The sequence below is a fragment of the Coloeus monedula genome, assembly GCF_965178545.1.
Source record: "Coloeus monedula genome assembly, chromosome: 2".
NCBI lineage: Eukaryota > Metazoa > Chordata > Aves > Passeriformes > Corvidae > Coloeus > Coloeus monedula.
The window spans coordinates 61,933,694-61,995,366 of record NC_138782.1 but is presented as its reverse complement, the minus strand read 5'-3'; the positions used below and the strand labels follow the sequence as shown (position 1 = coordinate 61,995,366).

The 61,673-nt window shown below is 41.0% G+C and overlaps 2 protein-coding genes across 3 annotated transcripts; both read left to right on the top strand.

Moving 5' to 3' along the window:
• Positions 1-6,899: 6,899 nt before the first annotated feature.
• On the top strand, positions 6,900-32,335 carry WTAP (WT1 associated protein). Of its 2 annotated transcripts, XM_082302815.1 has the most exons (8): positions 6,900-7,082; positions 11,124-11,161; positions 11,244-11,299; positions 16,077-16,135; positions 17,831-17,958; positions 24,222-24,400; positions 29,146-29,300; positions 31,110-32,335. In XM_082302815.1, exons 2-8 carry the CDS (start codon positions 11,132-11,134, stop codon positions 31,691-31,693), a joined length of 1,191 nt encoding a protein of 396 aa, XP_082158941.1. In that variant the 5' UTR covers positions 6,900-7,082; positions 11,124-11,131; the 3' UTR covers positions 31,694-32,335. The 2 variants fall into 2 exon arrangements, 1 of the variants encoding a protein (XP_082158941.1); XR_014227345.1 differs by lacking the exon at positions 31,110-32,335 and having other exon boundaries at positions 24,222-24,957; positions 29,146-29,279.
• A 3,034-nt stretch (positions 32,336-35,369) lies between these two features.
• Positions 35,370-43,184, top strand: SOD2 (superoxide dismutase 2). The gene is made up of 5 exons (XM_082302751.1): positions 35,370-35,477; positions 36,635-36,837; positions 40,424-40,540; positions 41,144-41,323; positions 42,663-43,184. Exons 1-5 carry the CDS (start codon positions 35,449-35,451, stop codon positions 42,806-42,808), a joined length of 675 nt encoding a protein of 224 aa, XP_082158877.1. The 5' UTR covers positions 35,370-35,448; the 3' UTR covers positions 42,809-43,184.
• The last annotated feature ends 18,489 nt before the right edge of the window (positions 43,185-61,673 follow it).

Genomic DNA, 61,673 nt, shown 5'->3' with positions numbered 1-61,673 from the left:
TAGAGATTACCAACACCCAACTCGGCCTTTTTATTTCTTTTTCTTAATTTTAGCAGAAGCCTGACATATATATAATATATTTATGTTAGCATGGGCAGTGCTTCGCCGCTGGCCCAAAAGCTGTTCCTGTCTGACCTGCCCAAAGAGGCAAGCAGGGGGCTGTTCCCAGGCTGCTTCCACGGGAAGCGACGCTGCAAGGGGAAAGGCGAGGTAGCCGGGAAGGACGGGGCGCTGGCCGCAGGAGCTCCTGGCAGCCAGGGAGCTGGAAGGAGAGGAGGCTACAGCCTGTGGCCGCAACCCACAGCAGGGCAGGCAGGCAGGAATGTTTCTCTGCGGGGAAATGTAGGCGGGAAGCCTAGAGATGCGAGGTGGGGAGCAGCAATATTAAGATATCTGGAGGAAGACAGGACAGAATAAGGGGAGGAACCAAGAAAGTAAGTCAAAGCAACTAACAACAGTTTAAAAAAAAAATTACACGGGCTGAAATAACTGGTCTATCGCACAGCCTAGAACTTCGGTTCTTACTCCTTCCTTCCTCATTCAGATACCTGGCCTAAGGGACATGCCAGCCAAAGCACTGCATTGAATTTGCATCTGAAGACCAAGAAGATGGTTGGAAAATGTGCTGTTGCTCCTACCTTAGCTACAAAGTTGGGAGACTTTTTTTTTTCTATCCAGGTAGTAAAATTCCGTAGGATTTCGCAGGGAGAACAGAAGTACAAATTAAATCCTAGAAAAGCACACAGTATGTGATGACAAACACCAACGAACATAAATGGGGTTATATATGCAGTGAATATACTGGTACGCCTGTGGTCACATCCTGCACGTTGGCTAATCTGAATTTGGCAGTATTAAATCTGCATCCACAAAATGCATCTGAACTTTCTGTGTGGGCACAATGAGCAACAGGAGCACTATAATACTTAAGTCAGATTCTTCTGACTCCTATTAGCCTCTATTCTTGCTTTAAAAATTTAAAAGCTACAGCATTACTAGATAGGGAAAAAATCCTGCTTCAGCTATGGTGAGCAAGAATGTTGGCCTAGATTTCACCAATAACTGTTAAACCATGCTGCAGGACTTCAACACTCGAAATACATTCCTCCTTTTTGGTCTTTGTGAAGGGTAAGGCCAAAGCAGGAAACCCATGTGTTATAAGATTTCTTCAGTTACTTTGTGGTTTCCAGCTTTCAGCAAGAAAACAATCCCCTCAGATATTTTCAGGAAAGGAAATCTCTGGAAAATCCCACAGGCAGCCAAATGCTTAGGTGGATCAATGTACCAGTCTCTTAAGGAGATGCATTAAAGGATGCATTAATTGGCATGCACCACTGCTTTTCTCTAATGATGCTGTACACTCAGAGTAGTTGATAACACTGACAAAAACCTCCGATTAAATCTGGAGGGGAAAAACATGTTTTGTGTCTTTTCAAAAGGCTATCAGTGAGCAACCAGTAGAACTAACATACAAGCAAAACTCAGGAATATAGGATTTTAAGCAATACAGTGATTGTTTTAGAAAAATATTGTATGGTTCCTGAGCAGCCTTTTATGACTGAATGTAGTCCCTGCACCTTTTCAAAATTCAGTAGAGTGAATAACACAGACGTATGAGGGCAGCACCAATAACCTTGTTTATCAATTGTACCACATACCAATATGTCATTCTTAATGTAACATTTGACTGATTACAACTTAAGGTCATCGATGTAAATACAAAGTCAATAATGTGAGATGAGCTCAGATTAAATGTCAGCAGGTGTTCAAAGTCCACAACTGACAGTACACCTGAAGTACACCTTATGAAGAGGATTCTCTTGTATTTAAAACTTTTCAAATATCACCACAAATATTGAATGGAACATAAAGCAAGACTTCAGCCCCTTCCCTCCCCACACTTCACTAGAAGATGGAAAAAGTTCAAATATGAAGCAACCTTAGGGACTTCAGGCCAGCTCACCTCAGTGAGCTGATCTGCTGCGCTTTTGCTCTCAGCCCTAATCAGCAGAACTGTTTTGCAGCTCAACATTAGTGACAAACCAGGCTGTGATGGTGGGGCACCCAAAACCAACAGATATTAATTTTCTCTTGATATGTCTATCAGGTTTGCAGTATTCTATTTAACTCTGCTTAGATGGTGTCCAGGATTGAGATCCAAATGGATAAAAGGGGCATGTAACGTAGCAAAATAGTGTAGCAATTGCTCAAAGGCAAATAATTATGAAACATGCATGGTACAGATCAAAGTTAAGTTATTTAAATGCAGAGAGAACCAAACTGAATGGGAGTAGGCAGCTGTGCTTTTAAATTCAATGTAGTTAATGAGCAGCATAATACCCAGTAGCAAACTACTGCCCTACGCTGGTACATTTTGCCATTTCTTAGAAATCTAAACTCTGGGAAATGAAGTCATCAATTCAGAACAGAAAGCTTACTTGCTATCAGTTGCACAAAGTTTATTTACTAATTCGCTATGAACACAATCAAATGGACATGTGCCTTCCATGAAATACTCAAGGTGCAAAGATTCTTGCATTTTCATTTGCTAATGTTGTCACAGTTTTATTAGAAACAGACAAAAAGAGGATTTCAGTGTTCACTGATTTGCTCTCCTGCTAAATAACTTTTTTCTAAATCTGACCTTTAAAAAGATCACTATTGTTACCAAAATTTGAAGCCCTTGCTTTTTTTTCCTTAAATCTGACACTTGGTCAATGAATATTTGCAAAAACAGGTTTGTTGGGAATGTGAATGTAATAAAAACGAAGCTGCACCTCTTAAAGGAAAAAAACCCCAAACCAAACCCAATTACTTTAAATTCATAAATCTTAATATGAGATCATTCTAATTTTTTAAGAAATAGATTTCACAACTTTCCTGCAATAGCAAATTCTCCAGTCTATAAAGTCTTATACACAAATATTGGTACTAATATCTGCTTAGGGCACTCAGGCTTCCTGGACACCTTTAGCACTTCAGGCCTTTTTTCGTGTGTAGAAAGACAATTCATTCTTCTTCCAGGTTTTCTTAGCAGTGGACTGACATTCAGTTGTCCATGGGTAGGTTCAGCACATAAGGCATATTTCAAAGGACACAGTTTTCCCAGTGAGGACAAGAGCAACATTTTCTAAAATTTCTCAATCTCCAACCTGACTGACAGGGTCCTTGGAAAAATCAAGGCAATAAAATGTCCTTGGCTGTGTTCAGAGCAATCTGTGTCTCCCTTGAATCTATCTTTGTAAGAGAATATTCATAATGTAACTGGTGTTTAATTAAAAAATGTTGTCTTCCCCTCAGACAGGAAAACTTTTGCACTATTAAAACTATCTCAGCCTTTCTATGGTTTAAAAAAAAGTGTAGTAAATACCTGGGCTTATATCCTTAGCAACTATGTGCACAGCTGTACTCCAAATGCGAGCTTGCAGTATTTATCAAGTATCCCCAAAAACTAATTTAACTTGAGTCACCATTTGGCTGTAATTGTATCTGGATGGATTATCAGTCAGGGGATGTCTTCAGGACAAGCTCTGGAGTTCACTCACTGGCGTGGTCAGTCCCTAACAGGAAAAAACACCTGACCACTCTGAGGCACACATAGATTCATAGGGGTGTGGGAACACTGCAAGTGCTGCCATCTCAGAGACAAGAGATGCAAATCAAATTGGGTCTGTGTAGCTGTACATTATCATACAGCTGACTTTCTATGCTTTCCAGGAGTTTATATATAGATATATAGATATATATATAGATATACACACACACACGCATATATATAAAAACTGTTAAAATTTACTGGTAATTAAAAATAATCCTTGTAAAAGCTTTCTGAAGAAGTTTAGTAACTTCTTGTTATAAAGATGTAAGAAAAATATGTGATAATTCCACTAAGAGCCATAAAAGCATGTTTTAAGGAGATATAAAGACCGCACTAAGTCTGCAGCCTAGCATTCAGGAAGCTTCTCTAAAAGAGAGAGAGTTCACTGATGTCAAAGTTGGGCTTTCTGCTGCCCAGATCTTTAACCTGACGGACCTCTCTGTATCACTTTCTTCTCAGAGCAGCAATCCATAGGTTTTCTCTTTCTCCCACACCTGTAGGCTGCAGCAGCCTTTTCCAGTGCACCTGAGAGCTCATTCTCTGCTGCAGATATACCATGGGTTTGCCTTGCTCCATTTCCTGTCCTTGCAAGTCAAGGACAGCCTTTGCAAGAGCCGACTGGCCTTTCTTTAGTTCCTGATATTTCAAGGTCCTTTAAAATGCCAAGAAATGTACGTACGGTACTCCAAGCATTTTCTTTTTACTTTTGAGAAAGGCTTTATCTCATTTTCCCCCTAATTCCTCTGTTTCCTGACCTGCAGACTAATTATTTTTATGAGTGTTTTACAGTAGGAAGCGTTTTCCCTCAGAGCCTGCCTTCCTTGGGGACAAACAGCATCCCTCAGAGCTGGGAAACATTATGGTGCTCGTGTTGGTCCAGAGGGCTTCCATGTGAAACCAAGGGGTGGAATAGAAACCCAGAACTGAGGAGGCAAAACCAAGGAGGAGCCATCCAGTTAATGGATAATTAAGTTAATGAGTAACACACCGTCATTCAAGGAACCTAAAACCCAGGAGTGAGCTGTCCTGCCCACACATTCATAATCTGGTTCCTACCCCATTTTATCATTATAGGTGAATCAATATATGAGTTTGGCTTTTGTGTTGGACAGATCATGATGTGCCCTCTCATGCAAGGACCGATGCTGCTGCTGGGGGTTATGATACTACCTATTACTTGAAAAGCTAATTTACTCCAGTTACTCCAGATACAACCCAAGGTGGGTGTCAACACATTTGTTCCAGCAGCACTAGAAAGTCCCAGGTTAGTTCTCAATGTGTAATGTGATGAGCAAACAGAACAAAAGAGTATTTCAGTTAAATGTCCTCTTCCCAAAGGTACCAGAGGACTGGTTACCAAATTGTTGCCCTTATTTCCCTAAACAAAAATTATAGGTGTAGCTTGATAATACACTTACTAATTTGAAAATACTGAAGGAAGACATTCCAGAATATTAAGCTCTGCAGGATGATTCCACTTATCTCTACATGTCCCTGGCTGTGTGCCTCTTGCTCAGCTAGCATATTTCCCACAAATGTAATCTACAGTTGTAGAGATAAATTAAAAATAACTAGGTGCTGACAAGGGGTAAAAAATGCAGGAATTCTTTCTACGTGCTCATGAACACAAACAATGGTGGAAGGTTTACCATCCCACTCCTTAGAGTGTATCTGAGCTAGACCCTTTATCTGTACTACTAAGAAGACACAAAGGAGGTCTGGCTTCTGAACATAACAGAAAGTAGCCAAACTCTAGACAAAATACTGGGAGATCTTGAGTTTAAATCACCACTGATAGACAGAAAATGTTAGGTATGTTATACACAGAATAGAAGCAGCCCTGAGTGTACCTCTGCATCTATTTTATGTAGAAAAAGTTTCAATTTCTTATCCTGCTTGGTTTATGTGCATTTTTAGTACTGTAATGTTTACGTTTGCACACGAGGAAATCAAGTCAATTTGCTACATTAATGTTCTTATTAAGGCCTACTCTAATATTTCAGTCCGTCTCTCATGCTGCCATATCCAGCGATGGCTTCATCTGTTAATTGGTATCTTGAATGCTTAAAACAAATACCTGCAAGAAAAGCAGAAGCAGGAAGCAGTGTACAATAATCACAGTATATCTCTTTTCACTTTTAAATGAGGTAAGACTTCAAAGGAATTTATTCAGGTCCTTTCTCCTTGTGCTCACCTTACCACCCTACCTTGGGTAGCCACATCAAATCACTTGTAGCGTGGTTTTGAAACGTTTTAAGTTCTCACCGAAAAAATCTGTGTATTCATGTATACACATACATGTGGATATTGGACCACGTGCATTGGGTTCTGTTCTGTAGTGATTATATTCTTTCTGCTACCAGTAGCAGTCAGGAGAGATTTCTGGAGCACCTTCAGCACTGACATAGCGACAATCAGTTTCATCTGTGCAACCCAGCTGACAGACTATTTTAGCCTGCAGCAACTTTACGACGTTGCCGGCAAAAGGCAGAAGCATTTACCCAATAGCACAGCTTGCGGAATGTGAAGCTTACGGATAGTAAGAAGGATGAACTTTATTTAAGCACCAGCTCAGTGCTAGACTGCAATAAAGGGCAAACTGTACTTTATTGGTTTTTATTCCCAAACGAGGAAACGGATGTTTCATTTCTTTGGAGGCAGCTGAAATTTAAGTCCTTTATCTTTCATTAGCCACTGACGATACTGGGTCGCACAGACGCCGCCGAGCGGCGGCCGGGGGCAGGCAGCCCCGACAGTCACGCCGAGAAGCCCGGCACTCATCTTCCACTTTATTTACTGCTGCGCGCACTTTTCCTTCCCAGCTATCCCATCTTCTCCGCCAGCCTTCCGGGAAGGCGCCAAGCGCTTTACCCAGGAGGCGCCGGGCTCCCGCTCCCCTCAGCCGCTTTGGCGGGAGACAGGCGCCACTCGCCCCTTCCGGCCGGACAGCAGCGCCCCCCGCCGGCAGGAGGCCGCGCGGCACCCCAGGGATACGGACGCTGCGCGGCCCGTTTCACCGACAGTCTTTAAATCAGCGCTCTAATAACCCGCGGGAGCCACCGCTTCTCGGCGGGGCGAGCGACGATTCCCCGCGGTAGCCGCCCCACAAGCAGCCCAAGGTACCCGCACCGCGACCCGGCACCGCTGCGGCGCCTCCTGCCGCCGCCCCGCGCTGCGTGCGCGCGCAGCCACCGCCCGCGGGGCGGGGCGGGCGCTCATTTCCTCCCTGGGCGCCATTTTGTAGCGCAGAGAACCCGCAAATAAAGAGCGGGCGGGAGCGGCGCGCGGGGGAGCTCGGGCGGGGGGGGGGGTGCGGCGGTCTCGGCCGCGGAGCTGGTGGTAGCGGCGGCAGCAGCGGCGCCCGCGGAGCTGGTGGCGGCAGGCGCGGAGGTGGCGGCGTTTCGCCCCCGCTCGATGTGAGGAGGAGTGCGGCCCAGGCGAGCGGCGTGCGAGGGGCGCGGGGCCTCCGCGCCGCGGGCGGGAGGTGAGTGGCCGTGCGAGCGCTCCGCCCCGGCGGGACGTACGGACAGGGCAGCTCGCGGTCCCGGGGTGCCGAACCCCAGCGGCGCTTCCATCCCTCACCTCGGGCGCGGGGGGGAGGAGCGGAAGCACTTAGAGCCATTTTGTGCGAGGCCCCGAAGCCTGGCCTGGCTGCGCGACCGGGATCCTCCTCCCCCTGCCTTGGGCTGCCGGCGCGCCCCCGGGAGCCGCGCTTGTCGCTTCCCTTGTTGGAGAGGAGCGAGGGCGGCGGGGCGGGCATTGCTTGGGCTGGGGGGCGGCCACAGCAGCTGGGTCTGTCAAACACCTGCGGCTGCGCCCCGCGGGAGGGGGGGGGGGCGGCACCTCCGCGGTTGCTGAGGCGAGTGTGAGGGCTGACCAGTTACGGTGCTACTGTGAAGCTTTTCTTTTTAGACATCAAAAGGCTCCTCTGTACAAGAAAGACAAGGAGCTGCTGGAGGGGGTTCAGGGGAGGGCCACAAAGACTATTTGGGGTCTGGAACATTTGTGTTGTGAGGAGAGACTGCGGTAGCTGGGCCTGTTTTCTCTAGAAAAGAGAAGACTGAGAGGGGGTCTCATCAATACATACAAATATCTTAAAGGTGGGTGGCAGGTGAATGGTGCTAGACTCTTTTCAGTGGTACCCAGGGACAGGACGAGAGGCAGTGACCATAGATTAAAACACAAGAAGTTTCACCTCAACATGAGGAAGAACTTCTTTACGTTGAGGGTGGCAGGGCACTGGAACAGGCTGCCCAGGGATGTCATGGGGTCTCCCTCTCTGGAGACAGTCAGCACCCACCTGGACATGTTCCTGCGTCACCTGCTCTAGGTGATCTTGCCTTGGTGGAGGGGTGTTGGACTGTGTAATCCCCAGAGATGCCTTCCAACCCTAACGATTCTGTGATTCTCTAAATTATACGTGTGTGTATATATATGCACACACATACGTGCTTTGGGAGCTGGGAGCCCATGCTGGGGTTTTCCCCATGAAACTATTTTTTCTTATCATTAGAATGACTCAGTTCGGGCATAACTAGTAAGGCCTCTTACCTGATATTATTTAAGTATTTTTGTTCACTGAGGTTTTTTAAGAAGTTTTTAAATCCTGTGTTTTATAAACCTTGTAGGAAAAGGTGTGCGGGCTTCTACCAGAGTTACTAAAATTAATGCGCTTTCCCCCTTTCACATCTCTTTTAATTGAAACTGCCATAAAAGCCTAAACCACTGAGATTTCATAAAAATTCTTTCAGTGCCTGTGACAGTGTTGCTCTAAGTATGGAGTATGGTTTTATGTTGCTTGTTGCCAGGAGCAGAAATGCAGGAGTGGTGTGTGGCAGCCACTGTCTCTGCAAAATCATGAAAGTGCTTAGTTAGGATAGTACAGTTAAGCTGTTCATAATATAAATCACAAAATAAAATCGTGTTAATTCCAGTCAGTTATGCAGGAATGTTGTTTACATTGATTCTTTTTATTGTGGAAAGTAACACTTCATCATGTTCTTGCAAGATATTTCTGATACGGGTAGGAGAGAGATGATCTCTTTTAGAGGAGAGCCATGTGATAAGAAGCATCTCTCGATGCACAGTGCTTGAGAAGTTACTGTATTAAATTCAAAGAATGAACATTTCAGTTGCACTGTTGTGGTCGGTAGCATACAGATTGACCTGGTCGTTAACTGAAAACTAAAGCAAATCACCGTGACAGTTGCTGTAGCCAGCCTGGCGCTGCTAATGTTTCTGAGAAACATGGAGCACAACGATAGCAGGGATACAGCAGTAGTAAATGTCTAAGCTTCTGGTAAGTTACTCCAGGTTCCCAAAAGGCTTTTGTAGGGCAGTAGTGAGTTGAAATTCGTATGTGTGGAAAGAGCACTAAGTGTTTATCTGTAGATTGTAGTAACCTAACTTTTCCAGAATAACCTACAGAACATTTTTCACTAGTGTGTGTTTATTTTTTTAGTGTGTGGTTCTATCATGGCACATAATAACAGGTGGCAGTAAGACAGTAACTTCTAATGCAGTGGCCCATAACTTCAGCCTTCACTTTTGTGCTCTTGTCTGAAAGCAAAAGGTGGTTTTGTAAATGGTGATATGCTGGGTGTAGAGGTTAGAGTAGCCTGGTCTGGTGCTGGAATTTTGTGTCAGGTCTGGAGATGCAAGGTTGACTACCTTTGGATGAAACATCAGCCTTTGATTCTTGTAGTCATGATTCTGACAGCCGTCATATGTTTGTAATTGCTGTATGCTGCAGCAGGATTTACAAGCTAAGTCTTTGGGCAAATTCACATATTTTGGTATTTGTGTGCTTCTGGTACTTTTTTGAGGAACACACACGTAATGACTTGATGTAATGTGTGCACCATTTAATCAGTGCTAGCTGTAGTTGTGTGGGACATCTGAAGAGCATGTTTCTCTCTGTAAGAAACTTAACACTAGCTTAGATCTTCAAAACTACTTCCAAACTCCAAAGGAGTTCAAATTTCTAAAAATTTTTAGGAAAATTACTGTGGGAGAGGTGGCAGCCTAAATACAGGGGTCACAAGCATTCCCTGTGTACTCTCAAGTTACTGTGAATGGCTGAGTTGGGCATTGGCAATTTGTATCAGTACTCTGTTACACTTGTATTTTGCATTTAAGGTACGTTTTTGGTAAAACAGTCTCAAATAATGAGCTGCATGCAGAAGTTCAAGTAAAATGCTTGAGTAACTTCTTGTGAGTGGGAGGGAAGGGGGTGGGAGTGGGGGGGACCTCCTAGTTTAGGGAAGCATTTATGTGCCTGCATGTTACTAAACCTAGCAGCAGGAAGCTGCCATTCATTAGTGAGATGCTTCTACTGAATGTTTTCTTTCTGTGGGTTCTAATGTCAGCATTTATTATAGGAAGGGAGTGAGTGTTGGTTGTTTTGTTTGTTGTTAACCAGGACCTTGTTTGGTAGGGTGCTGTGTAGTTGTCAATGGTGTCAGTGTAGATGGAAAAGGCTCTACTTCGCTGGAATGTATTTGCTCGTCTTTCTGACCAACAGTTTTAGGATTTGGAAAAGTTAAATTAGTTCATTGAGTCATTCTGAAAATACTAAGGTAATCCATAAAAATCATTGAGAAAATAAAATATCTCCTACTTAAGAGCATTGTTCCTTGGAAGCTAAGTGTTCACAACCGAGGAGTTGACACATCCTTTCCCTGGTACATGTGCAGCTTTATATGCTTGTCAACTGTTAAAATTATGTGTAACTTTTCCACTGGAAAGCATATTGCAAAGATGCATGCCTCTAGGAAACCTTGCATTCATTATTACTTGAATGCCTGTAAGATTTATGAACTCCGTGTATTTTACATAATCATAGTTCTAGAAAATACTGTCTATTGCTTTTTGAGATAAGGAGGCATATAACTCAAGGCAGTGTGAATATTTAACCTAGCAGAATGCAGTCCTGTTGTGCTCTGTATGCACTAGAAGAACTCAGTTTGATGGTCTGTCTAAGCCATTTATTTTGCATCTTTTCCTGAAAATATTTACATGGGTTTTAAAATAACAATACTTCCTGCTTATTAGAATCTTAGCATGTAAGTACTTGCAAGAACATGTAATGTTCACAAATTACTCTCTTTTATTCCAAAGAGGAGGAGTAGTAGTATAAATCGCTTTCCTCAGACCCTGATTATCCTCTGCTGTGTAACATACAATGTTATGTAGATATAGACATATACTACGTGTCAGTTTGATACAAAGTTGGGAGGTTTTGATTAGTTAAATAGGAAGAATTGATTACTGACTGGCTTTTTAGACATAAGTAGAAAGTTTTAATTAACTTTTAGATATAGTCAGATGCATTTTTTCTAGATTACAGGAGCAAACTTGTAGTGTTGTTTTGTACTCTGCTGCTGCATTGTGTGGAATCAATATTTCAGTGGTGTAATACTGCAAATTAAAAAAATTAAGGCTAGAAGTACAAGTTTGTTTCAGTGTTCCATGTACACTAGAAACTACACTAAATAAAATTCCTTTTTTTTTCCTCTCCCTTCAGAGTTCACAATGACGAATGAAGAACCTCTCCCAAAGAAGGTATGTGTAAAATTACTTGTGACTTCACCCTTCCAGGTAATCATGACAGCTTGATAAGTTATGCTTTTGTTTTGCTTCATAGGTTCGCCTTAGTGAAGCAGATTTTAAGGTTTTACCTAGAGATGAGCTTATTCTAAGGTAACGTAAAAAGTGTTTTTTTCCTTCTCAACATTTTAGTGAACTTTCAGTGGAAGATGTGTGAATTTACTCTTCTGTTGTCTTTTAGCGTCCTGTTCTGAAAAACTTTTACATGTTTCATTATACATTTCTTTTGTAAAGTTGTTCTCTTGCCTCAAGTATTTTTATTTGTAGTTTGGGGGGGGGAACACTTTTTCCCAAGAGGCAAAATCCTTAGTAGCATTTTGTAAAACATGAGTAGGAGTGGGGTTTTTTTCTTAGTTGTAGCTACAGAAGATATGATTGCTTAGATTCCTTGCTAGATCACAAGTTATTTTAAACATCAGAAAAATGTCAACTCTTTACTTCTCCAGTATGTTTTGCACTTTCTCAGTCCATTCAATTGTCTTCTCAGCATGTTCAAATATTAACAGAAAAATGTTAAAAGGAGTTTTCATCACCTAGAACTTCCATAAGGAAGAGCCTGGCCATCTTTTTCATGTTTTAGAAAGCTTAAATGTCACCACAAAAACAACTATAGGGAATCCTGTTGCCCAGACCACCTGCTTAAAGAAACCATCCCAAGCTGCTTGTCTGTGTATGCCTGAACTTTCTGATTTGTAAACCAGGAGCTATCCAAACTAACCATCTGTGGGGCATCTGTTCATCTGCTGGAGTAGTCTGTGCATTTTGGTAAACATTATTTCTTGGCTTTTTGTACGCTGAGTTATTAGCATTATGAGGGTCTCAAGGTAAATTTTGCTGTTTCATAGAACAAAGACTAAATTGTGTAGAAACACAGGGTTACATATGCAACACTTAATGTACATGGTGATCAGCTACTCTCCCTTCTGGGTAAACTATCCTGCCAGCTACTTTTGGGGTGACAGTTTTTTCCAGGGAGTAAACACAGTCTGGCTCTACATGCTTAAACTGGTTTCTGTCTTCCTCTGAGTATCCAGTCTTTTGGGTAGTAAAGAAGAATTTATTTAAACAGTAAGAAAAAAATGCATCTTTGATAAGTGGCTTTGGCCTTGCGATCCTTTCTATAGAAATTTCTGTCCTCAAGATTCTCTGGCAGTAGTAAACTCCTGAGTCTTCAAAGCTGTGCCCTTACTTCCTGCAATAAAATTCATGTGAAAGGTACCAGAGCATAGATTCTGTGCCACTTGCTCTCTGACTGATAGTGTGAAAACACAAAAAGGCTGCCAGTTGTAATCAAGTTTCTGTAACTGCAATGATTAGTTGATGCTGTAGAAGAGATGAATTTCCAACATATATTCAAGAGAGAATGCGATGGAATACACCCAAGGAGGTAAAGTATGTTAGCAGCTCACCTATGTTAACAAGGAGGCAGAAGGGAATTTGCTAATGACAGCAATGTTACTATTGAATCATCATCTCAGTGTGTAGAAAAACTAACACTCTTTCAAAAAGGGCACTTGATGAATTTAAGGAGAATGACTGTTCAGTATACCCAGAAATTGAAATTTAAATTCTGTTTTGATCATGTCCATTTCATTAGCTTGCATTGATCAGTCTTTCAAACACTGGGGTTTTTCTTTGTATGGGGGGGTGAATTATGTGTCTCTAGTAAGTTCACCTCTAATCGTGATTTCACATAAAACTAGCAATTATTACACTAACTGCTGGCTTCATCTGTAGGCTGGAATAAAATACTATTATTACACATGTATTTTAATCAATGTCATTTCTACTGCTTTGAGACTTAGGAAAGCATGTGCTGATCACTAGATTGTCTTGAGACTTGGAATGTATTTTTCTGGTCCATGCTTTGGTGAGGCAAATGCTTTTTAAGATGGACGTGTGTCATCACCTTTTGGCCTTTTAGGTAGTGAGTCACCATTGCTGTACAATTGCAGTGATGAAATACGTATGTAGAAAAGATTCTCTTTTTTTTTGGTCAGTTTCTGTGCCATGAGTCCCAGTTTTACTGTTCTTTTCTATGAAGTACATAATTTAGTTTTGCTCATTTTAACTTTTGTTGACTGAACATGGGCAGGACCCAACACAGAGACTTTAGATCTGACATTGAGTTTCTGCTTGTCTCATGGCTGTGAACTCATCTTAATCTTTCCCCTCTTCAATGCAGTAGTTACTTACCTTGACTGTAGGAGCTTCTGAGAGAAAGAAGAGCCAGGAACGCAGTAAAAAAATACTCTGTGGATCATAGCTAAAAATCTGATCAGTATTGCCCTGATTGTTTAGCTGGTAAAACACTGAAGCACTCAGATATGCACAAGCATTTCTGAGGAAATACAGTGCTTTTAGTGAACTTCAGTCAACAGGGACTTAGAGCCAGTCCTTTTTGGAATGGCCTGAGTGCAGTGTGTGTCTCAACTCCCAACTACTTGTCATTTGCTGTGAACCCCAAAGTGCAGCATAAAAAGGTGCTTCAAGAAAAAGTATTTAGGACTTCATAGCTTCAAATTACCTTTATAAAGTCTGCTTAATATTGTTAGAGAACGAAGGGAATTAAGTAACTGACATAATGCTGCTCAGTTACCTTCCAGTTCTTGTGAGACTGTGATCCCTTGAATGTAGAACAGATTCAGGAGTGTCCTCCCAGTTCTGCTGTCTGTGTTCTTGAGTGCCTTTCCAAGTAGCATTTCAGTGAAGCTCTTCAGGTTATTAATTTTGAACCATCAGATTATGGACATAAACTACCATATTGAGTGGAAAGCAAACTGATGGGAGAAAAAAAGCTGGCTTTTAGCCTTTGTCATTCTTCCCCCACTCTGATTCACTGATGAGCCTTAGTCTTCTACAGGTGTACTGGAAGGCATAATCCGGGGCAAGGAGGTCAAGGGTCTAGCTGTGTTCCCTCCCAAGATCTTGCTCATTCCCAGCCTACTGGTGAGGGGGGAATGTTGGAGAATGTGCCTTGATGAAGTGTGAGCACTTCCTAGCAGTGGGTGAAACACTGATGTGTTACCAACACCATTCCAGCTACCAGTGCAAAGCACAGCACAGTGAAGGCTGCTCTGGGGAAAATTAACTCCATCTCAGCCAGACCCGATACAAGTTGCTTGAACTGCAAGAGTCTTCACCGGGTTTTTGACAAAATGCCACATCTGAGTAGTTAACGTTTTCTAGAAGAGTTGGTGGGCATATGACTTCAAATCCATGACATGGCCTAGTGCCATCTAGGCTTTCTTTTCCAGGAGTTTAGTTCTTGCCTAAATACGAGCAGCTGTTGAGAGGTGACTTAGAGGTGTTACCTGTAGCATTCTTGGCCACCGTAGGCTGCATGATTTGTTTGTGGGTGGTTATTTGGGGGGTTCTTTTTTTTTTTCAGGTAGAGGTCTGTCATGTCTGCATAACTTGTGTTTCAGGTCCTCATTTCACTTGCTCTGTATGTTACAGGAGTGTGGGGGTGTCACAATTTTGGTAGAATTATGGTTTTGGGCTTGGAGGTGTAACTTAAAAGTCAAGTAGTCCTGTGTATTTGAAGACCAATTGTTTTATTGCATGTAATTTTTAAATGTAAAACTAGGTTTTTCTTACTAGGTTTGCTGTTTAGTAGACCATTTCAGTTTTACTTTTGGGAGATTGGAATCTCCTGAACAAACAGAATTTTTAATGGTCAAATGGTGAAACTTCTTAGAGCAGAGAGGTTAGTTTAAGGGTTAAGTAGAAATACTTCTGCTCTCTTACAGAGCTTGAGAGTTCATTCATGCTGTTTTCATGTTCAGCTGAAGAAATGTAAAATTTTGTTCTTGCTTGAAGGAAGATACTACATGCTTCCTTTTCCCAGTGGTGTGATCTTGCTTTCTGTTACAGATCTCTGATGCTTTTTAGACCCTTTAATGAGCTGTTTGAATTCAGTAAATGGTCAAAATTACCTAGAGGTAGATTTTACAGTTTCAGTTGAAGTAGTGGTGTAGGTTAGAGACTTAAAATAGAGCAGTTATGATGAGTCTGGCATAAAATACGTGTCAGGGAGAGAAGGTGATGGGGAGGAGGGAACAGACACCTTCTTCTGTAGTGGTAAGTTAGTAGATGAATTTGCTTTATAATGTGCAGTTGTACCATCAAGAAGAGCACACGTAGTTAAGTGCAGAGTACTACTTAAAAATCCCAAACCACCACGCTGTGAACTTTTTTCATAAAGCATTCCATGCTAAACTTTATGGCAGACTTTATTTGCAACTGATTTGATGGTTTGTATGAAATGCTGGTTTTAAGTGATGTTTTTTGGCTGCAGATGAATTGCCTAAATAACATGCTTTCAAAGAGTTATTAAACTATTTGGCTTATGGATGATGAATATAATCAGAGAATGGTCTTAACCTGAATGAGCTGATACAACTGCCTAACCTAGACCACCATTTCTAGTGTTATAATATAGTTTTGCTTGTCTTGGTAACATAGTTAATCTTGTATTTTTATCACACTTTATTACAGAATTTTGTTTGAATTGTTCTGCTATGAGAATAGGATATATATATATAGGGTACTTTACAAAAATAACAAAGTAATTAGTGTTTGATCCCAGTGTTTGTCTAAATTACTAATTTTTAAGATGTGAGTTTTAAGTGTTGTAATGCACAGCTACTGTTTTATTCTTCTGAGATACAAAGCAGATTTAACTATTTCCACGATTAAAAGCCCCTTTTTTAAAACTAGAATTGTCTTCTGTGCAATTGTGTAATTCTCTCTTGACATTTTCTGATTATGTTATCAGTATGTACTCTGAAAGCTTAGGATGAGATGCCTTGATTTTATAAACTGAGCTTCAGAAAATTCTTGTTTTTTCTTTTTACATCTGCAACAGGTGGAAACAGTATGAAGCATATGTGCAAGCTCTGGAGGGCAAGTACACAGACCTTAATTGTAAGTTAGCTGGGTTTCAAAATGATGCAAGTTATCTGAATGTATAAAGCAGAGTGATCAAGTAGTATCTGTGCTTTCTAAAAGTGCTAGAAATAAGAGATAATAATGTATTATGTCAGTTACTTGTCAGGAAAATAGCCCCTGTTTTTTCTACTGTAGGTTTTCAGCCTCTCCCAGCTTTCTTATCAACTTCTTTTCCAGTTGCAAATTTATCACACCATCTAAAAAATCTTATTTTTGCATCTATAGGACTCAGACTGCTGGGCAGGGGAAAGCTTCAAAGCATAACCCCATAAAAAGGTGTACTTTCAGAACTTTACCGTTAGAAAAGGAAACTTTATCTACCAAAATACTCCCAAGAATGTCTGTGCCTTTAGTAGTCTTACAGGATTGTAAGACTTGGAGGGGAAATAGTGTTTAGAAGTAAATGTCTAAAATGAGTCCGCAAGTAATATTTGATCTGATCATTCTTACATGGTCTTTAAAACTTGGTCTTTTGGAAGATAATATGGGAAAAACATCCTACTCCAAAGTGAGAAAATATGAATACATTTTGGGAGTGACTGAACAGCCAGTCCTAAGTCACTTTTAAAAGCTTTGTTGGCAGCTAGAGATGGAGTGTTTTCCTGTTTTCTACTCACCTCTTCAGTCTAAATACTTGAAGTTGTAGTACCACTGAGTTTGAAGGGGTTTTTTTGTCAGTCTGGATGGATATCCTCTCTTTTGCTGTTGTTACATCCTTCTAGTGCTGTCTCATGATGTTTTGAGTTTTGGAGAGACTAAAATATAGCAAATAGAAGCAGGTGATTCCATTCACATTTCAAACTGTCTAAACATAGATAAATAAGTTGTTTCAACATTCCCAGTTTCTTGATTTTGGAAACAACACAAGCCATCAGTGTTAATGAATTGTCTGCAAAGAATTATTTAGAAATCGTTGTTCTGAAGCAATTTGTGATGTTCAGGTTATATTTGCAGCTGATTATTCTCAAGGAATTGGAAAAAAATGAAAATCTAAACTATTCAAATTTTTCATTCTTTTATACATGGCAAGTAGCAGAGTGAATGTATACAGTTGGTATTGGGTTGCTTGCATATGTTTTTGAGTAATTTGGAAATGTGCTGCATTCTCTCATATTTCATATATAAGTTTTCATAAATGTTCATGGATCAGAAGTCTGGTTGTGACAGAATGTTCTTGAATGTCTTACTGTTTGCTCATGGAGTGTCGAGACCAGTTTGAGGATTTCCATAAACAGCACTGTTTCACAGATTGTAGATTGGTTTTTGCCAGAGTACAGACTTTCCTCGTCCCACACCCTGGCCTCAACTTCTCTTACACGTGCCTGGGCAGTTCCACCTTCCCAAGTTTCAGACTGCAGATTGTAATAATAGTTAGTTAAGCTAGCAGTTTAAAAGTTATTTCCTATATAAACATGGAAACATCTTCAAAATTCTAGTAAGTCTTAAAGAAGGACCAGGAGTATGGATTTAAAGCCACCTGTTGTCAAGTTTTTCAATACTTAATGATGTATTGGTTTTTGTTTATGCTAGTTATAAACATGACTGCAAAAAGCATAGCTGTTTATGACTTCTGTTTATGAATTTGGTCTTCAGATTCTTTTAGCTGTCTTTTAAAAACTTTCTGTGAGAGGGTAGTATAAAACATGCTTTGTGTGTTGTTGCTTGTATTAGCTAATGATGTGACGGGGTTGAGAGAATCTGAAGAGAAGTTGAAACAGCAACAGCAAGAGTCTGCCCGAAGAGAGAACATTCTGGTGATGAGGCTGGCAACTAAGGAACAGGAGATGCAAGAGTGTACTGTAAGTATTTAGAAAGGATGAGTGTGATATTCCTGTTGCAGGAGTATCAGCTTTTGAGCCAGTACTATGTGCTGTGTTTTTTGTGGATCTACAGCATCACATTTTCTGTGTTTAAAGAAATGGCAGGGTACTTTAGCTTTTATCGAGTTAGTAAAGATCACTTCTTAAAGTGTGGGGGTTTTCTAATATTAGTTATTTATGTTGATTTTTCAGCAGCATTTGTGGTTGGAAGGGCTTTTACTTCAATCCAAGCTAATTCTTGCATGTGCCATGCTTACTCTCCTTTAGCATTTATCTACTGTGCATATCTACAAAAATGTTACTTCTGAGTATCATTAGAGTCAGGAAGAAATTAAAATGTAAGGATGTGATTGAGTTTATTTGGTTTCATTTAGGGGGTTTTAGGCTGATATTTATATTGCCTTTGGATAACAAGGTATTTGTAAGCCTCTGTTTGGCTGGATAGGTGAAGTTGCTACTGACTTGTTCAAAGTTCTTTTGAAATTTGGCAGCTCTGCTTAATGTCTAATGTTCTAAATACATTTTTTGTTGATCTTCGTTTCTCTCTCCTTTATTTCTGGCCATGTTCTGTGACTTTTTCATTTGTGTTTAGCCTTGGTTTCTTGAAGCTATCTCATTTTGGATTACCTTAACATAATTTTCATTCTCCTTGAATCTGGCAGTTTCTGAGAGGATTGTAAAAAGCTTATTGCTAGTTTCAGTAATACACTCTTCAGAGCTTCTCTTAAGAAAAATACAAGCTCTGTGCAAAACTAATAACTAGTATTATAACTTTCCTTTGCTTTTTTAAGTCTTCCTTTCTTTTTTGCCTGAAGGTTTTCAGAGCTGTCAGGTATAGTAGTGTGACTGAACTCTGTACACAGTGCTTTCATTGCTCTTAAGACCATAAGATCACTTTAGTTCACAGTAAGTAGTGCTTTAAACAGGGGGGGAAAAAAAAGAGGGGATTAAACTTTGCAGTGGCAAAAAACGAAGCCCAGAATCACTGAGGTTGGAAGAGACTTGGAGTTTTAGTCCAGCCTGCCTGTTCACAACAGGGTTAGTTGGACCAGGTTACTCAGGACTATGCAGTATTGGCTTTTAAGCATCTCCTAAAATGAACACTCCAGAATTCTTTGGTGGCCTGTGCCAGTGCTGAACCACTGGCACAGGAGAATGTGTTTCCTTATGTTTAAGTGGAACTTCCCGTATTTCAGTTTGTGCCTATCACCTGTGCTTTCAAGTGAGCACCACTGGCTTTGCCTCCTTTACTCCCCATCAGGTATTTATGCACATTAATAACATCCCCAGAGCCTTCTCTTTTCCAGGCTGAGCAGCCCCAACACTCTGTCTCTGCTTGTGTGTCACATCCTCCAGCCCATTAATCATCTTCACAGCCCTTCATTGGCCTCACCCTGATATGTCTTGGTCTTTCTTGTACTGGGGAGTCCAGATCTGGACCCAGTACCCCACATATCTCACCAGTGCCAGGTGGAGTGGAAGGATCACCTCCCTGGGCATATAGCTAAACCAATAAATACTAAAAATAAGTAAAAAGAAATGTATGTTTTTCACCAAAACCAAATTCGTGTGTATGGTATTTACCTTTCTTCATCCCTTGAAGTTATAAACTTTAAAGTATTTAATGTTTTGAGTTTGACAGTATGAAGACTATAGGGGTTTTTGACTGCACTTTGTTAGATGTTTATAGCTGCATACTCTTTCCAGAACATCTGTGCAGAAGAACATCTGAAGACCTTTTATTTTCAGTATACTGTAAAAAAGAAAAAAGGGTGGGTGACAACCTACCAAAAAGAAACAAAAAACAGACATAGGCCCACACACTCGGGTGGCTCATACTTTTCCTGCTCTGGAGATAGGAAGATGCATCCTTGAAGAAGAGGTGTAAAAGCTATAACGGAGGCATTGTCACCGTTAAGTATTTTCAAGTTTAAAAATGCACATGGTTTCAAGAAGGTCTGAAGGACTACTTGGCTTCGTATTGCTAGAGTATTTTTTCCACTCCAGTAACAGTAGAAAAATATATCGTGTTGGATAAGATGCAAAGCTAAGCTATAGGTTGCTAAATCTCTTAATAAAAACTGTTCACCGTGGGCTGTTGTTTGACATGCCTAATTTTAATCCATAAAATAATTTTTTCATATTTTTATTGGAGTTAACATTTTTTTATAATCCATACTTACACATAAAATATACCAGTAACACTTATATGTAAGCCTTCAGTGTTCCCTGTCACATTTTAATTAGAAAGACTGAGCATCTATGGTGTTTAGTTTCATGAAAACTACTGATTTGTTTTTGGGACATTTTATTCTTACAAACTTGCCGCTATCAAATTTAAATGGTTAAAAACTTGATACCATATTCAACTGCTAGTAGTTGTCAAAGACTGAGTTTTCTGATTACTTGTGTAGAACACCTTGCTTGTTAAAATATACCTGCTCTGTTTTAAAATAAGGTGTGATGAGCTCTATCTTGGTGTTTTAATTTTCACCCTTTTTAAAAATAGTAGCTTTTTTGTTGTGTTTTCAGCTTATGAAAATCACCGGTTGTCATCTTGAAAGTGTAGGTGTGCATGTTGGAGTAGCAGTAGCAGAATCGTTGCCCTTATTCTGTATCAGTGCTGTTCTTGAAGAAACAAATGGGAGTGGAGCGCATAGCTCCATTCTCTCTTGTGCTCTGTGCTGAGTCTAGCAGGACAATATATGGATTTCTTCAGAGCCAGCAGCTTAGTAAAAGTCTGTGACAGGTGCTGCAAAGTTACTCCACAGTTTTAGGGTGACTGAGGGCTGCCTTGAAGTTCAGGTGTTTAACATCTTGTGTGCCCTGTTGTCAGCAGTAGCCTTGAGCTACCTTCCTCCAGCAGAAACAACCACCTAAAAGAGGTTGCTGCTCTTAGGGAAGTGTGGGTAAGGTATTGGCTATGGTTTCTACATAAAGCTTTATTTCTGGTGGAGGTGGTGGTAAAGTTAATGCTACTTCAGGGAAAGGCCTTAACCCCCTCCCAGGCTACTGTACAGTTACTGTAAGTCAATAAGTGGATAGACATTTGGAAATACTTGTTGCTCAAATATGGGTTTTATGGAACAGATAACAATGGGTGGAACTTTCTGTGGGTGCAATTGGACTGTAGCACGAGATAGTCATTACTCTTGTGCTTTAGGTTACTGCTCTGTTGTGCTTTTTCTCTTCTGAGTTTTGCATTTTATTCCTTCCTACTCGTTCTTCATAAGAAGGATATACAGTTCTTCTCACTCAGATTGCTTACATTTTCTCTCAGGCACCTGTGATCTGTTTTGTAAATTCTTCATGTTTAGAGTCTGTTCCTTGTAGCTATCTTTGGATGATTTCAGCTGAAAGCATGCAACTATTTCCAAGAATGTGGGAACTAGGGGATTGAAAATGTTACTGTCTGTCTTTAACAAAAAGAGATAAAAATCCACACAAATAAAACACACAGCCTGATGTCCTCTAAATGGACTGCTTGCAGTGCTGTCCTTCCTTGGGTTGGAACAGAGAGAAAGCTGATAACAAGGTTTTTATTCTGTTCATGAAAATTAGCCCTGCTTGTCCATCTGATGGGCTTTTGAAAAATACCAGCTTGTGTGTACTTTCATGTTTGGGAATATGAAGTCAGTAGATGCTTCAGGTATTAGAGTGGGCATTCCCTTGGGGTCTGGCATTGGACATGACTGTTCCTGTAGGTTCAGCTGTAGCCTGAAGTTGGTCCTGACTGCAGGCAAACTCTCCTGCTCCCTAACCCTTACCACCTTGAATATCAGTGGGAGGTGACTCATACCAGAAAGTGGTTAGAGGGAGCAAGAATGGGAGGTTTGGACTGGCTAAGCAGGAAGACAAACGTAATCAGGAAATAGGCAGAAAACAGAAGACATTTGGGCTTGCTTTGGGAAAAGGTCATTTTGGGAGGAGGTTGCTAGGTCTTCATGGATGAACAGCCTTACAGATGAGAACTCTGGAGTTACAGCTGGAGGAAGCACTTGTGAAGGGATTGAGAAAATTTGAGTTGGAAAAAGTGGAGGGAAAGAATGGTCTTTTAAGTTTGGGGATGGAATGAGCAAGGGTTGTTAAGCTTAAGTAAATTTGTTCTACATGACTGCTTTAGGAATGATGGTTGAGCTGAAGTCCTGTGCAGGTGCCATCTGCTGGTCTCAGGAGTGTGAGCTGGAGAGATCCCAATGAGATTGGGATTGCGCAGCATTGGTTGGGTCCCCTGGAGTGTTTAAATGCATTTCTGGCATGACCGAGGAGCAGTGGCAGCAATTCTATGTGTTAGTGATTCAAGGAATCTGTTGCAGCTTTTAGATTTACAGTGGAAGAGGGAGGAATCTGGGCCTTAGTAAGACAAGGAACATGGCCTTATCCCTCCCCTCCCCCCCACCTTGTGATCCCTGTTTAAAAATGGATTGAAAACAGTGTTGCTGTATCATGATTATATTTCTGAAATATGTTGCGAGTGAAGTTGTCCACTTCACTGTCTACTAGCTGTAGCCATCACAAAGAATTGACAGGTTGCTGAAATACTTCAGCAGCAGAAGAATCGAGTGGCTAGAAAATACACATCAATAACAATGAATTAAACTGATCTTTATTCAGTGAGCAGCATATTGCACATTCAGTGAGGCAAAGGACCCATGGGGTAAAATGCCCTCCAAGAAATGTTAGCATAACCTTAATCTGGACTTCTTGTTTCTAGGTAATGTTTGTATGTGGGTTCTTGAGTGCTTTATTTCTTGAAAATATTTATATGCAGTCCTTTATTCCCTTTATATTTCTTTCTGGATACATAAAAGTTTGTCTATTTAAAGTCTAAAGTATGATGATTCTAGGTTTTTTAAGTAGCTAAGTATTTTTATTTTGATAATATCAAATTAATGTGTCAAAGGAAATATTTCAGTTCTTCCAGTACCTTTGAAACTATTTACTTGAAATAAAATCCAGGAATTTTTGCTGCTTAACAATATATAAATTAAAACACATTATACTCAATTTAGAAGTAACTGAGGTTGCTACTGCACACTGAAGGTATATAGGGCTTCTGTACTTTCTTGTCATCACTGTCATGTAAAGACCCCATAACAGAGTAACTGCATGTACAGGAGCATAGTTAAGCTGTCAGTGCTTCTGGCCATGCTGTTGGCCCATGTAAAAGCAAAGAGTGCAGGGAGACTCTTTCCCTTTAGGGTTTCTCAGTGAAACTCTGTTGCTCTCAAGTCTGGTTGCAGGACTGTCTGCCCAGAAAGCAAACCACCTGACTTTCAGTTAATGCCTTTTAATGTCAGGTAACTCTGTTCACCTCTTGCTGATGAAGAAATGCGTATGATACGGGGAGCATAATAAATTGAATTTAGGAATTAACACATTCTATGCAGGTTGGTGCGATATTGGTGATAAGCAGGATTCTAAACATGTATGCCCAGTACAATTCAAGATAATGTCTGTTGTGATGGGATGAGAATTTAAGAAACCTAAAGTTAATCCCATTTATAGACATTCAAGTTTTTACTAATAAATACTATATTTAAAAGAAAACTCTCAGTTATTTTTCTGAAATTTTGATTATTGCAAGTGTCTGGGTTCTAAACACATAAAATTGTAATTCCTTTGGCTTGTGGTTATTGAAAGAGAACAAAATCTTTTAATTGCTGTCAATATTTCTAAATTTTGTTGTTTATAAAATACACAATTTTGCATCATAAGTAACTATTGCAGTTGCAAAAAACCTTAGAAGTTCATAAAACCTTTTTATTACTTGTTTGTAAATATTTCTTGTCAGTTTTAGCTGTAATGTTCCTTAATAATTTATGCTGAACTTAAGTGGGAATTAACTCTGTTTTAAGCAGATAATTCTTTCCATATGCTCTTTGTTCCCCAAAAAGAGTGCAGGAAGATACAAAAGAAAGGGAGCGTTTTAATACTCCAGATATTGTTCTGACAAATATAAATTGACATGCAGAAAATGATCTGGGATCTGGAGAGGAATCTGCCTTGAAAGGTTAAGCATGGCAGGTGGTAGGGTGGGGGCTTGGGTGAGCATGCACATGAACAGGGGTGCAAGGTGTGCACAAGTGATTTTTGTCCTGTGTTTTTTGGGTTACAGTGTGAAAGAAGGCAAGCTATCTTGATGTTAACTTTGGAGTGACTATTCTTATTTGTATCAAAATTACTTATAATTTTTCTTTAATATTGTATTAATAACAGCCTTTTTTTCTTATTTTATGCAGAATCAGATTCAGTACCTCAAGCAAGTTCAGCAGCCTAGTGTTGCCCAACTGCGATCAACAATGGTGGACCCAGCCATCAACTTGTTTTTCCTAAAAATGAAAGGTGAACTGGAACAGACTAAAGACAAACTGGAACAAGCCCAAAATGAACTGAGTGCCTGGAAATTTACGCCTGATAGGTAAACAAAACAAATACTCCCCAGTCAAGACTTCCCTGACAGTCCCACTACGAGAATGCTATGGTGGGACAGCCAAGTACTCGTTTCCACACCAAGACTCAGACGTTTTGAGGCAAAAGCCACATTCTTATACTGTCCAGCTTGTAATGCTTAATGTAAAACTTACCAGATGAACCTTGTGTTTCAGCTTTTTTCTCCCCCTTTGCTTCAGAGGCCTGACAGCGTCGGACTATTCTGAAGAAATGGCCATCTTCGAAAAAAAATCTTTTCTAGAACATGTAGACATTTGCAAAATTGTTCTATTTGAAGAAAATAGAGGGAGAAACAGAAGTCTTAAGTCTGTGGCACACTGTGTCTACAGACAGTTTGGAGGAGAGAGAACCTAGAGCTTATAAATCATGAATTGAACATGTAAAATTCCCGTAAAATGTAGAAGTGGAATATGCTTCGCTCTTAACCTTGAGCCTAGTGACTTAGAGACACTGTAAGTCAGTTTTGCCAATAAGACTGTGGACTTCCTGCTTGTTCACTGAACTGCTGGGTCAAAACTTGATGAGGTGAATTTTGCATTAAAGAGTTTACTTGCTAACCAGTTTTGAATAGCCATGAGAGTGCTATTTGGTATCACAACAGTGGTAGTGTACACATTTGACTGTTTAGCCTTTGGGCTCTCTAGCACTTGATGCAGCCTTAAGTCACTGTTGCTAAATAATGAACTGTTTTCTGGATGGTTGGTAATACTGTGGACGCCTCAAAATTAGGACTGTACGAAAATGTACGTTCCATCTAAAAGTAGGTTTAAAATTGTTTGAAGCAATATATATTTGATCACAACTAGCATGTATAAGAAAAACTGGTTGTGATAAGAATTTCACTGCATGTTTTCATGCAGAAATGAGAATTTTTCGATCTTCATACTAAGAACTGATCTCAAATGCTCAAAACAGAAGGCACATGATGGCAACTGTCTTCAGTGTTGGTGGGGTGTTTTTTATTCCGTTGTATGCCTGGGTTTTTTTGTATTGTGCTTCTTTATAAAATGTGCCTTGAAATAGTTGTAATATATAGTTCAAGGAACACTTCTGGTTATACTGTTGTATTGTGAAACTCCTGGGATGAACGAGAACTGAACAGGTTGTCATTTCTGCATTGTCTCGTTCGCTGAAAACGAAGTCAGTATTTTAACAAACCAAAAAAGCCTTAAATGCATGCATTTTTGTTGGTGGAATCAGTGAAGGAGTTTTTGCTACTCTATTGATGCCTCTGTTCTGTTGTCCCAAGTTACTTGTAAGAGTAGCAATCTGGGACAGTTGGGAGTGCACATCTGAGGTCTGTAAAGCAAAATGTAGATTTGGTGTAGCATTTGTGTGTTTGTTTTTTCCCATAGCAAATAGAGTTCTATTTAGTAATCTGAGGTTTTGATTTTTTCAAAACAGTTGGGCAACGTTTTATGACTCAGTCTGATCCTAAAAAATTCATTTTTAAATTAAAAAGATACATTCAGCTGTCACAGAAGGTGATGTATTCTAACTGTTTTGATGACTTTTATTAAGATGCCTTAATAATTTTGACTTGGAAGTATCTTTAACTGTTTGTGCTTCAGATGATTAATATGGGATCAAAGAGTAGTATACTTATGCAGGTTTATTTTTTTTTGCATGAGTAATGACTTAACAGCTAAAGAAAAATCCACAGAAAAATTTTACCTTTTTAAAAGTGATACATCCGGAATGATTTTGCTATAGCAGTATCTAAGATTTTAATGATCTAGCATCAAAACAGAGGTAAGACTTATATTAATAAATTGTCAATGTGTTACCAAGCCATTTGTAAAGCTCACTATAATGTGTTGAAAGAGACATGCCATGCAGATTGCTTGTTTCTAACTTGGAGTTGAGAAAATTATTTAATACATTTAGATACAGGTTGGTTGTTTTCTAAAGTCCTCAGGCTCTAAATGTGTGTGCAACTGAGGAGAGACAAGTAACTTGTGACTTCCTTTCAAACTCAAGTGTCAAAACGTTATTTCTGTAGCATCGTACATAATTTGCATCATATAATTTTAAGTCAGTGGTGTGAATGTGCATAATTCATACATGCAGTGGCTGGAATATAGAAAGTTAGAGTTATTGCCTGGTAAATAATTGAGGCTGTCTTTGTTAACTGGATTAAGATTTTACTGGTTTTTATTTCTTGAAAGGTAAAGAAATTGGGTCATGTAAAATATTTGTAGTTTTTTCTCATTCTTTGCATCTTGCACCCCCCTTCTTAATAGCATTAATTGCCCATCCTTGTACACAACTACTCATTTCATGGCATCTGGCTTAGTTTTTGAAAGAGTCAGTGGTCCTATTCACATCCTAAACAGATGCTCTTGGGGTGGATAACAAGTTAACTGCAGCCCTAAGCAGAGTTAGTTCTGGACCTTAATGTAGATAAGGCTGTGTAGCATAAACATTGCTGATGTCTGGAGGGGGAAATAAAAGGGCACGTAATCAAAGGAATGGCTATGCTAAGCCATTTTAACCATCATTAAGCGGAGTATAAACTTGGAATAAAAATTAGTTGAAATGTCATTTTGCAGTAAACCTAGTACAACAAACTCTAGTCTTCTGAAATTTAACCACTTACATTCTTACAGGTTTTGTTGCCTGTATGTTCCAGAGGATTTGTGAAAACAATGCTGAACTTAGTTTTACAGTTAATAGGAATTATTTTAATAGTTATTGGATTTGATGTTCTTGAATGTGTTGTCTTTTTTGTAAATTATAAGGGTTACTCTCTACTAGCTCAGAACATCTGGAAAAATTTTGATGGGAAGAAATAGCATTATAGGTAACTATGCAAATTTCTATACAGGTAATAAATATTTTACATTTTGGCAGGAATTAACTTGAAGATATTAATGGGATTCTAAAATTGTCCCAATTCCAAGGTAACTGGTACTTGCTGATTCTGCAATTGATGTTGGTTTGTGACGAGAAAAGCATTAAATGACTTAAGCATTGTAAACTTTTTCTACTTGTAGTGGTGATGAATACAGTAACAGGAATTTGCAAATGGCTAAAAATCATGTCTGCCTAATAACTTTTGGGATCTGTCACATTGGTTATCTCCAAAGTGGTCCTGCTTTACACAGAATGAACATCTCTAAGGAAACTTGCATCTTAAATGTGCGACTTGGACTGTATTAGGTCAGCACAATTTAAACTTCAAGGACCTGGCATTGGACATCACATCAAGAAAGAAAACAGGCTGCTGCCTTTAGCAGAGTTTCAGGCCTCCAGGACTTTACACAGCCAGATTCCTTCTGGAGCAGCCCATCTGAAAGATTTGGGAAAGTCAGTTGAAAAATGTTAAATGGGGCAGAGTTGGCAGAACTTAAAAGTTGTCTAAGGCTTGAGTGGTCAGAAGGTAGTTAAGGAAATTGCTGTTTAAATTCGTCTGGTTGGTTATCTTGGTTGCAGGAGAGAACTGTGGCTGTGATTGTAGCAGAAATGTCCTGTTCTACTTTTTTAATTCTCAATTTTTTTTCCAGTATTTGTCACTTGTTTAAAAGCATACAAAAAATTAAATGACCTTCTTGGTCTTGAAAAGTAATGCAAGTCTTGCTATTGAATTAACAATAAAACTGTTCAAGTTTGGGGGTTTTGGCAGAGCTTACACTTTTATAGAAAAGATGACAGCTTCATTGTGGTGCTGAGCCTATTAAAAGGAGAACTGTTTGGGGGTGCTATCCTGACTTGGCAGACTAAGAGTCCTAGAGGACTTCAATTTTTCTTTTGTGGAGTCAGCTGTATTGCCTATATATTAATTTGCATACTACTTCCTATAATGCTTTACAATGAGATTTTTATCATGAAGATTAAAGATGTGTAATGTTACCAATTTAGTAAAGGAAATCCTGTCAGTTCAAAGTAAGTTTTCCTACCTGTTCCACATTTCCTTCAGAAACTGAACAGCCTAATGATCATTACTTATGATCTGAAATACGTAATTTTAAAGGAAGTAGATAGATAATATACCCCTTCCTTGATGTCCTTCCAACGTTTAGCTACATTTTCATTCCTCCTCACCATACAAGATGTACTTAAGAAATGCTGACCATAGAAATCATGAAGCAGATACTGCATATGACTGTCAAACATATAAGCTGAGTTGAAAAACAGACATCTAGTTTTTTAAACAAGAGTACCTGCACAGCATTCAAATGAATGTTTAAACCTCTTAAAGAAAAATGGATGTCAGTATGAAAAATGAACATGAGATTTATTATTTCCCCCAAGCAACTTCCTTTTCTTCATTCAAATTCAATTATTAAATTTCACTAGTACAGCAAATGGGGAATGATTTTGCTTATAATTTGCTGTGCAATCCTTGCTCTTTTGAATTGCAAAGCACATCTTTAATCAAATATGTAACTCCTTTAAGAATTAGTACATGCAAGATTGTGCATATTGATAATCCAGATGTTGGTATCAGAAAAAGTACAATATGCTTATTCATATTTTCAGTAATAAAACTTGCCTTCCACTTTGTGGGACAGCGACAGAAGATCAACTGGCGATGGAACAGCATGTGGTAACTATAGGGAGACTTTCTGCTATGACAATTATGTTGAGGCATAATGTTCCTTGAATTGTGACATGCAGAAATTGCATCTCCTTTTTGTCTGTAATTGTGATTGAGGAAGATAACTGAAGGTTTTGTATTTGTTTTGTGATAGATGGCTCTTTCCTTTGCAGCCAAACAGGGAAAAAGTTAATGGCGAAGTGTCGAATGCTTATCCAGGAGAATCAAGAGCTTGGAAGGCAGCTGTCCCAAGGACGTATTGCACAGCTTGAGGCAGAATTGGCTTTACAGAAGAAATATAGTGAGGAACTTAAAAGCAGTCAGGATGGTAAGGGATTTTTTTAACAAAAATAGAAGTTGCCTTGCACTTCTGCAAGTTTAATTTTGTGATGATACACATAATACAAAACCATCTTTGCCAGTATGAAAGGGTAATATTGAGTAAAATATGACAATAGTATTAACTGGTAGTCTTAGTTAAACAAACAGAATCCTTAACTTTGGGGGAACTGGTGGGATTTGCAGCTCCAGTAATGTGGTGTTTGAAATCAAGATTTTTGTCCTGTAAGTCTTGCTATTTAATAGGGAATGTTTAGACTCCACGCATTACTGGTGAATTGGCAAGATGAAGGCTGTTAACATTACATAAAGCCTAGGCATGCACTGAGAGCAGAAAACTTCTTGTTAACTCTGAGTCATTTGGAATTTATTTTAAAAAATTGGCAACTTTTAACAATGCCTAAGAATATGAAAAACTGTTGGGGTTTTTTTTCCCCTTTGGTAACTCAGATGAATGAAAATCTCATCATGTTTACAGTCTGAATTTTGTGACACTGTAAACCTAAATTGAATTTGTCTAAAAACTCTGACCTCTTGCATAATTCAAATGGAGGGGAAAATGCAAGTTTAAAAGTCTTCAGTCTCAAATTCTTGTAGTGTCAGTGGCTCTTCATACAATGTTAGAGTAGGTTATCTGAAGTTTGGGGATATAACCTATCTAGACATCACATAGACCTGAATATCTTTTTGCTTGTTTTACATGTGAAGTTTGTAAGATACCAGAAACCTGATGCGGCATCAAATCTGGGATGTCCTGCATTTTTAAGGATAGATCATATTTTCATCTCTTTGAGAAAGTAACAGTATAAAATAGCTAGAACTCTCAAGGTAGATGACTGTATAATGTCATTTTGTGGGAATAGTAACTACTGTTTTGGTAATGCACTTCAGCAGAATTCACCAAGTACGTAATTGAAGCAAGTGTAGACATTCTTTAAAGACTGCTGCTTTTATGTAGTAATTTCCAGCACTGAATTGCTTCTTCCCCATACATGAATAAAGATATCGATATTCCTGTGATAACAGTTTTCCTAATGATTGTTTTCCATAGCAGCAAGAACACTTTTTTATTTTCACAATACTAAGCAGTTTGCATTTTATTTGCTCTGTCATACTGATGGTGCAGTTGGATTGAAGACTGAGTCAGTGTTTTTTACACTGTTTTGAGATCAAATTTGTTTTGTTCCAGAATGCAGTCCTAATTGTAAAAACCTTTTTCTGATACATAAATATTAAAACACCCTGTGAAGGTTGTTAACACTCTTGTTGGTAAGGTCTTTTTGTGTCCTCGCTTGAAGGATTTAAAGGATTAAGCACAGTAAGAATTGAAACCTCCTCGAAATATGATAAAAAAAATAATTCCTTTTTTTTGGCTACTGCATAGGGTTTGACAGTAACTCAGATCTGTTACGTATGGATGTGGTTCATGGTCACTTTTACAGTATTTCTGTAAAATAGAGATTTATACTTGAGCAAAAGACACATTAGGATTTACTTGCAAAATGTTAATTATTGTAATTGAGCTTTTTTCTAAATACCTTCCATTCTTGCCCAGCAGTTAAATTTTTCTCACATATTTTGAATAGCAATATAGAAAACAGGTAGATACCACAATTTTTAAGCGTTTTCTCCTTCAGAGGCAGAGTATCAAAACCAGTGCATACCTGATGGCTAAGAAATAGTTCACTGAAAAATTTCAGCATAAAATAATGAGTTATGGGATTTTAATTTCTTGTCTGAGATTCAAGCTATATATGGGCTACTAAGTGTTTGCAACAAATGTGTTTTCTTTACATAGAATTGAATGACTTCATCATCCAGCTTGATGAGGAGGTAGAGGGTATGCAGAGTACCATTCTAGTTCTTCAGCAGCAGTTGAAGGAGACTCGCCAGCAGTTGGCACAGTACCAGCAGCAGCAGTCCCAGGCCTCCAACCCAGGTACCAGCAGGACTCCATCCTCTGAGCCCACAGAGCAGGGAGAGGCTGTGGGCAAAGACTGCAGCCGCCTGGCAAACGGACCAAGCAATGGCAGCTCCTCCCATCAGCGGACATCTGGGCCTGGATTTTATAGGGAGGGTAGCGGCACGGAAGATGACTTCCCAGCTTCTCCAGGGAATGGTAATAAGCTGTCCAACCACTCTGAAGATAGAACTGGTAGAGGAAGTGGTAGCTACATAAACCAGCTCAGTACTGGGTATGAAAGTGTAGACTCTCCCACTGGCAGTGAAAACTCTCTCACTCACCACTCAAATGACACAGACTCCAATCATGATCCTCAAGAGGAGAAAACAGTGAGCATGAAAGGTAACAGAACTGTGGGTTCTCGTCATGTCCAGAATGGTTTGGACTCCAGTGTAAATGTGCAGGGTTCAGTTTTGTAACATTTTTCTGCAAAATTTTTATACAGTGTCATTGAAATTGGGAGAGGATACTGTCCAGAAGCCGTTTAAATTAGTGCATACTTGTCACAATTTTGCCTTTTTGTGGGTTTCTTTTTGCTTCAATACCTCTGCCACTTTGGAAATTTTAACAGTTAATTACGTTGAATGTTGCTAAAAGGACGTTTGTGTAGCTCAAGTTATTTTTATATGAGTTAATGTGAAGTTGAAATGGAAATTATTTCCATAAAGTATAACATAAATGATGTCTGTACAAATCTGTGTATATCTAGAACCTGTGCTGTGTAAGGGCATTCTTACTCATACTGTTATACTTAACACCACCTTCAAGATTTGTCATAATAGCTGTGGGTTTATGACTGCCAAGTTTGCCCAGTACAGTAGTTTTATCACTAAAAAGATGGACTTACTGAGGGAGTCCTCTAGTAGTTTCAGTGTTAATTACAGTTTTTCCCACCATACATCTGTGCATTTTCTCCTTAGGTGACCGAATGTTTATGAATTGTGTGCATAGTTACTCAGTTTTTAAGAACTGTTGTATCCTGTTGATGCATATTGCTCTGTGACTCCAATATTATCTTACCTGTACTGACCAAACCTAAATAAAAACTTTTAATAATGTAATTTCTTCATTGTTCTGCATTGGCTTTACATGGCTTATTTGTACGCGGTGTATTTACAGTACTTGCTTTTGAATTTGTTTCTCTGTCAGTCCTATCTGATACAGCACATGCCAAACACCTGAAGTTACAGGTGTATATAGTACTAATTTCAGGACAGCCTCATGGTGCTTATTGCACAGGTTTTGTTGTTACTGACAGAAAATGGAGGTGGGGGGAGGTGGAAAGGAGAACTTAATAAAACTAAACCTTAGAGTTTGAACCTGGTTTTATTAACAATTACCAAAAAAACCCCAAAACAAGCCAAACTGAAAAGCTGGAAGTACCTAACAGGTAAATGCACAAATTTAAACTACAAAAATGTAACGGATTGGCAATTCAGCCTTCTGAACTGGATACAACTTTGTTTTTAAATGCCTGCCCGAGGAAACTGATTTCTTAATGTGCAGAGAATGAAAAATTTCCTTTAATTAAACATACTTTGTGCAGTAGCAATGAGCTACGAATTTCAGAACCTGGATTTCTGGTGCTTATTTTCTATCTACTAGTTTAGTGATGGTAGCACATGAGCAAGAAGATGAAAAAGCACTGTTCAAAGGTAAGACAAAAGTACTTAGTGGTGTACTTTAGGGTGGACTTAAGTCCAATTTCAACATTTTTCTACCTGTGAATCTTGTAATTACCAGATGACTAATAAAATAAATGCATATGTAGCCACTAAAATAATCAGAAATAGCTTACTGCTTTGCAGGTCACTGTGGAAAGAGACTTGTTTGAAAGCAGTATTTCTCCAAAGTTCTGGAGCACACTTGACTTTGTTTAAATTTACAGTTACAGTAAATTCTTAGATTATAGAAGGGCTTCTCTGGTAGCGTTTTTAAGGGGCATAAATTAGTGTCTGCAGTAATACTGTCAAAGACAAATTGATGTAAATAAAATGCTACCAGCTGCTGTTGTCTGTATTAAAAACATGCTAGTCCATGGCTAGCACCACTGCTGTTTTCATTGGGTTCACATCAATGTTCTAAGATCACTAAGATTCACAGTGGTCACTGGAAGTGTAAATTCCATTGGTGATACCTTGTTGCTTTTCACATGTTGCTTCAGGCCTTATTCCTGAAAAATAGTAGTTGAATGCATGAAAGGGAAGTGACAAATATCTGTACAAACTGGTACTGGCATCTGGCACCCAAAGGAATTTTTAGATCCCAGAAGTCTCTGATGGTGAATTTTATTTGATCTTAGTATCATATTGCTTGCTTATGTAGCATGTGTCTGTGTACATCCTCGATCCTGTACATGGTAAAATGCAGTATTTTTAAGAAGCTTCAAATGCTCATAACACAGTAGAGCAATCAGGCTTTATGTGATCACATGGTGCAAAGCCTTGTGAGGAAATCTGTGGTCCTTAAAAAAAGGCATAGCTCTCAGGTGGTGATGGCTTTTTACTTAAATCTGTCAGGTATTACCGGACATTCATGACTTTAAAATCATCTTTACATGAGGTTTTTATTTTCTCAAGACTGGCATGTTTTTAAATAGTAAAAAAAAAAAAAAAAGGAATACAAATTATACCACGAGACTTCAAGTTGTTGAAAAAAAAAGACAAGCCCTTCCCCTTGTCATCCTCTGCTTAGAAGGTATCTTCTAAATAAGCAGGCTCGGGTGCTTTATTTGTGTGATTTTTTTTTTTTTTTTTCTTCCAAAATGAAAGCAAAACAGCAACTGTCAGTTAATAAAAGAATGAATAATATAATTACATAATTGACTTGCTTTCATGGAACACTTGCTACAAGCATTAGTGAACTGCAGTGGAATAGTACGCATCCAAATGCCTGAAATATTAATGATTTTGCCTGGCTGTTGGTGCCCGTATTATGACACTTAATAATCCTGAATGTAGTTGGTTCATTTTAACAAAAGATGCCATTTTATTGATCCAATAAATACAACACACTCCTCTTTAAAAAATTAGATAGTGCCTATATCTTGCTGTATGTATTTTCAATATTCAGGGAGGAAGAAACAACTTGCTGATTTTGGACAATTTGCCTTATATTGTAGCTACTGATAAAGCAGGTATTTTCACTGCTCATATTCCTGCAAGAGCACCGCTGGCTGCTCAGAGAAACTGAATTATTGCCCTTTTCTGTGATGCCTCTAGAAGTGAGGGATGAAACCACTGTGCCTTCCAGTGGGCTGGGATTCCCTGTGTGGGTCTTTCCAGATGGATTTCTTGGCAACTGGCAAGATGAGATTATTTATTCTCAACAAAATTGTTCATGCTTAGCCCCCATTCAATTTTTGTAAATTTGAGGTTTTATAGTCTGGTAAATGTGGATGCTGTAAGATCTTAAGACTATATGTATTTATTTTAAAAGACAAATTATAAGAATCGAAGGGTTTGTGGTTGTAGAGACGAATTCCATACAATTTAAATTTTACCTAATGTTTATCTTGTCTGCGAAGTGCCTCCTAACTCGGAGGGATGAGCTTCCCCTCCCTGACCTCACTGGAGAGCCAGTTTTTAATACATCTTTGGACTCATTTGCTCTAACTACCGATTATTTTAGCTGAGTGGGTTAAGGTAATTGGGTGAAGCATTTTCATGAGCACCAGAGGCCTGAATTGCTACCAAGAGAAAAGCAGGTGTTGGGGAAGCAAGATGCAAAAAAAAAAAAAAAAAAAAAAAAAGGGGTAAAAGAACAGAAGTTAACCAACAAAATTAAGTCGTAGACAAAAAAAGCTGAAACAGTGATGTTAGCGGTGCCGTCACCAAACTGCCAGAACCGTGTCTTTGCGAGGCAGGTTTTCAAAGCCGAGCTCTGTTGTGCTGCTGTAACCCTCACGGTGGCAGAAGCACCGGGCGGCACTTTATCTCCTCAGCTGGAACTACTGACGGCCTGAGTTGTAAGATAACGACTGTCTGAGCGATTCTGGTCGTAACAACGTGCTGCACCCACTGCTAAGAAATGGTATTTGCACAAATTCGAAGGAAGGAGGTGACCGCGGGGTGCGTCACCTGCGGCTCAGCCGAGCTCAGCCCCCGCGGCCGGGGCGGAGGGCGGGCGGGCCGCGGCTGCGCCGTGAGAGTCGCGCACGCCTGCAGTTGCCGCCATGTTGCGCCGCTTTGCCGCTGCGGGCAGGTGAGAGCCGCGCCGCGCCGGGGGCAGCGCGGGGCTGGGCAGAGCCCCGCGCCGGGAGGCGGCGGCCGCACCGCCCTCGCCCGGGCCGGCGCCGACCCGGGGACGGGAGGGCAGGAACGGGGGAGGAGGTGGCGGGAGGGTCGTCTTCTCGCCCCTCGGTGTCTGCCCCCCGCCATTTCGCGCGCAGGGAGGTCGCGCTGCTGCCGGCTGCCTCCCTGGGTCGGCCTCGGCCCGCGCGGGGGCTGCTGGTGGTCGTCCTTGAGCGCTCCCAGGTTCTGCCCGCGCCCTCCGCCGAGGGGCTCTGGTCGCCTGACACGGTGCTGCCAGACCCTCTCGTCTTTGCTGGCCGGGGTCGCCACACTCGGCCTCTCTTCAGGGTCCCGGGGGCGTTGCTCGCTGTGTGTCCCTGGCTTATGCCAAGGTCACCAGCGATACGGCGGCGGGCCTCAGAGGTGACCGTCCTGCCGGCCCGGCGATTCTCCTCTCGTCGTGGCCCTTGTCATGTCGCATGACAAGCACGAGGTGTTAAAATGGGGAAGGATGACACAACCTGCGTGGTGTCTGTGCCGGGCATCGCGGCCGTGACGCCCCGTCTCATTTTCCGGTACCCGCTGTGGGGACAGGGAAACATGTCCGTGTAAATGCTGGAGAGATTCAGTCCTGGGAACCCGGTGACTGCAGTTTTTTTAGGCTTTTTATTTCCCAGTATAGGGACCTTTTGGATAGCGAGGGAAGGACACTTCGGCAATTGTCTTTGCTTCTATTTTTAATCAATAAAGATTAGGTGAAGCTTTGAATGTCATTCAGGTTACTGCTGGCTTTTCATTGCTGTCCCTGCTTTTCCCTCACCTGCATGCTTGGGAGGGTGCACGAGTCTTTGCAGTGGCCTGAGGGCTCGGTTTGAGAAGCAGCAGCATCACGCTGCAAAGCCCTGTATTTGTGACCTTTGTGTGAATTCATCTTTGCAGTCAGGCTGCAAAGTATGCTTGCTTTGAGCTCTTGAGAAATGGAAATTGGATTTCTTTGGCTAGGATATCACCCCAGGTACTTAAAGCAGCTGATCATAACATTAGTGGTTTCAGTCTATTTCACTGGCAAAGCCCAAGTTTTACTGAATAAGACTACTTCCTTCTGGTTTTCTTTTTTTTTTCTTTCAGAAGCAGTGCTAAGTTGGTAGCACCCTTTGGGTGCTTGGTGTCTAGGCAGAAGCACACTCTTCCTGACTTGCCATATGACTATGCTGCTCTGGAACCTCATATTAGTGCAGAGATCATGCAGCTGCACCACAGCAAGCATCATGCTACCTATGTGAACAACCTGAACGTTGCCGAGGAGAAATACAAAGAGGCACTGGCAAAAGGTTTGTATATCCACAGTCAACAGGTGAGATGGAAGCTTATTGGCATAGATGATACAGGAGAACTATAAAAGGAAAAAAAAAAAAAAAAAGAGGGAAATGTTTTCTTACAAAAGTTTTGGATTATGCCACTGCAGTATTGTTAGGAGAAAATCTTTCATTGTAGCTTCAGTGGTGCTGATAATTGGAAATCAAATGTGAGTAAAAAGCATGAATTCCATTCTCTATAGTGCTGTAAAACTAGAGGAAGATAATTATTGATTGTTGTGGATTTAGTCCATATTGCATTAGTAACTTGAACCAAACAAAGACTTGAGTCAGTAGGAAATGGCAGTCATTTTGCTGAACAAGTACTTTGCAGTAAAAGGTTAATAGCAAAGTTAGATAAAGTGAAATTTGTGGGCCTTGATAGTTTTCACATCAGATGCTCTGCTTACTCTTGGTACATAATCTCGGTTGCCTACAAGTGGAGGTAAAACAAACGTGCAGTTAATGTATACAGCAAGCAGTGGAGAGACTGGAATTTGGGTGCCAGCTATGTCACTGGGTCAGATTTAGGGGTCATGTAGGTCACAGGCCCATGTGAGACACTAAAATATGCAGCAAGTGATCATGGAATTTTTGGTTACAATCTCAAAACTGGAGATATGCTTCCTTCTGTGAAACTTTGCAGTTGTAGCAGAGCTACCCTAAAACACAAGATGCATTTTTTCTAAATTTTGAGTATTTCAGTTGAACTGATGAAAGTGTGTGAAATAATGTGTATATCTTTTTAAGAAGGTGAAATATTTTCTGCGTTTTTTTGCTGTTGTGCTGATCTTCTTAAAAGGTATCAGTTTACCTCAGATAAATTATTACTGTATAGACTCAGTTTCCTCTGCTTGCCAGGTAGCTTCACAGTGGAATTTATCTGCTTGGGCTTGGGTGAAAGTGAGAATTGCCAAAATCTGAGTAAACCTGAATGATGTATCCCTTGACAATTAACTGCCAGTGTATTCGAATAGAGAATGGGGATTTTCAAGTACCTAAGTAAGCCTAAAAATAACTTGTACAGTCTGAATTAATGAACTAATGAGATTCGATTAAGAGTCAGATGATCAAGACTGACTGCTGCCTTGCCCTGCCAGTGGCAGATCCAGGAAAGGTGTATTCTGGAGATGTGATTAGTGCAAACACAACTGGGGAGGGAACCTGAACTGTAAGAAAGCAGTGTGTCTGCTGCTGCTGTTACTGATGCTGTTTAATGACCAAGGTTTCAGCCACTATTGGAGGCAGAATTTCTGGTTATCAGAAGCATTTGCAGCGTTGTGGATCCTTTGAGTTATTTTTAAAAATTCATATCTTTTGATAGCATCTCATCACTTGCTGTTGGAATGTTTTACGTAGAGGTAGAGATTAATTTTTCCTTAAGGATTCTGCAGAGATTATTTTCCTAATGGATTATGTATTGGTTGTGGTCGTGCACACCAAAGCAGACAAAGAGTTACTTGGGATATTCATGATTATGCAGTTTCTTTGGTTGGCTTTTTCCCAACTGGTATCCCAGTATACTGTATGCAGTATTTTGACTCTAACTAGAAGATGTTCTAAGACCAGGGCAGAGTCTGAACTGTCACCTCATTCTGTCGATATTGTTGTTATTTTTTCATTCTTAAAACTGAGCACAGGCAAAAATCTTTCTCGGCTGTGTATCAGTGTTGGATTATATAACATCGGATCAATATCTCTTTTCCAGACAGCAGAACCTTGTCAATGTCTCATGTTCAGCAACAGGAAGTAAAGTATTCTCTTCAGATTATCTTTAACATGTTCTTCATCTATCTGTATCTGCATAGAAAACTCAAATAAAAGCCATCCTGTTGGCTTATGTTGTCAGTTCATTTGAAAATATGTGTGCACTTCTGTGACAGCGCAGGACTTTGTTTCAGCATCAACTGGTCCTGACTACTGGCCCATCAAAATGTGTCAGATTTGCTTATTGAAGGATATTAACTTGAAACTTACTTTCAGTGAAAACTTGTTCCTACCATAGTTTTCCCTGCTCTTCTTTGGCCATGATGTGACCTGTGATTGTACTCTTACATGACTTAGACTGAGAAACCGAGCTGACTGCTCTCGAGCACCTCTGAGCTTCTTGTCTGGGTTTACTGAATTGTCCATGGACTCTATACCAATAAATTCCAATAAACTTTTGCTGTAACTTAAGGGCAAGTTACCCCTTTTCAGTTGTTTGTGGGTTTCTTTTTTCCCCCAATGCAAAGTTCAGCAGCACAAATACTGTTTTACAAGGACAATGGTCAAATGGCATGTCTGGTTCCTAGTAGTCCTGAGGAGTGGGTTCTTCTAAAGGATGGTGGAATAAAGAGTGATGAACACATTAAAGACATTCTAAGTTATTTTTTAGTTTCTGGCTTGCTGTCTGTTGTATACTCTGGATGAACTTGCAAGTGTCATTAAGCCATGCAAAATTCAGGGAAAATGTCCCAAAGATGCCATCTGAGTGGCTGTGAGAGACTTGTTATCCTTAACCTGATATCTAAACCCAGCAAATAATGTTTTTACAGACTGCATTGGATGCTTTGTTTCAGTGCTGTAGCCATCTGTGAAGGTTGTGAGGAAATGCTGAGAGCATGGAATCCTGAATTAAAACCTTAGTAACAGATACACTGCTGCTTTGAGTTGTGCTACTGGTCTGAGGCTTGTCTTCATGTCTGTGTTGTTGAGGTGACTTGGAAAATTTACCACTCAGTCCTGAGAGTGGAGGAAACAGCTGCCCCCACTGATTCCTTACTAAAGAATGTATTGCAGTGGTGGAAAAAGCCTTAAAAACCTTTGAAATGCTTCAGTGCTTTTAAAAGCCAAAAAAATAATGACAACATTTGTATTGAAGTGGTGCAGCACTGTTCAGAGACACAAGGCACCAGTGAATTCTTCAAGGAATACAGCATTTTGTGGAGGGAGAGGAAGTACAGAGCTGTTCAGTCTTGATTTCAGATGCAGGATTCTGTTGTGTAGTAAAATTATTTGGGTCACTTTTCTGAAAGTATCTCCCTCGAAAAAAACCCCAAGCGAAACAAAAGATAGGAAAGAGAACATTTTGTTTGTGTATGTGCTCACTGTACTTACTGACTTTTCTCAAGCACAAGCTGTTTGCCCTGTAAATTGTTTAAAGAAGTTTTAGTTTGCAAATCAGTGAACTAATGGGTTAGTAATACTCTTGCCTTGTAGTGATGATACTAAAGAATTTTTAAGTGCTGGGTCGTCAAAAGAGTTCTGGCTGTGCTCATTGTTTCATTCTGCTGTAGAATGGCAGTGGGTCTTACGTATGTAGTATGGGCTGCCCAATAGTTGCAGTATTGCAGATCACTTATTACAGCATAAGAAAAGGTCAAAGATAATAAATCTTTATTATAGTTTGTCTGTGACTGTCTAAAATATGGCTAACAGTACAAACCTTATGTTTTCCATTGATAAGTTATATGCTCGTAGAAAGATTTTGGGGGATCAGTGGAGGCCTAGTAGAAACTTCCTGCCTGTTGTGGTGGTGATAATGTTTTTATTTATGTATTTTTATCTTCTGCATCCTTAGGTGATGTTACAACTCAGGTGTCACTTCAGCCTGCACTGAAGTTCAATGGTGGGGGTCATATCAATCACACCATCTTCTGGACAAACCTTTCTCCTAATGGAGGCGGGGAGCCTAAAGGTTAGTGTGTGTTACAGTGGTTTATTGCATCAGTTCTAATTAACAGGTAGAATTGATGATCTTTTCTCACTTTGAAAAAGTCTAGAGAACCTTTATTTTTCAGAGTTAGTTCACCTTTCTATGTGACAGTTACCAAAATTCTGAGGTGTTTGAGGGGGTTTTGGATGTAAGCCAAGAGTATAAAAAGCTAGTCCTGTACAAAATATTTTAAATTTCTAGAGCTGATTATGTATACACTGCAAAATGCCTGGCTGTTGCTGTATATATCCTTTCCATCTTCATAAGAGAAAATAGTTGTACAAAGCTGTGCTAATTAAATTGCTGTGTGTATTTGGTTCACAGAAAGGGAAGAAATGTGCTGCAGACCCACCCAGCCTAGTGGCTGGAGTTTTCCTCCAGTTTGGATAGGGGTAGTTTAGCAGTTAAAGCCTAAAGGAAAGAATCCCCTTGGGGAGGATAGAGTACTGATTGCCTACAAGTGACCTGCAATTAAAGGTAAAGGCCCTATAGTACAGATCTCACAAAAGCTGTTGTGATAAACTTCAGAGGTTTTGATGGAGGTTTATATGGCTGTGGTCTTTTTGTGCTTTTTTTCTGTTAAAGGAGAGCTGATGGAAGCCATCAAGCGTGACTTTGGTTCCTTTGCAAACTTCAAGGAGAAGCTGACAGCTGTATCAGTCGGTGTTCAAGGATCAGGCTGGGGGTGGCTTGGCTATAACAAGGAGCAGGGGCGCCTACAGATAGCAGCTTGTGCAAATCAAGACCCTTTGCAAGGAACAACAGGTCAAGTTTCTTTCCTTCCCTTCTGGTTCTGTAGCTTTGATAGGCAAGTGTATGAGATCTGAAAAGTGGTTTATGGACAATGCTGAGAAGAAATTGATGGATAAATAGATCCGGAAAACCAAATGTCTCTTCTAGCAGAAGTGAAAACGCAGTTTTTAGAGCAGCATTTGTAAAGCAGGACTTAAAAACTCTGAAGAGCAGTAGGATTAAGTGTCTTTCTAGTCCAAGGGAAAATAGATGGGCCATATTGTGAAAGTGCTTTTTACTTGGCCAATATTTTAGATTCAGCTTCCTTGGATTTTTGAGTAGCTGGAGTAACTTGCACATATCAAGCAAGATTAAATTAAGCCTCTTGCCTTCAGATTTTTTTTTCTCTGGCAGAGGAGCTGTTCACAGCACTGTCAGTGAAGGCCAGACAACAGGAGAGGGGAAGATGAACACAGTAACTCCTGTTCCAATGGCTGGGTTTAAAATGGAGCCTTACAATTTGCTTCCTTTATATTGACAAAGAGTAATGAGTGTCAACCAAACTAGTCTAGGATGTGATTAAATGTTACAGTGGGCAAGTAGTACAGCACTGGCAATAATCTCTATTCAAGATATTCTTACTTCCTTAGAGAGACATGGAAGTGGTAATGGCAGGCTGGACATCCTTTACAGAGAGAAGAGGTCATGGCCAGTGAGAATCTGCCTGCAGTGTCCATTCACCCAAATAATTTTGCAGATACCTTTAAAACATGTTCCACAGAATTCATAGAGGATGGCAAGGAATTTAATGTATTTTCAGCAGTTTGTGTACTGCCTATCAGTAGGGGGAAAAGAAATTATAGATTTAGTATAGGGACATAGAGCATAATGGGGGTAAGTTTCACCCTCCCTCCTGTGAAAATTTACCATTAAAAATTCAGTAACAAGGGTATTTTAGCACAAAAGCAAGGAGGTAATTAGGCACTTAATGAATAGCCTGTAATTAAAGTATTGGAAGCGAGCTGGCATAGCAAGAAACCTTTATAATGTAATTTTTCATGAAAGCTTGCATAACTGTGCGAAAGATACAAACCTTTCAAAAATTACTTCATTTGGTTTTGGTTATGTCTTCAGGGCAGTTCCAGAGTATTTATACATGTGTTTACCCCAGTCAGCTCTTTGAGTTTATGCAGAGTGTGTGTGTGAGCACAGTTTTGTTAAATATTGCAATAAGGACCCGTATGCTGCAGAGCTCTTTGTCTTCCTGCAGAGTAAGACTCAGAAACTGGGAACAGCTTGGGGATGCAACATAAAACTTTACATGTAAAGTGTGTTTTCATGCATTTAAAAAATTCATCCTCTTTTTTCACAGGTCTCATTCCTTTGCTAGGCATTGACGTATGGGAGCACGCTTATTATCTTCAGTATAAAAATGTTCGACCTGATTATTTGAAAGCCATCTGGAATGTGATCAACTGGGAGAATGTATCTTCAAGATATGCAACTTGCAAAAAGTAGAGTGGAATTCTTGCACAGACTACTAAAATGTCACCACTTCTACTCTGATACCACTCTTGTAGTAGTGCCTGTGGCTTACAAATTAATTGTTCTACTGCAGTAAGCACTTCACTCATCCAACAAAAGCATTTCATAATCAAGCAAAGGGTCTGCTTGTTTAATTCTGTGAGAGGTATTTACTTAAGAGTTCTGAAGCTTTAAACTGTTGTGCAACAAAGGGAGACACTTTAATCTGTTCATTGCATATAGAAACATAGGTCACCTTGCTCAAGCTTAATAAGGTAATGGATTTCCTTGTTGCACTAAAATACCTAAGTGGAAATATGTACTACTGTTGCTATAAAAAAATAAAACTCAAAAGAAGAATCTTCTGTAACTGTCTGCAAGAGACTCATTTTTAGTAATATCTGGTCTAGTTACTTGATTTTAAAACAATTGGAAGAGAAAAATGCCTTTTGTAATTTGTTATATTACAGGCTGCAGAGCTTTCATAAAGGTTGAAAAGATAAATGAAAGGGGAAATAGGTGTTGCTGTGCCTGTCTGAATTGACTGTCTTCAGTCATCCCTACCCCTTCCTGCATGTCTTAAGTGAGATCTTTGTGTATCTCACTGATGCACAGGTGTTGGAAGCATTAGCTTGGGCAAGAGATTACAGTACTGGCTCAGGCAGATTGTTCATATAGGGCCTCAGTGACAGCATGTGACACTCATTTCATACTAGCTGTTCAGGTATGTCTTAGAACGTCCTTTAACTAAAGAGACTGATTCCATGGAGGAATCAAGTATGAGTTGTCTCTGCACAGCTGTGTTCCTGAAGCAGTAGTAGCAAATTAAACTTGATGCTTGAAGCAGGGATGAAGTAACCTGCATGGTGTAATGGAGCATGCCCATGGTCTTGAAAAAAATGGTTGGCATGTTGTACTTCCCACAGTGTCTGCTTGAAGGTGAAGGAAACTGGAGTTTTTTTCTGTTCCTTATTACATACGGTGAAGTACCACATAGCAGAGATTGAAAAACTGGTGGAGTGCTCCTCATAATGAGTGACTGCTGAGGCAGGGCTTTGTTAGCAAGTGCTGTAATGTGTATGCCAGACATGCTGGTACTGCACACTCCAAAGGAACAGGAGGTAAGTATGCCTGTACACTGGTGCTCTGCAAAGGAGTGCTTAAGCTGCTGAGGAAGCCTGAGTTGGCTCCAGGTGGTGAGGCTTTAAGCTATGGAGAGCTCCTCAAGCATAGCCAGCACTTGCTGAGGCTCTAAAGGCAGGAGTGTGAAACTCGGCACATGCTGGTAAGGCTCAGTTTCTGCTGTGCATCAGGTTAAGAAAAAGTTCAGCTCCTCTCCTGCTTCCAGCCAGCTGGTGAGTCAGTCCTGCTACCTTGTGTCCTGTGTCAGTCTGAATGTGGAAAGTCCTCTGCTGTAAACAAACGAGAATGGGATAGGAAGATGAGAGCTTACTAACTGTTGAAGGTAAATAGTAGGGACAGTGAAGCAGTGAAAATTATTTAATGCTTGTTCTGGTGGACAGCTGTAAAGGACAAAGGTTTCTTAGTGGTTCATTTGAAGTAAGGGCTTGGTTAAACTCTTAATTCCATACTGCTGTGAAATCTGGAGAGAGTGGTTCTTGGGGCACTATGAGCTGGAGTATGTGCCTTTAATTTAGCAGTCTGCTAGCAAAGATGTTGACTGGGCAGTGGAAGTGCATAAACCTCTTACTAATCCATGTTAGGCAGTAAACTTGGAATTGCTGCTGAGAACTAGCACTTTGTGTTACAGTAGTTGCTGTGGTGGTGGCCAGGTCTGTGTCCCTACATGAATTGAGAAATAGGAAGGGAAAGCCTTACAGCTGATCTCAAATGCCCTGTCTGGACAAATCTGAAAGCCATTACTCAAACATGAAGTTAACTGTTTGTTCTACCTAGAGCTTCCTAGCCCTGGTGGTAAAAATAGCTTTGTGTGTAAAGTCATCCCCAACCTGAACTGTGCAGAGCTCATCAATGAGCATGGAATTATTTGTAGACTTGATCTGCATGACAGGAGCAATGAGTTTGCAAATTTCAGTGCTGGATTGGTCTTTGACCTGGACCAAACAGAAGAGTTGCAAAATTCCATCCTGACAGTCCCCAGGGCTTAGCCATGTCGCTGATGAAGATGCTGTGTTTGTAGACACAGTTAATTTGTGTGTAGTATGTTCAAATAAAACCTTGGAATAATTTTAGAGAGGGGAACAAAGTGCAGTACATAACCCAAAACCTGGGAAATGATAGTGTGTCATGGCCTGAAAGAACAGGGTGCATCAGAAAGAACAGCGTGCATCAGGTGCATCCCATAATAAATACTTGCAGGTGGCAAAGCTGCTGCACACAGGGACTTTGGTTTGCACATTACAGGTTTTGGTGGCCGAAGTGTTTTTCAGAAACATGCAGTTGGGTCCAAAAGGGCAATATGCTGCTGGGAAATGCAAGCGCATGTTTGTGACTTTTTGCTGGCCTGTAAAAAGACATTTGAAGGCTAATGTGAATCACAAAGTGTGCATATCTTGTTCTGTACCAGAACAGATTGGAGTAATTCAAGGTCAGCCAAACTGAGCTCTTGCAGCCTTTCTGCTGCCCCCCGTGACAGCCCCAGTGAGCCCTCAGGATGGCACCTACATCCTGCTCGGAAGCAGGAGGGGTCTGTGGGTGTCTTTACTGAGCATGCAGAAATGGAAATAGATTGAAGATGCTTTTGTGCTCCAGCTTCTAATTTCCGCCTCCCAAATTTTTATTTTACCTTTATCTACAGCATGTATTAAAAACCCCTCAAAGTAGTAAACCCCTAAACTGTCTCCAGAAAATCTGGACAGTTGACTCAGCTTGTGAGCTGGTAAGCTCTCATAGACATTAAAGCCTCTTTATTTACTGAAGACTTACTTGTCTTTAGTTTGCATTCAAGAATTTAGTTCTCTCTAGTGTAGCAAAGCAGGTTTAAAATGCCACTGTGCCATTCTGCTAATATTTTACATGCCTGTTGCATTGACCTTGCCGAAGTTAATCATTACGCTACTATAAACTGAAAGAGTTGTGTTTGCAGTCATGTCTAATACTGAGGAGATAAAAATACTGGTGACTTGGTAGGCTTAACCTGCCTTTTTCTTCTGCTTAATAATTAAAAGTCATGGTCTCAGATTTTGTCATAGCTGCTATTACTCTTGTTGATTCAAAAAGCAAGGGGCTCTGTGGTAGGAGTGTGTGAGTCTGCTGAGCTGAAGCAGCTCCTGTCCCGGAGACCCAGAGCTGTGCCTTCCCCACTAGGTGGGAGTGTCCGTCTGTCTTACTCTGTTGTCTTCGGGCTTCCAAGTTGCATTTCCAAGAGTCAGGTTACGAACCTGGCTGGGTGTTCTCACTGGTCAGGAGGGGATCTGTTTGGATTTCCACTTTCTAAATAATCAAGGTGACCCTCGTCAGTGAACAGTATGTGGAGAGGAGACAATGCTGCTGTGGAGAAGGTGGTTTATGGTAATACATACAGTCAAATAAAGAATTTACTGTGACTAGAGCCAGGCAGGCAGAGGCTAGAGGGAGGTAGTCCTAACTACAGCGAAGATGCTCCTAGGGTTCCCATCTGCCTCATCAGGCTCTTAGTGTGTCTGTGTAGGGACACTGTACATGACATCCTGAATGGTCTTTCAAGTCCAGAGACCACAGATTTAACTGCAGGGGATGAAATCTGTCACACTGCTGCAATTAAGCCAAGTCTGCAGGGAGTACACAACCTGAGGCACGGAGCTTTGCAGTTACAACTGTGCTGCTTTATAGGGCTGCTGCTGCAGCAGCTTTTCACTGGATCTTCTCACCTAAAGAGATGGATAGACCAATTAGCACAAATTGGTAAACCTGCTGCTGGACCTGCTGGAGCTGGTGGTGGACCCACACAGCCTTGTGACACCACTGAAGCAGCTTTGATATATGTCCCGTAACAGTGTTTTAAAGCATGTCTGGATTTATGGCAAATCCCTGGAGCTCAGAGAACTCCCTACAGCACAGCACTTGGGAAGTCTTGACATTAGGGCTTTGTGAAGTGACCGGCAGTCCCCATAGTTGTGGGCTCCTGTTGCATATAAATTTGAAGAAAAAATTACAGTTTAATTACAGTATTAATTTCTGTGGAACTCTGGGGAAACATGTAAAAGTTGCTGGTCATTGCACTTGGTATTTGCAGACAGGGGCTTTCAGAATCTGATTTCCTGTGAGGGAGTTTTGTTCTGGTAGGAAAGGTAAAAACTTTGCAAAGTCCAGGTCTGTCTTCAGTTAGACTACGTTTCCTTAGTCCTTTCTTGTTCTCATCACCTTCTTTCTGAGAGGGAACCAAGTCTATACTTCCCTGGCTTCTCCCTACCTCTCCTGAGGTCCCTTACTGAGCCCACTTCCTTTGGAACGAGCTCTGCAGTTCTGTTCCTTGCAGCTGTGTTGCTTCTCACCAGCTGCTCCATAGTGCCTGCGTCTTAAGGGCTTTATGCTACTGGCACTAGAACTGTAGCTCTAAAAGGTCAGATCTAGAAGCAAGCAGCATGGTAATTCAGCTACTTTTATCCATAACCTCTGCAACACTCACAGTATCAGAAGATTACTGCACAGGAATTTCAGTTTTGCCTTGTTTTTAAAAGAGAAGGTTGGAAGTTTTTACTCACTTACTACAAAAAATATCACTGACATCACATCAGAGGTCTGCAAATCAGAGGGCAAGAGAAAATATCTGTTCATTTAAGTGTCATGATTTGAAGATAGTCTCACAATTCTGAGAAGGACTAATTTGTACTATTTCAATATTTGAACTTGACAGGAAATGGCAATGTTGCAACCCTTGTTTTGCCTCTAGAAATTCAGACCTGAGGTAGCTAAAAGCAAGGGGTTCCAGTTTTCAGGAATTTTGAACTTTGGCTGTGGTCAAAACTGGATACAATTGACAACTTGTCAGTGTTTCCAGGAATTCAGAAGCTCCCCAGGCCCTACAGCTGTCAGGGAAGTCTGGTGTCTTGTCTGTGAAGGCAGCTGTTGTGGGCTTCAAGCCTCAGGCTTCTCCAAAGGTCATTCACACAGAGCTGTTTCAAACAAAACCTTTTGGGCTCATAAAGGTATTGTTTAAGAAAGCTCTCTGTCTCTCTATGTATCTGTCTTCTGACTAAATGCTTCACTGGGATATTTCCAGCTACTCTTATCCCTCTAGCAGAATTGTGTTAAGAGGCTGTAGGGAGGAGGGGAAATGCAGTCTTTCAAAGAATGCATCATCAAGCTGTCTTCGATTTCTTCCTCCCATAAAAGATGCACACAAGCTTGGCCAGCCTGCCAGGAGAAGAGCTTGACTCTTGGCTCCCTTGAGTGTTTGAGTTCGTTTCCCAAGTCACTGAGAGGAACTTGTGTCAGAAGGACTTTAACTTTTTATTCCATCTGGGCTCCCCCACCTCTCCCTGGGTTTAATTGCAATAAGTTGTACTGGTATTTACAAGGAAATGTATTCATTAATTTCTGCTTATTTATTATTCTTATGAAAGAATAAGGGTCAAAAAACTAAAACTCTCACCTGTTTTTTGGGGATGAAGGGATATTATTTATAAAAGCTTAAGTGTAGGGCTTGGTGCTTGTTTGCATAACTAAATAAAATGGGAGCAATCAACAGGAATTAGCCTGTCTGAGGGTCAAAAGCTCTGGTGGGAGTTTTTGCTTGCCTTCATGAGATCCAACTCAGTCAAAGGCAGCTCAGAGCCAGAATTGCTGCTTTTCTGTATTATCTAGCTGGAAATTAGAGTTGTTCCTGGATTTTGTTTTATCTAGAATGTAAGTCGTAGCAGTTAAGTGTTGGTTGTTGTCCATCTGCTGATATTCCTAGCTGTCCTAAATGCATTCTCTCCATCTGGTGTGAAACTGTGCAGTGCACATGGAGTGTGTGAGTGGCAAACCCATGCCTTGTGTAGAAGAAAGCTCAGGATATTAAATGGAACTAAATGTTTTTGTTCCAGATGTGGCTGTCTGGCACAGGCACTGTGGAACGGACAGAGGTGTGGGCTAGTGATGAGGGCTCAGCCTTGAAACTGGTCTTTGAGAGTAACGTCTGCACCTACTGATTCTGAGCTGACCTGCCCAGATTTCTCTCCAGCGGGCTCTGATGTCAGCTTCATTAGAAAGCAGCATGTTTCTGTGGCCTCAGAGAATTATCCAGGCAGCTAGATCATATTGGGATATAGGACTATCCCATCAAAGCCCTCTTTCCTTTGTCTGAGCACTTTGCATCAGCAGCCAGTATTTTGCACAACAGTGCAAACAGTGATCTTGCTGCTGTATTTTTTTGTTCCAAATCCCAAGCTGTTCACTGTAGGGCAGTTCTGCATGGGTAGAAAAGAGCAAAGATGTCCATGGCCAGCTGATGAGCTGTCCCCATGTACTGCATCCGGGAAGCATGTTTTAAAGTCAGCTGTAAAGGGATTCTGTGGACTGCCCCCTTGGGCTGATCCTGACATCAGGGTGGCAATATGGAGAAGTCCTAGTCTGGCTGTTACTCACTTGGAGCTTCTTGCAGAGTCTGATCTGGACCTGACATCTGAAAATCTTAGCCCTGCCTGTAATCCTTAGGGATTACAGTTTTGAAGGGGCTAATATGTGTATGTGTCTAAATATGCAAATATGATAATGAATTTATCTCTATGTGTGTCATTCAGTTAACCTCTTCTGAATGTTTGGAGAAAAAAATGGCAGAAAAACCATCTGGTTACACTCACTCTTGCAAGCCAGCATCTGGCTGCCAGACTTGAGAGGCTGTGTAATCTCTGCTCATGTGGTTTCCATGCTTTGATTCCCCGCTACGACTGAGTGCTGCAGAGGAACTCATCCCTTGTGGCAGAGTGTGATCTGACAATGTGTTGGAAGGACAGAAGGTGTCCACCATTAGACTTCGTTTACATGGAAGTTTTGCCAGGGTAATCCAAGTGGCAGCATATATCTATAGTGTTTCATCACTAAAGCCTTGGCCTTAAAAAGCTCTTGCTTATGCTGGAACTGTGCTTGCAGTTACCCAGATATATTGTAGAGGTGAAACATCTGTCCTGCACTATGAATGTCATAAAAGTGAATGCCTCCTGTTAGCCTCTGAACTGAAATTCAGGAAAAATACGCTTTGCTTTCCTTACATGCCACACACACACACAAGGAAATGAAACCTTGCGTCTTGCCTCTTTGATTTATTTCTGGATGAATGAAAAGGGTGCAGTGAAAAGGACAACAGTGCAGTTTGTGCAAAGAAGGAGGACGTGGGTGCTGCAGCGTTGCCTCTGCTGTCTGTGTGGACACTTTGGACATTCCAAAATTCAGGAGAGCAGCATGGAATTCTTCCTGTGCTGACATGGACTTGAACCTGTATCTCCCACTGGTGTGCCCTGTCTGCCATGGTAGGAGCATTTCAGAGGTGATGTATTTTGAGTTCCTGCAGCCAAAATGACTGAAATGCTCATTAGTTGAGGTAATCAGGTAAAGGTGACCCCTTCAGACCAGTGCCCAAGGTACTCCCCGAATAAGGAGAGTCTGGATATCAAAAAAATACCATGGGCAGTATCCTGACTGCTCAAGGGGAGCCGTCTGCCCTCAGCATGATCTCGTTCCACTAACTGGGCCCCACATCCTCTTTCCAGCTCCAAGCATTTGGTGACTTCAGATGAATTGGCGAGACATTTTCAATCAGTCAACACCCCATATTCAGTAAGTAAGTTACTTGCTTCTCCCAGTCTTGCCCAAAGCATTTTTCAGTTGCATGAAACTATTTTCTATTGGCTTGAAAGGGGAACAGGAATGAAACAAATTTGTTGACTGAGTCAGAGAACATGTAACAGCAGTTAAACAAGAACTCTGATTTACTGATTTTCATCATGATCAAATTTAGGCTCCATCTTCCACAGATATTCAGGCTGTGGAATGTTTTTTTTCCAAAGGAATTCACAATGAATTTGTTCATCTCTAGTCAGAATGACTGTCTTGGTGGCAGTTGGCAGTGACATTTGGGTTATGTTAATGAGTGCAAAATTAAATATAGTGCAAAATTAAATTTAGCACAAAGTAGGAACCAGCAACATGAAAAAGAAGAAAGAACTACCTGACTGCAGATCAAAGGGAGAGAATTATTGGAAAGTCCCAGCACTAGTTTTTTTTAGTTTGGGTTTTTTTTCAAGGAAAGAAAAAAGATTACAGTCAGAAAACTGGGATAATAATTTTCTTTTTTGAAGCCACATAACCTCACCTTCTGTTGGAGAAACAATCAGGTTTTATCATTCACCTTGACCAGAAAAATAAATGCAGTGGAAGAGACAGGGAGAGGAGAAAGGCTCTGTTTTTGTCTTTCATACTAATTTGGATACTGTTCTTGACAATGGTGAGAAATTTGTGAAAGTTTTCTGAAAAAAAAGCCCAAATGAAGGAATCAGAAAAAGAATATAACTGGAAAACAACAAAACCAAAAAAAAGGTTGCTTGTAGAAAGCCAGTTAGTTGGTTATCTGTTGCAGGATATTTTTGGTGAAGACTAAAAGCTGCCCACAGAAGTTAGTAGTATCACCACCATCCACTCAAAACAACCCATCACCTCCACTGCCGTCATCTGTCAAGTTCTCAGGTTGCAGTCAAGGATTGTCAAGCATGCTCCAGCCTTGTTAGCAGTAATTTTTAAGGAAAAGATGTCAAATAACAGAAAGGCCCCACTTAGACCAGACGTATCCTATCGCTGCGTTGTTTTCACTCTCAAGTTGGACTAACATGAAACTAAGCAGCATTAATGTCTGTATGGACCCTCTGCTCTCTTAGAGGCAGATGCTCCTTATCACCAAAGGAAATGCTCCCAGAAGAGCCTGTAGCTGCTTGTAGCTGATGTGTTGCCATTCCAGGTTCAAACATCCACCTTTCCTGAGTGGCAGCAGTTGCACAGCCCAGATCCTCATGAGTCATGCAGAGCAGGCAGCTGGATGAATCCATCAGGCAGCTGTATGTTAAGCCACGATCTACAAAGGCACAGGAAGAGCACTTCCAGCAGGAGATGGTATTTATTTCCACAGAAACAAAATAATCCATTTTATGTCACTTTCTTTGCCATGTGGCAAAAGACAGAAGAGAACAGGCAATGGTAAGCCCATCTGCTCCTTGTGCTCTCTCAAACATCAATAATGTAGAGGTCTAAATTGTGAACAAATACATTTATCTCTGATTTATGTTAAATTGTTCACATGTGATGTTCATAGCCAAGAGTGTCATGGAGTAAAAAGCCTGCTGCCTTTCAGAGATCTATCTATCAGACAACTCTCAACACATCTCCAGAGCTGCAGAAGTCCTTGAAGTTGTGCCTGCTGGTCTTGTCCTGCACCCTCTGCACATAAAACTTTCATTCTTAACAAGTCCTACAGGAAATTTCAATTGCAATTTCCTTAAGAGATAGGACATCGATACATTTCAGAAGGAACATAAGCAACAGAGACCAGAAAAATGCTGCTGCTTCCTGAAAACATATGAGATTTGTATGTATTTGGAGAAGGCCTGAGTATCTTGAGAAGTGTTTTGTATTTTTTCATTGGGAACTGATAGAGTCCTTGCTCACTCTTCTTTCAGTACCACTTAGCAGATTAAGGTTATGAAATTTAATGTGGCATAACAGTCCAAGCAATTATTTCTGGGGCTGTGGTGGTGTATAGAAGGTCATTGCCTGAACCCTCGGCCTGAGATAAAATTAGTCTTAAAAGAACCCACTGTGTAAGTAGGGTCCAGGAACTGCTGACTGTGTGGGGGATGGATGAGGCTGTCTGCTTGCTCCCCTAAGGCATGGTCATAAATACTGCTGTAATAATGAGAGCTTGCAGAAAAATCTGAGACAGTAGTTTGAATAGCAATATGTGTTCTCTAACAAGGAGGTTTGGGAAATCCCATATTCTTCTGAAGTTCCCTAGTGAATGTATTGACCATATCTGAGGGATTTTTGCACAAGTTCACATCCAGCATCTGGAACAGCATATAGGAATATATTCCTGAAATGTGAATGGGTGATGCTGGTAAAATACTGCTATATTAGCATGCAAGTAAATGGGTTTTTTCCTGAAAACACCTGTAATTACAGCTGTAGAGGAACTAACACCTATTTATTTGGAGGTAATCAATCATATTGTGGCCTGGCTTACACAGGAATTTGTAGAAAATGGATGAACACAGTGTCTCTTTGTGTTTTAAAGCCTGTAAATTTAATATCTTTTTCCTTTTTCATTTCCCACATAATCTGCTTTACTCTTTCTTTCTCTTTGATGAGAAGTTGAGTCCTCTCTCCTTGCAGAAGCTGAAAGCTTTGATCAAATCCTTGCCTTCCTCTTTCTAATGTGTGTAACCCAGTAGAGTAGGATGTCTGTGGCTAGTCTGAGCCTCTGCACTAAAGTGTATGGAATAACCAGGTTTTCCAAAGCCAACCAATTCTGTGTGATACAAGAGAGCCTCAAAAAGAAATTATGATCTCTTGCTTTAGAGACAGCAATAACTAATCTCCCTCTCAATCACACTGATGTAATACAATTTATTTTTTTCCACAGAATAGGATAGGAAACTTTCAGGAAGAACTAATTTATCACAGCATCCCATTAACTTAGTGGAGAATCTCAGGCTGTTGTTTTTATAGAGAAAAGAAGTAAAGTTAAGTTGAGGCAGGATATATTGTTACCCATGAAGCGTATATGCCAGACAAAACTACAAAAGTTGTTTTTTTGTGATCTTGGCGTAACTTCAGTAATGGTTGATGTGAAAAGCCACGAAGTGGACCCTTTAAAGTAACAAACGTTGCCTAGGAAAAAGAACCACTGCTGTAGAGGGCTGGCTGGCATGACAGATGTGTTTTCCTCTCTTGTACAGTGAGTTTCTTCTCCAGTATGCTGGGAAGGGAATTGTATCACACCAAAACACTGCCCTTCTTCCACCCTAGGGCACAGGGCTTGCTTGGGTGTTTGCTTGCATTAGCCTGCCATATAAGAAGTCAGGATGTAGCCTTCTCCTGTGTTTGGTAGCTTGTTAAACTAGGCCATGTCTTTGGGCTGTTAGGGGAGTTGCAGATGCTGCTGATTAATCTGATGGCTCTGTAGGAGTCCATAGCAGGGAAGAGGGCTGGCCTGAGTGCATCCTTCTGCAGATCTGAGAGAGTTTCATTGCGGCAGGTGGCCTCCTGTTGTGGTTCCTGGGAACAAACCTCCTTAAGTGAGGCCATGCAACTTATTTTGTAGCCCTTCAGGCTACTTTCTCCCTGAGTTTGTGCTGTGCTATTTCTAATACCATGCCCTGTGTTCAGATCCTTTACAACAGCTGCCTTGCTTCGGAGTCTCGTCTGTCCCTCTCCACAGAGTAAGAGGAGAGCCAAAGGCTGGCAGCGCAGGAGGATTTATTGCATTGGTTGTGTGCCCTACCTGGGTGCAGGGCAGGCACTGGGGTACCAGTTAGGTCTTCCTGAGGTGCCCACTCATCCACAGCCCCACGCTGTTCTTGCTGCTTCAGAGCCCTGACTCTTGCTGGAAGGCAGGGGAGCACAGGGTCATCTTTCCTAGAGAAGGAGCAGCAGCTGCATTTAAATCCCTTATCCATGGCAGTGTAGTGATTTTTCTACTTCTATGAGGATCAAATTCCAGCTGTGTGTGTCCCTTGTGACTGCCAGGCACACAGGATACAGGTGTGTATGTATACTTAAACAGTCAGGAATGGCGGTCTCTGAATCCAGCAGTGCCATGGTGTCAACATAGAGCTGAAGAGGAGTGTGCTTGGAAGAAAACCATTTCTCAAACTATGTTTTGTTGACTCAAAGCCCTAGAACAGCCAAACACTTCAGCAGGTATTTGATTACAAACAGAGGAACACTCACTAGCTTAAAGAGCAACCAACCATGAATTACCTAGATGGGCAATGCTATAAAAGGGCAGCAGTTGGCCAGCCGTGCCCTTCATGGACAATACAGGCCTCTTGATGTAAAATTACCTTTTTGGCCAACATTTTCTCATGTATGACACTACTTCTCTTTGATAGCCAAAGCTGATTGAAAGAAAACCTCAGAAAAACCCAGAGAGATGAAATGAGGAGGGAATCTAATAAGTGTAAACCTAAATCTCTAATATTCCTAATTCTGCAACGGCATGACTGTCAGTAACAAGCTTTGCATGAAAGCTGAAATTTCATTTTGGATTCATTAGAAGATTTTTATGCTACTGAGGAAAAAAAAAAGAGAAAATTACACTCCCTTATGAATTGCCAAGTGATCACACAATAGCTGCATTTGTTTTATTAGCCTTCTGACCTTTCCCTTCTCTGGTGAGGTTTCTTTTTCCTATTAGCTCTATTAGAGTGTCTACTGAGATGGCAACAAAACAAACACTGTTATTGTTGGCTAACTTGCTCTTTTAGCAGGGAACAGGGATGCACAGGCCATGAGCAGACACTGGCCTTGCACTTCCATGGTAGGCGTGGGAGCCACACCATGCCTGGGACACCAGGCTCTGGTATGAAGCCCTCACTGTGGACACCACCATGCTGAGGGTGCTGCACCTATTTTCATAAAGTGCTTCAAGTCATACTTGACTTGTAGGCTGGGAGTGATTTATTTGCCTCCAATAGAGGAGCATTATTTTGTTTAGTACCATTCACGTATTTTTGCACAGATATTTATAACTTTTTTATAACTGCTCCCCAACACCTCTTCCTCTGGTGGTGAACAGTGTTAGACCATGTGGTGATGGCTGGATGCCCCCGTGGTTCCTAGGGCAGGTTGGTTTGCTGCAAAGAACTGAAGCTTCTGGAGAGATGGTTGTGATTATTGTGCCAGCACTTTCCCAAAGCACTATGCAGATTTTGTGTCCTTAATTTAACTGGCTGCTCAGCCGCAGTGGAACTGAGCGTTTCAAGAATTTATACCAAGCAGTAAGGGTCGACTGTCATCCTGGCAGGGAGCAGGACTATGGAATTTTTGGACTTATATGGAAGTTTGAGAAAACTTCAGAAATAATTCTGGAATATGCCCAGCAGACTGCTTGGTAACAGAGGAGCTGGCTGAGGAATTTATAGCTGCGGGGAGAGAATAATCATCTTTTTTCTAAAGAAATTTTGATCCCAGGAGAGGAAAAAACAACTCAGAAGAGTAGTGGAGAATTTGTCAATTATCTTTTCCTTCATGGTTAACTTATCTGGGACCTATACATATAAATCATAGTAATAACACAAACACTGCCGAAATTACCAGCAGCATTTAAGGAGGAGAATTTGGGAATAGGATCTCACCAGCTTTCCAAAATGCCAAGATTGTAGTCCTGTGTTATTCTAATATTAGTCACTTCTAGCAGATAAGATTGCACAAAAACCACAGCCCATCTCCAGTTTCAGGGGGCCAAACCAAGCCAATTAGGAGCAGTTAAATTGCTGGTTCTTGAACATAAGTGGCAGCAGGATAAATGTGACCTGTTAACTCCAGGAAAGTGCAGCCAATTTTTCTTAGTTTTGCCTTAGGGAAAAAGCGTATTAAAACTTTGCATGTTGGCATTTGAAGTCTTCTATCTTTAGACAAATGGCACCACAATTCTAGAGTTTAAGGAGGAAGGCTGAATCAACTGCTCTTATACTTACTTGTATTTACTCCATATAATTACTTTGTTGTCCTAATTAATTTCCTTACAATATCTTACCGCTCAGGAGACTGAGATCCTTGCAATAATCCATGGTACTAGACACTTATCAAACACACACCACTACCAAAAAACTCCCACCTTTCTCTCTTTCTGTGGCTGTCTAGGTACTGGGAAAATGTTTACAGTAGCTGTATTTTTTGTTGCACACCAGGGGTGTTTGAAGTATTGCGTCAGCCTGGCAAAGAGGCAGCTGGAATCAACCCTGACACCCCAACATGGGCTGTGCTTGTCTTTAGTGAGAAATGGGGTAATTGCTGACTCTCTCAGGGAAGCTGTACATCTAAAAGTGAACAAATTACTAGCTGTTCTATTAGATGAGATATGATAAAAAGGGGACACCTCAGACAGTGAGGAGAATAGAGAGGAATAGGGTCAGGGCCCATACAGTTAGGGGATAGGCCCTTATGCCATGCTTTGACATCATGCAAGGTAAAGTTATACCAGGCCTTTGCTGACAGTCATCAGAAGATGATCTGGTACCCTGGATTCCCAAAACAAACAGCCAGGAATTTGAACTGTGGTATTGCAATTAAAATAATAACAGCTGCACTGCCACAAGGGCTTGCTCGCAGCATGAACAAGTGATGTTCATCTCTCTGGGATTTCACACTGATCCCACCTCACCAGCCATTTGAGCATCCTGTGATTTTCCACAAAGCTACTCAGGACAGGCAGAACAGCAGAGATTGTGAGGCTATTCTGGGCCCCATGGCACAAGGGGTTAAGTCAGGACCAGGGTGAACACACTACAGAAACATAGGTATGAACCAGAAACTATCTTCCAGCTTAGCATCTTCCTATCTTTTTCACCTTTTTTGTGCACAGACGTTCTTGCAAAATCCCTGTTAAAAACCAGAAAGGATTAATAATACCTGCTTCCAGGGCCTCACTTAGACACAGACAGTACCTCTAGTTACCCAGTTTGAGCCACAGAGCATGTCAAGAATGTATGTACCATTATGCACTGGGAAGATGTGTGCTCCATAAACTCTGAAGCCTTAATTGGCTCAGCTAGAAATCTTTCTAAATTAATATTGCCAAACAGTGTATGGTTTTCAACTGGCAGTTAGTATTTTAATATTTTTTTGATCAGAAGTTGTCAGGAGAATAATAGAGTCAAAGAAATTCCAACCCCATGCATTCATGGCATCACATTTAATTGCAGTGATCTGAATACTGCAAATTACCCTAATGATCACTTTCAATTTAATTGCTGGGCTACCTCTGTATTTTTCAAATAACTGAGGTTGTAAAGTTTTCTGCTTCTTAACTAAGTTGCTTTTTGGTGTCAGTTAATGTTATGCTTTATTAAGTCAATATAGTGGTTTCCTGCCAGTTTTATTTCATGTTTAACAGACAAGTCATCTCTATAGGGTACTGTTAGAAATTATGTTATAACATTTCATGTCTATTTGCTAACCACAAACAGTCTCTCTGGTGAAACTAAATGCATTCAACTATCTTTATTTTTGCTAATTTCACTTTTCTGTGAAAAGTCCCTTCTGATATGGAGAGCACAGCTGCACAGGATGAAGCCAAGAGAACCCCAGAGAGAAAACAGCGGTGCTGGCAGGAGCCACTGGATGGGGACCGCACTGCTCCCGGAAACCCAGCCTGTGGGAAAGGGGCTCCCAGGCTCTGCTCCCCTCTCCCTGCGCCCGGGGCACGGACACGGCTGTGCCTCCGCCGGCTTCTGCCCCCACTGCTCTAGAGCTGCAGCCTGGGGGAGTCCAAGGCAGCTGTCCCACCTGCAGGTGACAAGGGCATGGATGGATCCACGCCTCCAATGGGCAAAAGCACCATCCCTCGGCACCAGCAGGCTCCCCAGCAGCCTGCCCACAGAGGCTGTGCTCGGGCTCTGGAGCAGCACGCACTGAGCAGTGAGTTACACAAAGTGGTGCCAACAAAAACTGTGCTGTTGCTCCACTTCTTTGATGATGTGGATTGGCACAGTCCTGCTCTTTGTGATGAGCCCGGGAGGCTTTCAATGCTTTCTTTTCTTGAGTACAAGGGCAGGTTGAACATATTGACCTGGTAAAGCTGGTTGCTTTGGCCTTAGGGTATATACTGCGTGTAGTGTTAGGAACCTGGTTAACATCAGACTGGGATTATGAAGGGTGTTGTCTTCTGTTTGGAGATTTGTTTAGGATACAATGAATCTTTACCAACTTCTTCTGTACTGTCCTTCAGTAGAAGCCAGCTGCTTTAAATACTGCATTTTGGAAGCTTCAAGATTCCTAATATGGTTCTTTGCGATATATTTTCCATATGACTTTGTTTTAACATCAAGTATGGCCTTATGGCCAGAAGAGTTTCTCATCTCTGCAAGCCTGTACACGTAAAATAACCCCTGCAAGGTTCAAGTTCTGAATGGTGTGCAAGGCTGAATCATTTTACTGGAAGCAGGGACCAACAAATGGAAAGAACAATTTTAAGCACATTCTGTCACTGCAAGGAGTGAAGTATGTGTTGGGTATAATTCCTATTTATACTTATATTCTAAACCAGTCCAAAATCCAAGTTAGGTTTGCTCTCCTGACTGCAGTGGAACAAAGTGCTCATCCCATATGGGGACTGGATGCCTCGAAGGCATTCTATTACTCCAAGCAGTCTTCCCAGGGAAAAGATATCTCTCCACCTCCTCAAATCTGAGGCACGAATGCTGAGTGTCGATGCTGCAGTATTTCAACCCCCAGCAACCAGAGAGGGGTTTGCTGGAACCCTGTGGCACGCAGAGTGACATGCTAGACCCTAGTATTGTATCACCTCTATATACTCTCTCAAGAATTTGTTCACAGCTGCAGGTGTGGTTTCATGGTGCTGAAGAGACCCTCTCCAAGGAACTGCAAGAAAGGCCTGATGTCCATGCAAAATACCAGGGATTAATTAACACTGCATATTTTAGCTAGCGTGGCTATATAGGGCAGCATAGGTGTAGGCTACTGGGGATAAAGAGTGGCTTATTCTGATTTCTTTTCATTTGATGAAAATAAAAAAAGTTTAAGCAAAGTCAAAATACAGTATTACTGCATTTTGTGCCTGTGTGTAAGCTCTCATTGGCTCAATCAGACTCATTAAAAGACTTAATAGCTACTACACCAGTGGAAACTACTGTGTAGGTAACATCTGATATGCTCTTTCATGGAAGGAAGATCTTAGAGGAGGTGTGGAAATGATCCACCAATAATTGACCAGACTTGCCATAAAATGTGTCTTACAGGAACATAAGACCAACCAAGTGGTCAGAACAGAGGTTCACCCAGCCCAGCAAAATGAGCTCTGCCATTATTCACACTGGAATCCAGGGAATGCTGTAAAGACTGGGACAAATACAAAGGGATGCTTCCCTATCCTCCAGAAATTTGTGTATCAGCTAGAAGTGAATATGTAATAGCTCTTGATGTATTTCTGTCTCATGAATGTGTAAAGTTGTTACTTGAATCCAAGTAGACTTTCATACCTGCAGCATCCCATGCCAAGTTTATTTGGGGTGGAAGGATATTGATGATGGAGTTCTCATGTCATGAACAGAACTAAAGGTTTTATCTGCCTTTCTACAGATGTCAGCAGTGAGATCCAGAGAGCTGCTCAATCTTCTTGCAAATGTTTTCTGTAACCAGATGTTCCAAGTGACCGGTGATGAAATATTTAGTAACGGTAATAGTATATGCCAAGCTTCTGACACACAGTGTCTGCAACTATGTCTGCCTTCTGCGGTCCAGGTATACCAGAAGAGCCATATTTCTTGCTGTAGTGTCTCACCCTGCATTTCTGTGCTGTGATTTTCCCACCTGGCATCCTTTATTCATAGCAGCAGCTCTTCTTCTCTTCCAATATTCTGTTTGGTTTTACTTTGTTCTTTTTCCTTTGAAGTTTCTCACCGGTTCAGGGAAGATAAATGGATATGGAGACAGTGTTGCAGAGGGTGAGAGGGAGCAAGCATCTGTTGTCATCAGCTTTTCTGATTTCACTGGAGCTCTTGTGCTTTTCTTTAGCTGCCTTCATGCAACAAAAGCCCTGGAAAACAACGGAGCCTAAGGCTCATCAGCTGTACACAGGTGCTATGCCAGTGCTGATGCTGGGCTGTGCAGTCTCATACTTTTTATTCAGGATGCAAAATTTTCAGGCACTGGAGGGAAAAATCTATGTGTTATTTCCTAAAGAAGCTTTAACATGCTGCAGCCACCATCTGCCTGCAGCTCATAAATTAAAACCAATTAACTGTACAAGACACGTCGAGTCGCTGCTTCCCGCTGGCATGCCTCCTCCCTCTTCCCTGGTACAGTCAAGCCATGAGGAAGCAGCTCCTCTGGCAGGAAAAAACCCAAACCAGCAACAAAACCCCAAACTCCAACTCCCCAAAAGTGAAAGAGGGAAAACACATTAGGGAAACAGATAGAAACACAGGAAGACAAGTCTTGTGACCCATTAGCTCTTTTGTTTGCAGCATAAATCATCCTGTTATAATCACAAATTTTGGGACATAATTGGACTACATGTCTAAATCCATTGCCAGTGATTACAGGCACAATGCCCTGAGCGGTGAGGCCTGCAGTCCAGCCCTGTGCAGCTTGGGGGGAGGCTTTGGGGAGGGGGAAGGAAGTCTTCGCCATCGCCAGAGTATTTTCCATGAGCAGTTCTGTAGCTGGAAACAGATGCTCCATGCTGCCATCCAGCCAGCAAAGTAATGTAAAAAACATTACAAAGCTACCCTTCAAAGTGTTCTTCACTTTGCTCATTGTCCAGCAATGGCTTGACCTCCTCCTTGCTCTTCACTGAAAGCCCATGTGGGTTTCCTGAGGGCCTCTCTGCCCCATACCTCTGAGAAGGGGAGAATGGCCTCCAAAGCTGCAGCCGCTCTCTCTTTTGTGGTCGAAGGCAGGCAGTGTTACTGTTTCATAGTCTCAAGTCCTGACTGACCATCAGAACTGCTGAAAGGCTTTTTTGGCAATTTTTCCTGAGCAAATGTGAATGCTGTGGCTTCAGGAGTGAAAGGTTAAACTCATTTCCTGCCCAGCTGTCCATCTGGGCACCGTTCTCTGTTGCCCCAGGGTGTGTTTACCCTGTGCTGCTCTCTGCTGAGTTCAGTTCTTGTAGTTAGCTGTGTTGTGAGGAACCTGGGAGTGTAAAAGTCCTGCCATCATTTTGATTCATGCCTTTTCCCCAGAT

Bases quoted from the DNA above. Each gene is read 5' to 3' on its own strand.
- WTAP (XM_082302815.1), top strand. From the start codon at position 11,132: ATGACGAATGAAGAACCTCTCCCAAAGAAG. The intron at 16,136-17,830 runs GTAAGTTAGCTG...TGCTTGTATTAG, and splicing joins CAAGTACACAGACCTTAATT to CTAATGATGTGACGGGGTTG. The intron at 29,301-31,109 runs GTAAGGGATTTT...TTCTTTACATAG, and splicing joins ACTTAAAAGCAGTCAGGATG to AATTGAATGACTTCATCATC.
- SOD2 (XM_082302751.1), top strand. From the start codon at position 35,449: ATGTTGCGCCGCTTTGCCGCTGCGGGCAG. The intron at 40,541-41,143 runs GTTAGTGTGTGT...TTTCTGTTAAAG, and splicing joins TGGAGGCGGGGAGCCTAAAG to GAGAGCTGATGGAAGCCATC. The intron at 41,324-42,662 runs GTCAAGTTTCTT...CTTTTTTCACAG, and splicing joins CCCTTTGCAAGGAACAACAG to GTCTCATTCCTTTGCTAGGC.